A 72089-nucleotide genomic window follows, 5' to 3' on the forward strand; every position below is an offset into this window, starting at 1 on the left:
TGAATAGTCATGACGTGTTGATTCCATCCTCAACGAGTACTTACTTTATTCATGTTTTTATGAGCATTTTCCTTTATAATTATAATCCATGGTGATGATCTTTACTATCATCTGTAGTTATCATTTTCCTTTCTTAGCTGGTTCTTGTCATTTCTCACTTCTTTCTATCCTTGTCTGACACTTCATTCTTTATTAATCAATCTTCCTCGAACTGCACTTTGTCTAATACACTTGCTATTTCTTCACATAGTTACCCTTGATACACTCTTTACTATCTACCATTTCTCTTTCCTTTGTTCTATTAAGCTATTTTGAACTTCACGTCGCTCTGTCGGTTGTGATTTTTCATTCCTTACCATTGTGTTAAACGTTCACTTCACGTTACTTTTAGTCATCAGGTTTGTACAGTTGCCCTTTTAGTACTACTCATATTCTTATACTTTTCTCTTCTCTCTAGCTGCTCCTTTGAGTTTCGCCTCGAATCTTTATCAATCAAAACTGTCTTTCCTTTACGTCATAATTTCGTATTCTCGTTGACCTCGTATGTTTCTCACATAATTATTCAGCATTTAACTTTCTTAAAAATCCTTCATACTGATTAAACAACTTTCTCTTTCACTTTACGCTTTTACTTCTTGTTTTCAAAAGTTTCATAACCTTATTCTTAACATTTAAAAGATATTTGATTTTATAATTTCCAAGATTAGGAACTAATTCCAAATCTGTCATCCTATACACCTTATGCCTCCATAGTACTTACAACGTAGTTTTGATTGTTTTAAGGAACTTAACCTTTTCTGTAATACCATCGATTTTCGTCCTTATGACATCGTGACTTCTTATATATAGTACTCTCCTATCTGTCCAACAGCAATAAAGTATCGTTTTTTTCTTTACTTACTGTATTCATTACGTTTTTTCTCTGTTTATAATAGTTATGGTATTGCTGCTCTCTTTTGATAATCCTTCTGACTTATCTCTAAAACTTTTCATGTCTCTAATCATCTTGTAAAATTTTGAGGGTGTATGAGTTTCCTCATTATACTTCCTTTCATAATATTTACAATTCTTACATCTGTTGACACGTACGCTTGTACGAGTTCTTTTCTCCTTATGTTAGAATTTTACACTTAACCTTTCTCCTTTCTATTAACGCAACTTATAACTCTTAATGCTGATAATTAACAACTTTATTTAATATCGGTCATATAGCGTCATTATATCCTTTGATCTATTCAATTTTTAAACTTTCATATTTCAAAAGATCATCTTCTTTGTTGTGTGTATCTCTTTTTCTTTCTACTTCTATATCTTCAAACACTGATGCTGATAAGGTTATATATCCTTTAAATATCACTTAATGTTCATCATTCATATTACCATCTTCTCGTCCTTCATACTTTTAATCTCTCTCCTCCAATTATGACTTTAGATTACTACTTTATCTGTCTCCACATAAGAATAATCATTATATTTATCATTCTTATATATTCACTACGTTTCTCGCGTCTAGCATGACTCTCTGTCATTTCACCCCTTATTCTATTATAAGGATAAATACTGAATCCTTAAATATTGCCAACTATCGCATCTTAGCTGCGTATGCTCTCCGACGATAATTCCTTATTCACATTCTTCTTTAGCTCCACTAGGTTCGTTGCAATAATTATTAACATGGCTTTATTCTGTTATTGGGGTTTCTTTTACAATTTTTATTCTTATTTGTTAAGAACCTTTTACTATTTGTCGCAGGGCTTTACATCCGAGTTTACTCACTGAACAAAACGATTTTTAAAACTTCTTTTGGCTGCGCAGCTCTTTCTAAATCACTTTTCATAAATCGTTTGAAATCGTTAGTACAATTGTAGCTCAGAGTGATGACACTTCTCATCACCAAGGAGTTGCTCAAAATCGCATTTTCTTTATCATTGTAAAGATATGATGCATGATCTACATTTTAAAAATATTTTTCTTATGCATTCCTATCGTGATTATGCAATAGGCCAAACCCATCCTCAGGTCCCTCTACTCTTTACGTTTTTTTCAAGAGATCCCTCTACTTCAATTTGCTGTTTTTATGTCCCTCTATTTCCATTTTCATGGTTATAATACCCCTCGGTGGACGGAATGCGGAGATTGTGCCACACTCGCCGTGAATGAGAGTGTAAATAAATTTTTAAAATAGCAAAAGGACCCATCTCATACAAAATCATAACTTAATTAAAATATTGTAATGGAAAATAAATTTGATGGCAAAAGATATCATCAATCTCAGCATATATTTTTCTCAAAACTCAACAATTTCTCTCATTTTTTTTGTTTGAAATAATTTCAATAAACAATTGTTCAAATTCATTGATCAAAACCAAGAAACAGAGGAAATTATTGAACTGAGCAAATTTTTCAATACTGCAACAAAACCACAAATTAAATTTTCTTTTTACCATAACAACAAAACAACAATATCTGCAAGCTAAACGATTTTTTAAGTTAAAGATTAAATTTCCTCTAATTAATTAAAATAAATAACAAAATATAATCTAAAACCCCTAATTCCTCCAACTAGGTAACTAAAGACAGAAGCTAGATCTGTCCTATCGCATCCACCACAAAAAACAACGAATAGCAGTGGCTAGCCGGTTTATGTCGCCGTCAATCTCTTGCATCTGTACTGAGTGAATGATGTGAAGGAAATGGCGAAAGGTTATACGGGTGTCGCTTCCGATAAGGCAAGAGATGGGACGATTAAGGTGGTGGAAAAGGCGGGGAGTGACAAAGATGAAGCGAAGGAGACGATGAAAGGTGTTTGTGATGCGGCGGAAAGTGAAAGCGGCGAAGATGCGGACGATAGTGAGAGCGGCGAAGATGATTATGGTAAAAAGGACAAGTGATGGATGAAGACGTGGTTAATTTAGACACCAGTAATGGATGAAGACTTGAATTAGAGAAGAAAGGGAAAAATTCCTTTACAAGTCCTTTAATTTTACATGTATTTTATATTTCTCTTATAAGTGTCATTTATTAATTATTTATCAGGTGTAAAATCATTCTGTTAGAGTTAACAGCGAGTGTGGCACACTCTCCGCATTCCGTCCACCGAGGGGTATTATAACCAAAAAAATGGAAGTAGAGGGACACGAAAATGGTAAATTGAAATAGAGGGACCTCTTGAAAAAAAAGTGAAGAGTAAAGGGACCTGAGAATGGATTTGGCCTATGCAATATCACATGCGATGTCTGAGCACAATTGTACCTTGAAAAATCATAAAGACTTTCAAAATTTTCATAAAACCGTAAGTTCACTCTAGATTATACGCTCTGCGACTATTAACGGCTTTCTTTATACTTATTGGGTATATTTCAAATTTTTGTACTGCTGTCATTTTCTGTCTTTTACAGACTGTTCTTATGTCACATTCCTTCTCTCTCCATATCTCCGACAACTCAATTTAATTCAAAATTTTCTACTGCTGTAATCACCACATCCACTTCTGCAACACTCTATACTACGTCATATACAAACGCAGATACCGATGTTTCACATCGACTTCCTGTAAGTAATCCATCTCTTTCTTCAAATTCTAAAACGTAATATAGGAATTACGTTTGCGATAATTATATGGTGTGATGTTTATTATATTATTGTTTCTGTAAGTTATGTTTATATATTCTTTTATTAGGCGCGTATCCAGTAACAGCGCTTCCTATAGGTTTTTACTTTTTAAGGTATTGTTCTATAGGCGTATCCTGTTCTATCATGCAATGCAGCAGTTATATATACACAGTAATGCAAACATATAAACACAAATACTTAAAGCATGTAAATCACTAATACCTGGAGGTGCCTGATGCGGAACGCTAGGTTCCCTAATAACTACGCCTTTGTGTCGGCCCATAACTGTTCTACCGGAGTTTCTTCCGCCTCTTTGCACAAAATGGGGGTTGGTTCTAATTCTGGAGGACGTGCTGACATAGTCTGGGTGGTACTCACGTCTAAAGTAAAAGGGTCGGATTGGATCGCCCGCCCATTCATGCTCTGTTTCAATCCTACGGGCCATTGTAGTAAGTGTGCTAAAATGTTCGTCCACGTGCTCATACAGCTTATCAAACTGAGGTCCTACACCCCTGACATACCTACGATTAATAGTTCTATTGTCTTCGTTCAGATCAGGGACTTCTTCAGCCATCCGCAGAAAATCAGTAGAGTACACTCCTACAGTTAACATCCCTCTAGAAAAAGAACGCATCTGCCTCCTAACCTGGTTTAGGGCTATCTGCGCCTGACCGTTAGCTATGTCTGCATCTTCCCTCAAATTACGGTATCTCCGCACACCAGACCAGAAATAGTCACCTCTGTACTCTTCGACGTCTAATTCATCTAACTGTTCTTCTTCATACTCTTCCTCCTGAGGATCTTCCTCTTCTGCCTCCTCTTCTAATTCTTCTTCTGGATCTTCCTCAGGATCCTCCTCAGGATCTTCTTCAGGATCCTCTTCCGGATCTTCCTCCGGTTTCTCTTCCTCTTCTTTGCTGTATTCTATCTCCGGCGAATGCACTCTAACTTTGTTTCCAGAAGAACTACCAATCTCCGACACAGACATAAAACCATTTTGATATATCTCTAGCGATGCTCTAGTATTTGCATGGAATCCATTCTGATGGACCCCAGATGGTTCGCCTGCTTCATTGTGAAACCCGTTTTGAAATATATGAGGCGCTTCCTCCCGTTCGTCCTCAACATGCGACTGAGCTCCGTTTTGCCCAGACATGCTGAAAAGAAACAATTTCAAACATAAGCGACCATCTGAGCCCATTTCCACACGCAATTCCAATATCAGCTTATAAAAAGCTGTAAACATTTAGTACTTAATCCAGCCGCACGTAGTTCGCAAGCAGATAACCATTTAATAACCTCGGCGCAAGTAACATTCACTAAATTATCTCAGTCGTTCGTATATACTGATGTTAATTATATGTTATCGTAATAACCCTGATTTGCGCGTGCCACGTCACTTACTACTAATACACAAATAACATAATTACAGACAACTAAGGTCTGACTCAATGTTGCAGTAACTCCTAGGTATACTTACTGACAGAATGCTTCCAGTCAAACAGACCATCAGAAAAAATCTAGCAGTGGTAAATGGACCAAACTGCTATGATACCAACATTGTCACGACCCAAAATATTGAGCCGCAACCGGCGCTAGGAAACGGGAGTTGTAGCTCCGGAACCCGTAGCAAGCCTCAAATCACTATTAATTTTTTGCAAATAATAAACAAATAATATCAAACAACGGAAGCAATTACATATATATATTCCTTATAACAAAATATTTACATTAACTGTTTAAACCTCGCGGGCTCTAGTTACCGTACCTCGTACGAACTAGCCTCACGGTACTATATACATCAGTTAATGTCTCAAAACACCTCACCGGTATCTGGGGCCGTGGATCATATAAAACACGTAGCCAATCAAAAGCATATAAAACAATGACAACAGTTAATATATACAATCAAAATGAACTGCTGTCTAGGCTACTATTCTGTCGACACAGGACCACTACTGCAGCATTCACAGAAGTCAGAAACTATACATACACAACTGACTTCTGGACTTGTAAATTGGCCTCTAGCTAAGTCCACAAACTAAGCACCTGAAAGACATCAAAGGTGAGGGGTCAGTATTTGGGAAAATACTGAGTGAGTTGACATTTACTAACAGTATTAATATGGGAACATAGCATCGCATCTCAGGAAATCAATAATATAAAACATATAAACATGTTTTTGATCCGTACGAAACTAATATCCTAGCATGCGACACATTTCTCGAATAATCATATATCATTCAAACCAATCGTAAATCTCAAGCTGTGAGTCCAACTCACTGATGGGCCCAGCCCACTAGATACGGGGACTTCCAGACTACACCGTAGCCGAGTTCACTCTCGTATCGAATTCATATCATATCATATGTATCCAATCATTTCTCAAATGCGAACACACTAGACTGACTATGTACTGGTGATCACAGATCCTATTGACACCCAATAGGTAGCTAGTTTCTTCGGATCGCATACTAGTTCTCGTATATAGAAATTAATAAAACATATAACAATTCAATCAATTATATATAATGCGATGCGTGTAAACAGTAGATATATCTATATAAAATAACTTTAATATCTAATACGTGAAAGTAAAGTGCAACTCACAGTGACCGCTATCCACTCTACAACAAGATCGATGTGGTAATATGCTCGTACTAGTACCCCTCTAGTGCCCTCACTGTCTGGTCGTACGTCTGATACATATTAATTAACATTTAATAGTCAGACGTAAATCATGTGTTTATACGTATAATACATTCATGATTTAGGTATTAGTTTTATTCTTAGTATTATTTATGTATTCATAAACTTTTAGTTGTATCCACGACTTATTGAATACTATTCCTTGTATTCGAGAATTATATAATTCCCTTAACGTTATTCATAAACATAGATCGTGTAAAACATCGAGCTAAATCTCACTTTTCAAGTTATCGGGACCTTTAATTAATATTAGGGTTTAATATTCAAAATATCAAAATCTCGTTTCTTTTTGGGTAAAGTCCATTTTAGTCTCTTGGCTAAAAGTCCATTTTAGCCCCTTCGAAAATGTCGTGCGAGCAGTGCATGGCTTGGCTATGCGCGCGCATAGCATGGCTATGCGCCTGCATAGCCTTGGCTATGCGGGCGCATAGCTACCGCTATGCACGGCCCCGGAAACGTCGTTTCCGGGCCGTTCCGCCGCACCCCGACCTACTACACATATCAAAAACCTTGTTTCTCACCAAACCCGCCATTTAGCTTTTATCAGAACACTAAAACCGAGCCAAAAATGTCATTTTTCAACTCTAAACCAAAACAGCCCACATAACTCGAATTTGGCACCAATTCTCGAAATCTTACCTTGAAACGAAGCTTGGGATTGATAGAGCTCTCGATTCTGAAGAGATCGACGCGAAAATCGCTTGAATCGGACATCGAACGGAGAAACGGCGGCGAAACGACGTAATCGGCGATTGATTTCTTTTCTCTCGATCCTTCTTCTGTTTCCTTCATTCAAATGGTAAGCTCTTATATTGAATGGCTAAAAATATGTTTTGGTCCTTCCTTTCTTTCCTTGTTACAATTTCTTACTTTTCTTTCCTACGATTTAGTCCATAGCTAAATCGATAAACTCTTTTATTACGACTTATACGTATTATTTATATCCTATAAATAATACAAAGCTCGATATTAACACTTTCCCGTCAAAATCCAATATTTCTATTTTCGACACAAAGTGGCTAAATTACCACTTTGGTCCTTGTGCCCTATTTTGGACTTTTCTTGACATTTTTCCTTTTAATTCCAATTCTAATTTTAGAATTGAAATATAACCTTAGTTTCCACTTAATTGTTTTCCTTAAAACCGACCTACTAAAATTTATTTATCTCAATTTTTCTCAAAATCTTTCCGATTTCGCCACTCCGGCGAATCTAAACTGGACACTTGGTCCAATTAGATAATTAAATATTTTAGGGTATTACAGTTTCTTTTTCTTTTGTCCATGAATTTTATTGTTATGATTATAATCTCTTAGTATGTTAGTTATATATCGTTTTAAGCTATCGGTTGTGGTTTGAATCCATCAATTCGGATCCATCGATAATTGACGATTTCCGGTTTCGTTTTCCTAAAGAGTTACTGTGTTTGTGTTTGTTGAGGTTAGGGGCAATTGGTTTATCAAGTTTCTTAGTTATAGGTTTGTTTAAGAGTTATGGAATTGTTGTTTTGAAAATGATAAATTCTTTGTCTCTGTAATTGTTTTCTTGATGAAAATGGTGATTGTTGTGTATGGCAGGGTGAATTGGATTTGAAAGAAGGAGATGGCCAATTCGCCATTTTAATCACCAAAAATGTTCATTTAAATCAAGTAAATGCTCAAGGTTAATTATAAATGGATTTTGTTTTAATAATAACTTTCGAATCTCGAGTGATTTATAAATTAGAAATCGTAAACGTTAAGTGTTTTACAAACTTAGGTTAATATAATTACTCGGGTAATTATATTTGTTTTCCGAATATCAAAGTGGCTAAATTACAATTTAGCCCCTGAACGTTTTTATAACTTATTTAGGTAAATTTTTGGTTAGTAAACTTGTATTTTGTTTTAGTTATAAACAAAAGTAATTAATTTGATTTCGAATATCGAATTGGCTAAAGTACAGTTTAGTCCCTAATTTTTTTTATAACTTATTTGATTAAGTTTTTGGTTGTAACTTGGGTTACTTGAAGTTAAAGATATTGGGTTCCGTTTTAAATATTGATTTATTATTTTATCAAAGTTGATTTTATAATTATAAATTATGGTTTATAATTAGGTATGATTATACTTATTTTATCAAAGTGATTTTGTGAATTATAAACTCTGGTTTATATTTTGATAAAATATTTTGGGTCGGGTTAGACTTGGGTCACCCGACATGTGAGGTAGCTTGGTAGTTATTGGTAACTCGGCTAACCCAATATTTGAGGAAATGAATTTAAGTTATTATTTATTTATTATTTAAGTAATATTTTTCGGAACAGATTTTAAAGCGGAAACCCAATAGACTTGGCTTATTTATTTATTGAGTATTATGTGACTCGATGGGGTTCATTTTTGACTCGGGTCATTTCATGATTAATTGTTCATTCTATTCTGGCTACGTTTATGCTTGACTCGGTATTGTGCTAGTCCTATGTGGTGTCTAGTATTCTTGGAGTTAGGGGTTGAATGAATTTTAAGTTATATATTATTTTAGACCCGTCGACTGTTCGTGCTTCGGAGTCTACGCAGGGTTAGCTGTTTGCCAAGATTCACATGGATAAGCAAGCAATGAGTTTGTAGTTCTATTCACCGCTTTATTAAGTACCGCGTCATATTTTAATATTATAAATGCTCTTGAACTGTTTTTACGGATTATGGATCTAGATTGAAACGAGCTGCTCGATAGGCTCGTATCGAGACTGTGTGCACCGGTAAGTACTCTAGGAAACGGCAAACTAAAGTCTTGCTTACGCTGGTATATATATATATGACGAGGATTTATTCCCGTCCACTAGGGGTTTATCAGTATGCTATGTCATACTTACGCTGGGATCATTTCAATAATGTTTTTCCTAATCATACTATGTTAGTATAAACTGTTTTGATTTAAGGGTTTTAAACTTAATAAATATAAATAGTATTGCGAACTCATCTCAGTATATCTGACCCCGTTGTTTTCCCAAATTTTCAAGGTTTATGATTGGAAAGCTAGTCCATTCCGATTCTTTTGATTCCTCGGAGGTTTTTATGTTATTTAAACTAGTTTCTGTTTTCAAACTCTTAGACCGCAGTAGAACTAGTTTATATATTACAATTGATATTGCACTTTGAAATTATCGGTTGTTTGATTATTTATTCTTGGCATGTTCACTCTGGGATATTTTATTATTATATTTAAGGCAAGCCGTTGAACGTTTCAGATATTTAAGTTATTTATATTAGAACTGTAATATAAACTGCTAGACTTAGGTTGGAGTCTCGGTTGCCCCCGAGCAGTTTTCTGCAGGTTTAAATATTTATTTTATTTTCGCGAGACTTGCTACGGGTTTTGGTACGACCATACCCATACCCTAGCGCCGGTCATGATTCATGAAATTGGGTCGTGACAGTTGGATATCCTAAAGACAGTTTAGGATGATGTTTCTATATTCGAACCGAACAAACAATCGTTGTTTATCGGTGGTAGTCTTTCTTAATAAAGCGTTTATTCAAGAGGGACACTAAGAAAGGAATATAGAATTAGATGAGGAGTCATCTACTTACCAACAAAATAATGAATCAATGAAGATTGATCAAACCCACTAAAAACCAAAGTTAGTAAAAGATGTATCTACATTAACAACTCGAAGATTAAGTAGAGTATCTCGTCCACCGGAGAGAGATGGTTTTCCCGCATGATAAACAAGAGTTGTTTAGTCATGTAGAAAAAGATCAAATGTTGATCCCTTTACTTATGAGGAAACTATATGTGATATAGATTCATCAAAATTGGTTTGAAGAAATAAAATCTGAAATGGATTAAATATAAAGAAACCAAATTTTAGGAGCTAGTCGATCCATCCAAAGGTATTATACCAATAAGGTTTAAATGGATCTTCAAGTGTAAAATTGGTACTAATGGAAAGGTGGAGATCTTTAAAGCTAGGCTTGTTGCAAAAGAGTTTTGCTAGAGGCAAGAAGTTGTATTGTGAATACACTTTATCGTCGGTAGCCATGCCTAAGTTCATCAAGATTTTTCTTACCAAGACTACACATTTTGATTTGGTGGTTTGACATATGGATGTAAGAACCACATTCCTTAATGGTTAAATTAAAGAGTATATCTAGATGGAACAAGTCGAGGATTTTGAATCTGAAGAAGGTTCCAAGGCGTGTAAGCTAAAATAATCCCTAGTTGATGGAAAGAAAGCTTCAAGTTTCGTCAGTTACGAATTTATTAAAAACAATGATAAACCTAATGTTTACAAGAAGGTTAGTGGGAGCAGACTCACTTTCATGATCTTTCATGTAGATAACTTATTACTAATAAATAATAATATTGGAATGTTAACTTTTGTAAAACTTTGGTTTATCTAATACGTACTCCATCAAAGACCTCGGAGAGGTAGCCTAATTTCTCAGTACTAGACTCTATAGAGATAGATCTAAGAGAATAATTGGTTTCTCCTAAAGGCTCTTCTTAGAAAAGATATTGAAGTAGTTCAATATAAAAGTTCTAAGAGAGGATTGATACTAGTTAGGCATAAAATTCTTCTTTCAAAGGGAGTGTCTTCCGAAACTTCTGAAGAAAGAAAGAATATAGCAAAGATACCATAGGCTTCAGCAATTGGTAGTCTGAGGTATGTGTTTCCACTTACAAAGCTAGAAGTTGTCTATGCTGTTAGTGGGACTAATCGGTTTTAATCCAATCCATGTTGAGAACATTGGATGGTTGTTAAAGATATCTTTAAAAACTTTTATAGAACTAAAGATATGGAGAACGAGATTTTTAAGTTGAACGTTTTACAAATTCTGATTAATAATCAGATATGGATAATAGAGAGTCTATCTCCAGATTCATATTTATCTATAATGAAGGAGTAGTGAGCTAGAAGTGTTCTAAGATGGAATCAACTCCATATTCCATTATAGAAGCCGAGTATATTATGACATGAGATGTAGTAATAGAAGGTGTTTGGATAAATTAGTTCGTAACTGAATTAAGTACGGTTTTCTTCCATTAAAGTCGACATTTCCTCTTTTCTGCGACCACAATGGTGCTACTGCCCTAGCAAAAGAAACCGGGTCTCACAAATTATCCGAACATAAGTAAAGGCATTATCATATTATCTAAAGAAAGTGTTGGAAAGAGAGAAATTGTTTCTCTAAAAGAAGAATAAACATGTGGACACTCAAGGTGTTGAGTGAGTCGAACAAGTGACGCTAGATGACTTATACATGGTAATTCATTAAAGTCAATTTAATGTCATCTAGTTCATAATTGTACATATGTCCTTTGACTTGCGGTGACACTATCTTGTATATAGGTGATTAGAGTTTGATACTCCTTAACCCTAGATCTTTCATGAGCTAGGGCCGCGGGATGTGTTGGCTCTAGTTAGCTGTACATGGAGATAGGGGTTTAACCTAGAAAGGATTCATCACTGTGGATGAACGGAGATAAGATTCTATGCTATCTCGAATTGTTCATGATGGATGATAAAACCTGCGCAGGTGTATATGACTTACATAGAAAGTTGTTTCTAGTGGAAGTCATATTTATCAAGAATTAGAACTGAGAGATGAGGTCATATAATCAAGACAAACAATGTTTGACTTAACCGTGACACTAGTCGAGATTGGAATCTTAGATGAAGGGAATTTTGAGTGTACGGTAATTATGAACATTGGTTCATAAAGAATGCATCGAAACATTCATATCTATTTGGGAGTCGTGATATGGTGCCAGACGTCACTTTCAATCTACGAGAATTAATAATTAAATGAGATTTAATTATTTAATATAAGAAAGGCATTTCTTATGTCTCTCGTTGCCATATAGATGTGAACCTAGTTAGTCACACACAATAGAGTGTGCAACCTATTGAGTTTACGAAAGATCAATTTCATATGGATACTAGCATATCTCGGAAATTAATCTAAGATGAAAAACAAGTACAAATTAGGGACTAATTTGTAAGAGTTATAAATTAGTAGGAACCTAATTGTACTATGTCCAAGTTAATTAGGAACTAATTTAGAAGAGTTATAAATTAGTAGGAACCTAATTATATTTTAACCAAGTTTTATGATTAAAAGGTTTAAGTAATTAATTAGTGTAAGTAATGATACTTAAATCATTAATCATAAGCTAATGGAATGATGATGTCATGGTGATGATGTAATGAGATAAGCTTATGTCATATATGTGATGTCATATGATGGCATCACCTATATGATGTCACCTATGTGATGTCACCACATGAAAGGTGTCATGTGGTGGCAACACCTTTGCTTGGTGTGTGACACCTAGCATGTAAGGTGTTGCATTCTTAAGACATGCTCTAACCTATAAATAGAGTATGTCCTTGCATTCTTAAGACATGCTTTAACCTATAAATAGAAAGCACTTGAAGGAGTTCAAGTAGTCATCAATCACGGGAAAAACTTGGCGACGTTTTTCATACATCCGAGCAAGGTAGTGATCGCGGCGAGAGTTTGAGCTTAGGGCTGCTCAGCAAGAGGAACTCTTGCAGGATTACTTCAAGGCGAGGATTCAATCGGATGCATACTCGTGTGGACGAACTTGAGGTCGCCGTACTTTCAGGACTACAAGAATCGCTGGAGAATTGACATAGGTATTCTTCTTACGATTCCTAGATGCGTGCTTTAATTACTAAATGATACGACGATCCATTTGTTGTTGATATGATCAACTTTAGGATCCGGATAGCTGGAATTTTGATTTTGAATTGAAATATACGATTCGGACCCGCGCCTCCCGCTGCGCCAACAAAACGTTCGGATTTCCTTCGTAACGTTTGTAAACGTTTTGCTTAAATCGCTAAAAAGGTGAAACATTTGGATTTGTTTCGTAACGTTTGCAAACGTTTGGCTTAAATCGCTAAAAAGGTGAAACGTTTGGATTTGTTTCGTAGCGTTTGTAAACGTTTGGTTTAAATTGCTAAAAAAGTGAAACGATTTGATTTTTTTCGTAGCGTTTGTAAACGTTTGGCTTAAATAGCTAAAAAGGGGAAACGTTTGGATTCGTTTCGTACCGTTTGTAAACGTTTTGCTGAAATCGTTAAAAAGGTGAAACGTTTGGATTTGTTTCGTAACGTTTGTAAACGTTTGGCTTAAATTGCTAAAAAGGTGAAACGCTTGGTTTAGTTTCGTAACGTTTGTAAACGTTTGGCTTAAATTGCTAAATATGGGAAAAGCTTGGATTTGTTTCGTAGCGTTTGTAAACGTTTGGCTTCAACCGCAAAAAATGTGAAACGTTTGGATTTGTTTCGTAAAGTTTGTAAACGTTTGGCTTATATCGCTAAAAAGGTGAAACGTTTGGATTTGTTTCGTAACATTTTAAACGTTTGGCTTAAATCGCTAAAAAGGGGAAACGTTTGGATTTGTTTCGCAACGTTTCTAAACGTTTGGCTTAAATTGCTAAAAAGGTGAAACGCTTGGATTTGTTTCGTAACGTTTTAAACGTTTGTTTTCGTTTTGTAATGTTTGTAAACATTTGGCTTAAATCGCAAAAAAGGTGAAACAACATTTTTTTTGCAATGTTTGTAAAGGTTTGGCTTAAATCGCTAATAAGGAGAAACGTTTTGATTTGTTTCGTAACGTTTGTAAACGTTTGACTTAACTCTCTAAAAAGGTGAAACGTTTGGATTCTTTTCGTAACATTTTTAAACGTTTGGCTTAAATCACTAATAAGGTGAAAAGCTTGGATTTGTTTCGTAACGTTTGTAAACTTTTGGCTTAAATCGCTAAAAAGGTGAAAAGTTTGGATTTTTTTGTAACGTTTGTAAACGTTTGGCTTATATTTAAATAAAGGTGAAACTCTTGGATTTGTTTCGTAATGTTTGTAAACGTTTGGCCTAAGTCGCTAAAAAGGGGAAACGTTTGGTTTTGTTTTGTAACGTTTGTAAACGTTTTGTTTTGTTTCGTAACGTTTGTAAACGTTGGCTTAAATCGCTAAAAGGGTGAAACATTTGGATTTGTTTCGTATCGTTTGTAAACGTTTGTTTTAAATCGCTAAAAAGGTGAAACGTTTGGATTTCTTTCGCAACGTTTGTAAACGTTTGGCTTAAATTGCTGAAAAGGGTTTCGTAACGTTTTAAACGTTTTGATTAGGTTCGTAACGTTTGTAAACGTTTGCCTTAAATCGCTAAAAAGGTGAAACATTTGGATTTGTTTCGTAACATTTTTAAACATTTGGCTTAAATCACTAAGAAAATGAAACGTTTGGCTTAAATTGCTAAAACGGTGAAACGTTTATATTTGTTTCGTAACGTTTGTAAACGTTTGGCCTAAATCGCTAAAGAGGTGCAACGTTTGGATTTAAATTGCTAAAAAGGTGACACGTTTGGATTTGTTCATAACGTTTGTAAATGTTTGGCTTAAATCGCTAAAAAGGTGAAACATTTGGATTTGTTTTGTAAAGTTTGTAACGCTTGGCTTATATCATAAAAAGGTGAAACATTTGGTTTTGTTTCATTATGGTTGTATACGTTTGGTTTAAATTGCTAAAAAGGGTAAACACTTGGATTTGTTTCGTAGAGTTTGTAAACATTTGGCTTAAATTGCTAAAAAGGCGAAACATTTGGATTTGTTTCGTAATGTTTGTAAACGTTCGGCTTAAATCGCTTAAAAGGTGAAATCTTTGGTTTTGTTTCGTAACGTTTGTAAAAGTTCGGCTTAAATAGCTAAAAAGGTGAAACATTTAGTTTTGTTTCGTAAAGTTTGTAAACGTTCGACTTATATCGCTAAAAAGGAGAAACGTTTGGATTTGTTCCGTAACGTTTGTAAAACTTTGGCTTAAATTGCTAATAAGAGGAAACGTTTGGATTTGTTTCGTAACATTTGTAAACGATTGGTTTTGTTTCATAATGTTTGCAAACGTTTGGCTTAAATCGCAAAAAATGTGAAATGTTTGGATTTGTTTTGTAACGTCTTAAGCGTTTGGTTTTGTTTCGTAACGTTTGTAAATGTTGGACTTAATTCGCTAAAAAGGTGAAACATTTGGATTTGTTTCGTAACGTTTGTAAACGTTTGGCTTATATTGCTAATACGATGAAACGGTTGGATTTGTTTCGTTAAGTTTGTAAACTTTTGGCTTAAATTGCTAAAAAGGTGAAACTTTTGGATTTGTTTCGTAATGTTTGTAAACGTTTGGCTTCAATCGCCAAAAAGGGGAAACATTTGGATTTGTTTCGTAACGTTTGTAAACGTTTGGCTTAAATCGCTAAAATGGGGAAACATTTGCATTTTTTTTGTAACGTTTGTAAACGTTTGTAAACGTTTTGCTTAAATCGCTAAAATGGTGAATCGTTTGGATTTGTTTCGTAACGTTTGGTTTGTAAACATTTGGATTAAATCGCAAAAATTGTGAAACATTTGGATTTGTTTCGTAACGTTTGTAAACATTTGGATTTGTTTCGTAACGTTTGTAAATGTCACGACCCACTTTCATGGATCGCGACCGGCGCTAGGGTATGGGTATGGTCGTACCAAAACCCGTAGCAAGCCTCGCAGATAACTTTCTAATAAAAATAAACCTGCAAGAAAACCAATGCTCGGGGGCAACCGAGACTCTAACCTTAGTCTAGCAGTTTATACAACAATTCTAATATAATTACTTAATAGAAATTCGAAATTATGAAATATGCCTCATATATAAATAATTCAATGTAACATGCCAAAGTACAATAATATAAAAGTCATACCACTGCGACAAACCAAAGTGTAATAATAATAGGGACAACTAGTTCTACCGCGGTCTAAGAGGTAAAATAGCTGACTAGTCTAATAACATAAAAAGACCTCCGAGGAATCAATAGATCGGAGATGAGCAACGCTCTCAAAATCATAAGCCTGGAAAAAATTGGGAAAACAACGGGGTCAGATATACTGAGATAGGTTCATAATGCTATTTACATTTATTAAGTTTAAAACCCTTAAAAACAAATCCTTTTATACTAATTTATATATTTGATTATGGAAAACAGTATTGAAATGAAATCCCAAAGTATTCAACCCAAAGTATTATCCAAAGTAGATGGGAACAAATCCTCATCGATTCCCAAAGTGGGCCAAACATTGGTCAGCCGATCCCAAAGTACTTACAGGTGCACGCAGTCTCGATACAAGCCTATCGAGTAGCTCGTTTTAATCCAAATTCATAATCCTTAAAACAGTTCACAAACATTTGATATACTAAAATAATGTGCGGTACTTAATAAAGCAGTAAATTTTACTATAAACTCACTGCTTGCTTATCCACGTGAATCTTGTCAAAAAGCTAACCTTGCGTAGACTCCGAAGCACGAGCAATCGACATGTCTAAAACATTATACAAGTTAAAATCTGAACAACCCATAACTCTAAGAATACTAGACTCCACATAGCACTAGCATTTCAAACACAACCAAAGAATCAACCAAGGTAACCAAAGTACAACTAAAGTATATCCTAAGTATTCAATTCAAACCAAATAACAAAGTTGGGCAAATTAAGCTTAGGTGAGTTTTTATCTTTGAAAACGAAACCAACGTCTTTAATACTTAAATAATCTTTTCAAAACAATAATAGTTGTTAGCATTACTGCAGTGTAGCTTAACACAATATGTCGGGAGACCACGTCTAACCCGACCCATCCATAAACCAAAGTTAAAAATCAAAGTCTTAAATCAAACATTAAATGAAACCAAAGTTATTTTAAATAAGAACTCATACCTTAACTTAATAATGCCACGAAACAATATAGAAAACCACAATCCAAATAAGCTTGTCAACACTTGACAAGTAACACCCGAGGTACACTTAATATCTCACCTTAAATAGAATCAATAAGATTCAATCATCTTTCAAGTATCAACTGAAACTAAATAATTTAAGGCCTAATTACTTAAAAAAATCCCCACCTTGTAACATTTATTCGTTTATACCCTGACCTAGGAAAAAGTTTATTTGTACCCTTTTTTTGATTTTTCATTTTCGTCTCTACCCTAAAGAGTTAATTTGACCTCTTTTCATTTGGAAAAATATTCAAAATGATCCTTTATATTTAGCTTATATTCTAATTAAACATTAATATTATTAATCATTTATAATGTTTTCATCCTTTAATTAATTTAATTGTCAAAAATTTAAATTTTAGGGTAGAGATGAAAACGAAAAATCAAAAAAGGGTACAAATGAACTTTTTCCTAGGTCAGGGTATAAACGAAAAAATGTTACAAGGTGGGGGTTTTTAAGTAATTAGGCCATAATTTAATCAACTCACAACAACCATATAACCCTTACATGCCTTATATCTCATTTAACCATTGTGAACAAGACTAACATCCTTTAAATATGTTTGAGCCATTTTATAAACAAAGTTTCCAGCCCTTAGTTCATAACGATTGAGTTTCTCTTTCAAATTCAGTGATTGAGCTTCTCTTCCATAGCCATCATCATCTTCATCGCCATCACCAAAGGTAACATCTGTTTCTCTTTCAATCTCTAATTCATCGCCAAAGGTAACATCTGTTTCTCTTTCAATTTTATTTTTATTTTCATTGCTAACATCTCTTTCTCTTCTAGGGTTTACTGATCTCTTCAAATGTCTTCTTTAAGGTTTGTATAATTTACTGATTCTTCTTTACTGTTTGTGAAATAAATTCTTATGATTGTAGATGTAATCAGGGTTTAATTAGGGTGAATGCTCTTAGTTTGGTTAGTTTCTTTGTGAATGCTCTTAGTTAACTTTGAGTTATAAGTGTAGTTATTTTCTTTGTGAAATGCAGGTCTGGCTTTCATCTAGATAACTTGAAACATTTTAAGAGAAGGAAAAATGGAAAGAAAAATATTGTTGAAGTGAGGTCAACAAAAAAAATATACTGCCAGAGATTTGCAGCCAGGCCTAAGAATCAAAATAGTCAATCGACTCATTCTTATTCAGAATCTAGGACTTCAAAGGAAAAAAGAACTAAAGAAAAAAGCGGTGAAGTGAAATCCACGAGAGCAGCTCATGCAATTGAAGAGGATTTAGTCGATGATGCTATTGTTAGCGAAAAGCAAAGAGAACAAGAACATCTCGAAAAGGATACGGAGGAGCAAGAAGAAACCGAACATCTTGATGAGAATATTGAAGTACAACCGAATGAAGAGACAAGTTCAGGTAAACATATATTCTCTTTTGTTTAAACAATAGTCATTATAGCTAAGTCTGATTTATAATCCTCTTAAATGCAATTTTCTAAAATAAATTGCAAAAACAATTTAGCCTATCTATTTAATTTTCTGCTTATGTAATTCTAGAAAAGAACATAATCTCACAACATATATGCGTTGGTAAAAAGATTGAAATGAGAAAATAATGCATTTGTGCTAGAAACAGTGTGTGAATATATATATATATATATATATATATATATATATATTAACTATGCATCTCATCATAATCACATTGGCTAGTGAAATACAAACCAGCAAAACACATTATTGAAAAGCCTATATGCATATGTGCACCTCTCTTCAGAAATGCAACGGACTACAATTTGCAAGATGTGATACCAAATATCTAGACAACAATTTCTAGTGTTTGTTAAATGTATGGCATATGTATTCTGGGGTTGATTAAGTGTGGCATTTTTTCATGAAATTTTTTTATAGTAAAATTTGGGTTAAGAAAATACGTTACATTGTTGTAGTACATAGAATAGAGCAACTTGCTTTCTGGGATTTTTATGGCATATGGTTGAAGGATTGTTTAGCTAAAATTTATCAAACATAGAAATTGTTTCTTGACAAATCTGCATCTTCTGCCTGTTCCATTTAGGAAAAGAGCCCAAAGAGAAAAGAACTAGAGGACCTACTACATTGAGTAAGGTACACTCAAGGAGAATGGAAGAAAGAAAACCAATAGTTTTAAATGTTCATTTTCAGCCTGTTGGTCCAGATGATTCCACGCTCAATGAATTTAGTAGCTTTCTCGGTACAATAGCTCGCAATTCCGGACTTGCTCCTTTGAACTATGAGAGCTGGCGTAAAGTACCTTACAAGAAGGAACTATGGAAGTATGTTAAGGTATGAGTCCGATTTTACTCATTTGGATTTGATTCTTTTCACGATTAATCATTGAGTATGTTTTAATTTATTTACTGTTGAAATTCTATTGCAGAAAAGGTACATAGTTCCCGAGGAAGGCAAAAGATGGGTTTTAAAAACTATCGGGGATAACTGGAGAGTTTATAAATGCAGATTAAAGAAGAACCATTATTATAAGTTCAAGACCGATAAATCAAGACTTGCATCTCGTCCATCCCAAGTACCGGAGACGCAATTTAAGGCTCTTCTCAACTATTGGAATACTGATTTTGTAAAGGTATTTTTATTTATCTTATTGATATTATTCTTTTCTCAAGATTTTCTATTAAATAATCAGCTTTCATGCCTCATATTCCCCTTGTCTTTTCTGATCTTGAATTTGTCATTTTCATCTTGTCTTTTTACAACGCATTAGTGAGATAAATGTTGAAAATCGGAACCAACAGAAGGATATGCATACTGCAGGGCCAAAAAGTTTTGCTAGAATAAGAAAAAAATTGGTAAGAATTTAATTTAATTGATTTGATTTGATTTCGAACTATGACATGATTTTCACCAACGGTTTTATAATTCCATGTTGCAGCAAGATGAAAAGGAGGATAAGGCTGATCCGACTTTGGCGGAAATGTTCATTGCCACGCGCAAGATAAAAGCAAGCCGTTCATACAAGGAATCAAGGGAAGATACAACTAGCAAAATTGTAAGATTCAATTTCGCTTCTACTTTTCAAATATTTGTGCTAGGCTAAATGCATCATAGAGAGGGAAAAAGAAACATTTTAGTATTAAGGGTACTGATTTTATCAATGATGTTAGAATGGGGACCTTTGCTATTGATTTGAAGTGGGTACGTTATTAAAGTAAAGAACATTTTTGTTAAATTGCCTAAAAGAAATTTGGTTATGTAGAATGTCGTTATTTATGTAATTAGTAATCATCCTTTAGAAAAAGAAAAAGGGAATGTGCAATAGGAAATGAAATATGAGAGACAATAGTAAAAGATACTGCTTTTTATTTGTTCAGCCTTTTGGAAATAGAAAATTATACATCTTGTGGAGGCTGTTCATTATCCATGAATATAGAATGTCCTTGTGATGAGGTTATTTGTCCTTTTTAGTGAATGTTTTCCATTTTGTGTAAATTCAAGTCTTGTGTTTTTATGTTCTGTTTTGTGTAAATGCAAGTCTTTGTAGTTGTCTGTAGCATTATAGTCCAAGATCTGGTAGTTAGTTTGTCATATTTCTGATACTATATTCTGTTTTATTTGGCAGCAGTCCAAATTGCAGGAGTTCCTAAACAATGGAAATGATTTTTTTTTCCACTATTATAGGTGAGAGGCCTCCCGATCGTGCATTTTTGTATGGAATAGGGGTTACAAGAACCAATTTGAAGAACGGAGTAGGATGCAGTTCTTTAATAATTGTACCCGAAGAGCTTGTGCAATCTATCACGGACAAGATAAGGAAAGAACTGAAAGATCAATTTGACAAGGAGATGGTTGGGTATAAGGCGTTATTTGAAAGTGTTATGTCTCAAGTGAATCCGATAGTAGTTGAATCAAGTGAAAATTCTGATTCTGAAAGCGCTCAATTTTGATTGAGAGCTCCTCTAGTTAAGTACCAGTTATGTTTTGTAGTATAATCGTTATGTTTGATAAATACATTTTCTTTTTGTGATGTAATAGATGGAATTTGAATTCTATGAATATTTTCGTCTTCTAATTTTAGTAAATATTTTATGTTATCCATTTTTAGTGAATGTTTTCTGTTTTTAAATTTAGCGAAATAGTTTCCGTTTTTAATTCCTGTTCTTTAAATATAAACTGTTGCGTATTCTATATAAACCGTTGCTTCAAGTTTAGCCAAACCATTGCATCAGTATATATAAGTGTTGCTTAAAGTAATATCAAAATGTTGCCTTACAAAAACAAATGTTGCCTATAATATTATAAGTGTTGCTTAAAGTAATATCAGTATATATAAGTGTTGCTTAAAAATCGTTGCCTTATCAAAGTAAATGTTGCCTAAAATACTGTACAAATCGTTGCCTTAAAAAAATAAATGTTGCAAAAAATGCATTACAAAACTGTTACAATAGTTGTTTCAAACCGTTGCTTTTGTTATTAATTGCAGCGATTTTTTTTCTATTACAATAGTATAAAAAAACTGCTGCAATAGCTATCAAAACCTACTGCAGCGGCCGCAAATGTAGCTGATTGAAAAGCGTTGCAATAGGCCTAAGGCAATGGTTTTTACACATATAGCAACACTTACCTAGTGTTGCTGAAAGTGACTTATGTGATAGTGTCTAAACCACCCTAGGTAAGCATTTACAAAGCCAAAACATTGGTATATTTTACCAATCACTATCCACTAACGTAATCTTCCAAATACTAGAATACTTCTTTGTAAATAATTTCCAGCAACACGATTCTTTAAAACAGTGATATAATTCAATTAAATCATATTTTACATATGTTCGATCCTTAGATAGTTACCTCAATTCCCCCGATGTGTATATTGTTAACTAACAACCTTTTAATCTTTTAAAAAAAAAAATTTCCAGATTTTAGGTTGACACCAAAACATAATTTTATCTCAAAAGTTTAATCCAAATAATTCATTAAATCATTTAAACAATCTTTCCAAACCACCCAAAGTTTTGTTAAGCATTTAACAAACTAAGATCAAACGTTAAAACATTTCTAGATTTTTAAACAACAATCAAAACAGTTTTATAACCTAAAATCTTTAGCCATTTGATAAATCTATTAATTGTAACATCCAATCCAAACCACCCAAAGTACAAATGAAATCAAAGAGACTTATATAACATCAAATCAAGATTTCCAGAATTATAGATCATATCAACATAAAAAATACAATCAAGTCACCCAAAGTATTGAATTAACAAATCAACTAACAATCTCTACAAACCATAATAAGGGTTTAGAGCCATTAACCTTTTGTAATAGATTAAGAACAACCAAAGGAAGAAAACCCAGAATTTATAAATCCCAAAATCAGTCTACAATCTATTGAAATGATGGAAAGAGGATTAAGAAAAAATACGAACGATTAAACTATGATTAAACCTTAAGATATTGATGAATTTACTTACCAATAATCAAATTAGACTAAGGAATAGGTAGGAGATGATATTCAGAGAGTAGGTGCCGTAATAGGGTTTTCAAGAAAGTGTAAAATCTGATTAGGTCGAATTAAGGTGGTATTTATAGAAAATTAACAAACTGAACACTGTACGCATCACGCCCGCTACAGTCATATCGCGCCCGTGATATATGTCGCGCCCGCGACACTCCTCCCATCAAGCCCGCGAAATGCTACTGCCTCCGATGGAAAATTGAGATTTTGAATTTGAAATCAAAATCGAAAACTTTCCAAACTCCGAGACTACTCCTAATATATTTTAAAACACATATTAGAAGGTTTATAACCTTCGAATCAGGATTCCAAGTGGTTGAACCACTCAAACGAACCCAAGGTATCGTTTAGGCTTAACGGAATAAGTCGCAAAAATACAGGGTGTTATATTTTCCCCAACTTAAAAACAAAATCGTCCTCGATTTAACAACTACGAAATTAAGCAACAACTCACATAAACATACCAAAGTAATACGCATAGCCCAATGCCCAAAGTATCAAATATCAAAGTAATACGCATAGCACAATGCCCAAAGTATCAAATACCAAAGTAACACACAAAATAAACACATAACCCAAGGGACTAACATAGCATAAAAGCAATCAACAAATCCAACGTACCTCAAGGAAAGAGGAAAGGAATACGGCTCCTCATGTCGGACTCCGTCTCCCAGGTGAACTCTTCTACAGAGTGATTACGCCACAGAACCTTGACCATCAGAATCTCCTTGTTCCACAACTTACGCACCCGCGTATCGACAATCTCAATAGGCTGCTCCTCATAAGACATCTCTTGGTCAATCTCAACACTCTGTGGTACAATCAGTTGAGAAGGATCAGAAACGCACTTCCGCAACATCGAGATATGGAACACTGGATGTACCAAAGACATGTCTGGCGGCAACGACAAACGATAAGCAACTGCTCCAACACTCTCTATGATCTCATACAGATAAACAAACCTCGGTACTAATTTCCGCTTAATACCAAAACGCACAACGCCCTTCATAGGCGAAACCCGAAGAAATACATAGTCGCTAACACGAAACTCAAAATCCTTCCGCTTAAGATCAGCATAACTCTTGTGCCGACTAATAGCAGTCTCAAGCCTACACTTGATCAAAGGTACCTTCTCTGAGGTAATCTGGATGATCTCAGCTCCAGAAAGTTTACGCTCGTCGACCTCTTCCCAAAAGATAGGAGATTGACACTTGCGCCCATACAAAGCCTCATAAGGTGCCATCTCGATACTAGCATGATAACTGTTGTTGTAGGAAAACTCAATCTAAGGCAATTGAGTATCCCAGCTACCCTGAAAATCCAGAATACATATCCTAAGCATATCCTCCAAAGTCTGAATCGTCCTCTCAGACTGATCGTCAGTCTAAGGATGAAATGCAGTACTGAAATCCAACCTCGAACCAAAAGATTCCTGCAATGCCTTCCAAAACCGAGAGGTGAAAATCAAACCTCTGTTCGAAACTATCAACACTGGTACACCATGGAGACTAACAATCTGATCAATGTACAACTATGCCAACTGCATAGGCTGATAAGTAACCTTGATTGATAAGAAGTGAGCATACTTGGTCAAATGGTCAATAATCACCCAAATCGAATCATACTACTGTCGGGTACGTGGTAAACCAACCACGAACCCCATAGCGATACTCTCCCATTTCCACTCTGGAATATGTAGCGGCTGCAGATATCCAAATGGTCTCTGATGTTCCAACTTCACCTTCTGGCAAGTCAAACTCTGCAACATCCTTTTTAGCAATTTAAGTCAAACGTTTACAAACGTTACGAAACAAATCCAACCGTTTCTCCTTTTTAGCAGTTTGAGCCAAACGTTTACAAACGTTACGAAACAAATCAAAGCGTTTTACCTTTTTAGCAATTTAAGCCAAATGTTTACAAAGGTTGCGAAAAAAATCCAAACGTTTCCCCTTTTTAGCGATTTATGTCAAACGTTTAAAAACGATACGAAACAAATCCAAGTGTTTCACCTTTTTAGTGATTCAAGCCTAACATTTACTAAGGTTACGAAACAAATCCAAATGTTTCACCTTTTTAGCGATTTAAGCCAAACGTTTACAAACGTTACAAAACAAATCCAAATGTTTTGCCTTTTTAGCGATTTAAGCCAAACATTTACAAACATTACGAAACAAATCCAAACGTTTCCCCTTTTTAGCGATTTAAGCCAAACATTTGCAAATGTTACGAAACAAAACCGAACGTTTAAAACGTTACGAAACAAATCCAAACATTTCCTATTTTTAGCGATTTAAGCCAAACCTTTACAAACATTACGAAACAAAACAAAGCGTTTCCCCTTTTTTGCAATTAAAGCCAAATATTTACAAACGTTACGAAACAAATTTAAGCGTTTCACCTTTTTAGCAATTTAAGCCAAACGTTTACAAACGTTCCGAAATAAATCCAACCGTTTCATCTTTTTAGCGATTTAAGCCAAACGTTTACAAACATTACGAAACAAATCCAAACGTTTCACCTTTTTAGCGATCTAAGCCGAACGTTTACAAACGTTACGAAACAAAACCAAACGTTTCACCTTATTAGCGATTTAAGCCGAACGTTTACAAACGTTACGAAACAAAACCAAAAATTTCACCTTTTTACGAATTTAAGCCCAACATTAATAAACGTTACGAAATAGATCCAAACGTTTCCCCATTTTAGCGATTTATGCCAAACGTTTACAAACGTGACGAAACAAATCCAAACGTTTCACCTTTTTAGCGATTGAAGCCAAACGTTTACAAACGCTACGAAACAAATCCAAACATTTCACCTTTTTAGCGATTTAAGCCAAAGGTTTACAAATATTAGAAACAAATCCAAACGTTTCACCTTTTTAGCGATTTAAGCCAAAAGTATACACAGGTTATGAAATAAAACCAAATGTTTTACCTTTTTAGCAATTTAAGCCAAACATATACAAACGTTAATAAACAAATAAAAGCATTTCACCTTTTTAGTAATTTAAGCCAAACGTTTACAAACGCTACGAAACAAATCCAAGCGTTTCTCCTTTTTTGCAATTTAAGCCAAACGTTTACAAACGTTACGAAACAAAACAAAAGTTTCTCCTTTTTAGCGATTTAAGCCTAACATTTACAAACGTTATGAAACAAAACCAAACGTTTAAAACGTTACGAAACAAATCCAAACGTTTAACATTTTTAGCTATATAAGCCAAACCATTACAAACGTTACGAAACAAAACCAAATGTTTAAAACATTAAGAAATAAATCCAAACGGTTCATATTTTTAGCTAATTAAGCCAAACCTTTACAAACGTTACGAAACAAAACCAAGCGTTTCTCCCTTTTGGAAATATAAGCCAAACGTTACGAAACAAATCCAAGCATTTCACCTTTTTAGAAATTTAAGCCAAACGTTTACAAACGTTCCGAAACAAATCCAAGCGTTTCACCTTTTTAGAAATTTAAGCCAAACGTTTACAAACTTTCTGAAACAAATCCAAACGTTTCCCCTTTTTATCGATTTAAGCCAAACGTTTATAAACGCTACAAAACAAATCCAAACGGTTCACCTTTTTAGCGATTTAAGCCAAACGTTTACAAATGCTACGAAACAAATCCAAACGTTTCCCCTTTTTAGCAATTTAAGCCAAACGTTTACAAACGATACGAAAAAATCCAAGCGTTACTCCTTTTTAGCAATTTAAGCCAAACGTTTACAAACGTTACGAAACAAATCAAAGCGTTTCACCTTTTTAGCAATTTAAGCCAAACGTTTTCAAAGGCTACGAAACAAACCCAAACGTTTCCCCTTTTTAGCGATTAAAGCCAAACGTTTACAAACGCTATGGAACAAATCCAAACGTTTCGCCTTTATAGTGATTTAAGCCAAAAGTTTACAAACGTTACGATAAAAATCCAAACGTTTCACCTTTTTAGCGATTTAAGCCAAACGTTTGCAAACTTTACGAAACAAAACCAAACGTTTAAAACGTTACGAAGCAAATCCAAACGTTTTACATTTTTAGCAATTTAAGCCAAACCCTTACAAACGTTAAGAAACAAAACCAAGCATTTCACCTTTTTAGCAATATAAGCCAAAGCTTACAAACGTTACGAACAAAGCAAAGCATTTCACCTTTTTAGTAATTTAAGCCAAACGTTACGAAACAAATCAAAGCGTTTCACCTTTTTAGCAATTTAAGCAAAACATTTACAAACTTTAGAAAACAAATCCAAGCGTTTCACCTTTATAGCACTTTAAGCCAAACGTTAATGTTCCGAAACAAATCCAAGCGTTTAACCTTTTTAGAAATTTAAGTCAAACGTTTACAAATGTTCTGAAACAAATCCAAACGTTTCACCTTTTGAGCGATTTAAGCCAAATGTTTGCAAACACTACAAACAAATCCAAACGGTTCACCTTTTTAGCGATTTGAGCCAAATGTTTACAAACGCTACGAAAGAAATCCAAACGTTTCACTTTTTAGCAAGTTAAGCCAAACGTTTACAAACGTTACGAAACAAATCCAAGTGTTTCTCCTTTTTAGCAATTTAAGCAAAAAGTTTACAAACATTACGAAACAAATCAAAGCGTTTCACCTTTTTAGCAATTTAAGCCAAACGTTTACAAAGGTTACGAATCAAATCCAAACGGTTCCCCTTTTTAGCAATTTTACCCAAACGTTTACAAACGCTACGAAACAAATCCAAATGTTTCACCTTTTTCGCGATTTAAGCCAAACGTTTACAAACGTTACGAAACAAAACCAAACGTTTACAAACGATACGAAACAAATCCAAACATTTCACAGTTTTAGCGATTTTAGCCAAACCTTTACAGCTGTAAGAAACAAAACCAAGCATTTCACGTTTTTACCGATATAAGCCAAACGTTTACAAACGTTACGAAATAAAGCCAAGAATTTCACCTTTTTAGTAATTTAAGCCAAACGTTTACAAATGTTACGAAACAAATCAAAGCGTTTCACCTTTTTATCAATTTAAGCCAAACGTTTACAAACTTTAGAAAACAAATCCAAGTGTTTCACCTTTATAGCACTTTAAGCCAAACGTTAGTGTTCCGAAACAAATCCAAGCGTTTAACCTGTTTAGAAATTTAAGTCAAACGTTTACAAACATTCTGAAACAAATCCAAACGTTTCACCTTTTAGCTATTTAAGCCAAATGTTTGCAAACACTACAAAACAAATCCAAACGATTCACCTTTTTAGCGATTTAAGCCAAATGTTTACAAACGCTTCGAAAGAAATCCAAACGTTTCACCTTTTTAGCAATTTAAGCCAAACGTTTACAAACGTTGCGAAACAAATCCAAGCGTTTCTCCTTTTTAGCAATTTAAGCAAAAAGTTTACAAACATTACGAAACAAATCAAAGCGTTTCACCTTTTTAGCAATTTAAGCCAAACGTTTACAAAGGTTATGAAACAAATCCAAACGTTTCCCCTTTTTTAGCAATTTTAGACAAACGTTTACAAACGCTACGAAACAAATCCAAATGTTTCGCATTTATAGCGATTTAAGCCAAACGTTACGAACAAATCCAAATGTTTCACCTTTTTAGCGATTTAAGGCAAACGTTTACAAACTTTATGAAACAAAACTAAACGTTTACAAACGATACGAAACAAATCCAAACGTTTCACATTTTTAGCGATTTAAGCCAAACCTTTACAGCTGTAAGAAACAAAACCAAGCATTTCACCTTTTTAGCGATATAAGCCAAATGTTTACAAACGTTACGAAACAAAGCCAAGCATTTCACCTATTTAGTAATTTAAGCCAAACGTTTACAAACGTTACGAAACAAATCCAAGCGTTTCATCTTTTTAGAAATTTAAGCCAAACGTTTACAAAACGTTACAAAACAAATCCAAACGTTTCACCTTTTTAGCGATCTAAGCCGAACGTTTACAAACGTTACGAAACAAAACCAAACATTTCACTTTTTTAGCAAGTTAAGCCAAACATTAACAAACGTTACGAAACAAATCCAAACGTTTCCACATTTTAGATATTTATGCCAAACGTTTATAACGTTACAAGACAAATCCAAACATTTCACCTTTTTAGCGATTTATGCCAAAAGTTAACAAACATTACGAAACAAATCCAAACGTTTCACCTTTTTAGCGATTTAAGCCAAACGTTTACAAACGCTACGAAACAAATCCAAATGTTTCACCTTTTTTGCGATTTAAGCCAAACGTTTACAAACATTACGAAATAAATCCAAGCATGTCACCTTTTTAGCAATTTAAGCCAAAAGTTTACAAACGTTACGAAACAAATCCAAACGTTTCACCTTTTAGAGATTTAAGCCGAACGTTTATAAAAGTTATGAAACAAAACAAAATATTTCACCTTTTTAGCAATTTAAGCCCTATGTTTACAAACGTTACGAAACAGATCCAAACGTTTCCCCATTTTAGCGATTTAAGCCAAGCGTTAAAAACGTTACGAAACATATTCAAATATTTCACCTTTTTAGCGATTTATGCCTAACGTTTATAAACGTTTCAAAACAAATCCAAACGTTTTACCTTTTTAGCGATTGAAACCAAACGTTTACAAACGCTACGAAATAAATCCAAACGTTTCACCTTTTTAGTGATTTATGCCAAAGGTTTACAAAACGTTACGAAACAAATCCAAACGTTTCACCTTTTTAGCAATTTAAGCCAAACGTTTACACAGGTTATGCAACAAATCCAAATTTTCCCCCTTTTTAGCAATTTAAGCCAAACATTTACAAACAGTACGAAACAAATCCAAGCATTTCACCTTTTTAGTAATTTCAGCCAAACGTTTACAAACGCTTCGAAACGAATCCAAGCGTTTCTCCTTTTTAGCAATTTTAGCCACAAGTTTACAAACGTTACGAAACGAAACAAACGTTTCCCCTTTTTAGCGATTTAAGCCAAACGTATACAAACGTTACGAAACAAAACCAACCCTTTAAAACGTTATGAAACAAATCCAAACGTTTCACATTTCTAGCGATTTAAGCCAAACCTTTATAAACGTTTCGAAACAAAACTAAACGTTAAAAAACGTTACGAAAAAAATCCAAACGTTTCACATTTCTAGCGATTTAAGCCAAATGTTTACAAACGTTACGAAACAAAACCAAGCGTTTCTCCTTTTTAGAACTTTAACCCAAACGTTTACAAACGTTACGAAATAAATCCAAGCGTTTCACCTTTTTAGAAATTTAAGCCAAACGTTTATAAACGTTCCGAAACAAATCCAAGCGTTTCACCTTTTTAGAGATTTAAGCAAAACGTTTACAAACGTTCTGAAACAAATCAAAACGTTTCACCTTTTTAGTGATTTAAGCCAAACGTTTACAAACGCTACAAAACAAAGCCAAACGGTTCACCTTTTTAGCGATTTAAGCCAACCGTTTACAAACGCTACGAAACAAATCCAAACGGTTCACCTTTTTAGCGATTTAAGCCAAACGTTTACAAACGCTACGAAACAAATCCAAGCGTTTCACCTTTTTAGGTATTTAAGCCAAACGTTTACAAACGTTACGAAACAAATCAAAGCGTTTCACCTTTTTAGCAATTTAAGCCAAACGTTTACAAGGGTTACGAAACAAATCCAAATGTTTCACCTATTTAGCGATTTAAGCCAAACGTTTAAAACGTTACGAAACATATCCAAATATTTCTCCTTTTTAGCGATTTATGCCAAACGTTTCAAAACAAATCCAAACGTTTCACCTTTTTAGCGATTGAAGCCAAACGTTTACAAACGCTACGAAATAAATCCAAACGTTTCACCTTTTTAGTGATATAAGCCAAAGGTTCACAAAACGTTACGAAACAAATCCAAATGTTTGACCTTTTTAGCAATTTAAGCCAAACGTTTACACAGGTCATGAAACAAATCCAAATGTTTCCTTTTTTTAGCAATTTAAGCCAAACATTTACAAACGTTACGAAACAAATCCAAGCGTTTCACCTTTTTAGTAATTTCAACCAAACGTTTACAAACGCTACGAAACAAATCCAAGCGTGTCTCCTTTTTAGCAATTTAAACCAAACGTTTAAAACGTTATGAAACAAATCTAAACGTTTCATATTTCTAGCGATTTAAGCCAAATCATTACAAACATTTCGAAACAAAACCAAACGTTTAAAACGTTATGAAAAAAATCCAAACGTTTCACATTTCTAGCGATTTAAGTGTAATAACCCGTATAATTTTTGATAATTTCCGACGAGCTTCCGGTGGTGTTTTGATGTAAATTTAAGGTTTGGTAGCTCGTTTCGTTTCGGTTTTAGGTTGGGTTAATTATATTTGGGACCAAGAAACCAAACCATTTTTTTCGGCCCAAGGGAATTGGCTTTGAGCCAATTCCCCTTTGATCCAACACAGGTCTCGAACGAGACATGTGTTGAAATCTTGTGTTCTCGTTCGAGAACTCAGTTCTCGAACGAGAACCAAGAGATTTGGCCCAAGGGCCGTTTGTTCCAACACAGGTCTCGAACGAGACCTATGTTGAAAGGCTTGGTTCTCGTTCGAGAACTCAGTTCTCGAACGAGAACCAAGGTCTTTTTGCTGGTCTCGTTTGAGACCAGCTTTAGACTTGCGGAGGGGGTATTTTCGGGCTTCATTATTTCTATTTCCGAAGCCTTTAAATACGTAACTTTCTACCCTAACCTTTTCCCCAAACGTCAGACAAACCCTAGCCTCCATTTCCTTGTTCATTCCCTGAGAATTATTGCTGCAATCATCCCTCAAAGTCGCTGTTCCGGTAAGTTTCATTGATCACCAAATTTCAGTTTTAGTTTTAAACGGCAAATCCGTATTTTTGATCGTTCTCTTTCGTTTCTAGATCGAAATCAAAACTGTTTGTTTCCAGGCGTTCTAGACTCGCGTACCTTCGATTCCCCACCTCGTTTTTGTTGAACGGTACGCTATCGATCTCGTTTCATTCGCCGTACGGTTTATCGTTTTAAGTTGTTTTGCACTGTTTCGGGATTTCTTTGTTGCTGCCGTCTATTATCAGTTAGGTGCTGATATTATAAGTGTGATTTGTTGTGTGTTAAGTTGCTATTTGGTTGTATATCGTTGCCTACATTAATTGATACGCTATTTGGCTTCGGTTATAGTTGTCCTCCTTCGTTGTGTTGTCTATTTTCTTGGTTTCAAATGTTCATGGCCTTACTGCCATCTCTTGTTGATGAGATTGGCTATATATTGTCTTTAGGTATGGATTGATTGAGTTTGGTGATGAAATATTAAAGATTGGGTTTGATATGTTTGGCTACTGAATTGTTGGTATGAAGAAAGGCTTGGGCGGGGATGATTCTTTTTGAAAGAAGAAGAAGATGGCTTATTAGCCACTTTGATCATTAAATTGTTTTGTTTGAAATAATTAGATCCTTTAAGTATTTCCATTTTGTTTCGATAATAACTTTCATTTTAAATAGACAATTTGTATACGTAAATTTTTATAACTTAAATTAATATAATTACTCGGGTAATTATATGTAATTTTAATTGTAAAGTCAATTTGGCTAAATTGCAGTTTAGCCCCTATAGTTTCTAAAAGACTTATTCAAGTTACGTTTTATCTATTGAATAACTTTTGGATTTTGATTGAATTATAAATTAGTAAATTGAGATCGAATAATTAATTTGATTTCGAATATCAAATTGGCTAAAGTGCAGTTTAGTCCCTAATTAGCTAAAGTGCATTTTAGTCTCTAATTGGCTAAAATACAGTTTAGCCCCTAACTTGTATAAACTTAAAATTGTTAGATTTTTGGGTTGTAACTTGGGTTACTTGGAATTGAAGTTATTGAGTTCTGCTTTTAAAATGAATTATTATTTTATCGAATTATTTTATAAATATAAACTCGGGTTATATTTGATAAACGTTTTGAGTCGGGTTAGACTTGGGTCACCTGACAAGTGAGGTTAGCTTGGTAGTTATTGGTAACTCGGCTAACCCACTATATGGAAATTAATTGTTATATAAGTATTATTAAATGATATTCATAAATTGGATTTTAAGCGAGAACTCAATAGACTGGTTTTAATTGGGCTTTATTACCTATTGGGTATTTTTGGTGTTGTTTTGGATTGTTTGTTCCGACGTGTTATTTGTGCTAGTCCTATGTGGTGTCTAGTACTCTATAGAGTTAGGGTCTGTTTTTAATAATTATTTTATTTGTCTAGACCCGTCTATTGTTCATGCTACAGAGGCGAACCAAGATTAGTTGCTTGCCGGTTATCACGTGGATTAGCAAGCAGTGAGTTTGTACTTACTATTTACCGCTTTATTAAGTAAATTGTTATTTTAATATTAAATATATATACTGTATGTATATTTCGAACTGTTTTTATATTATGGCTCTTAGTTGGAACATGCTACCTAATGGGCATCATTAGGACTGCGTGCGCACCGGTAATGATCTGGGTAAGGTATTTATTGAAATGTGGTAACTCGGTGTAAGCGTAGGTCTCGGGACCAAATAAAGTAACTCGGTGTAGCACAGCTCTCTGGACTTTGGATATGGTAAAAGTGTGGTCAGTGGTAACTCGGTGGATCTCAGCTCTCGGGACCAGGCCCAACTATTATTCGTAATATCGTTATTAAATGTTTTAAACGGTTTTAAAGGTTTTCCACTTAATAAATGTAGATAGTGGTATAAACTCATCTCATTATATCTGACCCTGTTGTTTTCCCAATTTTTCCAGGGTTATGATTTGAGAGAGTCGTTGATCTCCGTTCTTTACTTTCTCGGAGGTTTTTTTATTTTGATAAACTGTAAAACTGTTTTATTCTTAGACCGCAGTAGTAAGTAGACGTCTTTATTTTATTCTACTTGTTGTCAGATTGGTCTGACTGATTATTTAAGGCTCTGGCATGTTATATGATTATTCCGGATTATTTATGTTAAGCCGATTTAATACCATTATTGGAAAGCATGTTATTTTAAATGTTGAATATTATAACTGCTAGATTTAGGGTGAAGTCTCGGTTGACCCCGAGCATTGGTTTTCTGCAGGTTTATGTGTTTGTATGTTAATTGAAAGGCTAGCTACGGGTTTTGGTACTACATTACCCATACCCTAGCGCTGTCGCGATTCATGAAAATGGGTCGTGACATTAAGCCAAATGTTTACAAACGTTACGAAACAAAACCAGGCGTTTCTCCTTTTTAGCACTTTAAGCCAAACGTTTACAAACGTTACGAAAAAAATTCCAAGTGTTTCACCTTTTTAGAAATTTAAGCCAAACGTTTACAAACGTTCCGAAACAAATCCAAGCGTTTCACCTTTTTAGAAATTTAAGCCAAACGTTTACAAACGTTCCAAAACGAATCAAAACGTTTCACCTTTTTAGCGATTTAAGCCAAATGTTTACAAACGCTACAAAACAAAGCCAAACGGTTCACGTTTTTAGCGATTTAAGCCAAACGTTTACAAACGCTACAAAACAAATCCAAACGGTTCACCTTTTAGCGATTTAAGCCAAACGTTTACAAACGCTGCGAAACAAATCCAAACGTTTCACCTTTTTAGAAATTTAAGCCAAACATTTAGAAATGTTACGAAACAAATCCAAGTGTTTCGCCTTTTTAGCAATTTAAGCCAAACGTTTACAAACGTTATGAAACAAATCAAAGCGTTTCACCTTTTTAGCAATTTAAGCCAAACGTTTACAAGGGTTACGAAAAAATCCAAACGTTTCACCTATTTAGTGATTTAAGCCAAACGTTTACAAACGTTACGAAACAAATGCAAACATTTTGCCTTTATAGAGATTTAAGCCAAACGTTTACAAACGTTACCAAACAAATCCAAACGTTTCACCTTTTTAACGATTTAAGTCAAACGTTTACAAACGTCACTAAACAAAACCAAACGTTTAAAGTATTACGAAACAAATCCAAACGTTTCACATTTTAGGCGATTTAAGCCAAACCTTTCCAAATATTAAGAAACAAAACCAAGCATTTCACCTTTTTAGCAATATAAGCCAAACGTTTACAAACGTTACGAAACAAAGCAAGCATTTCACCTTTTTAGTAATTTAAGACAAACGTTTACAAACGTGATGAAACAAATCCAAGCATTTCACCTTTTTAGCAATTTAAGTCGAACGTTTACAAACGTCACGAAACAAATCCAAACGTTTCACCTTTTTAGCGATTTAGGACGAACGTTTACAAACGTTACGAAGCAAAACCAAACATTTCACCTGTTTAGCAAGTTAAGCCAATTATTTATAAACGTTATGAAACAAATCCAAATGTTTCCACATTTTAGCGATTTATGCCAAACGTTTAAAACGTTACGAAACAAATTCAAACATTTCACCTTTTTAGCTATTTCTGCCAAACGTTAACAAACATTTCACCTTTTTAGCGATTGAAGCCAAAAATTTACAAACGTTACGAAACAAATTCAAACGTTTCACCTGTTTAGCGATATAAGCCAAACGTTTACAAACGGTACGAAACAAATCCAAACGTTTCACCATTTTAGCGATTTAAGCCAAACGTTTACAAACGCTACGAAACAAATCCAAATGTTTCACCTTTTTTGCGATTTAAGCCAAACGTTTAAAAACGTTACGAAACAAATCCAAGCGTTTCACCTTTTTAGCAATTTAAGCAAAAAGTTTACAAACGTTACGAAACAAATCCGAACGTTTCACCTTTTTAGAGATTTAAGCTGAACGTTTACAAACGTTAGAAACAAAACCAAATGTTTAAGCTTTTTAGCGATTTAAGTCGAACGTTTACAAACGTTACGAAACAAAACCAAACATTTCACCTTTTTAGCAATTTAAGCCCAATGTTTACAAACGTTACGAAACAGATCCAAACGTTTCCCCATTTTGGCGATTTAAGCCAAACGTTTAAAACGTTACAAAACATATCCAAATATTTCACCTTTTTAGCGATTTATGCCTAACGTTTACAAATGTTTCAAAAAAAATCCAAATGTTTCACCTTTTTAGCGATTGAAGCCAAACCTTTACAAACGCTACGAAATAAATCCAAACGTTTCACCTTTTTAGTGATTTATGCCAAAGGTTTACAAAACGTTACGAAATAAATCCAAATGTTTCACTTTTTTAGCAATTTAAGCCAAACGTTTACACAGGTTATGAATCAAATCCAAATGTTTCCCCTTTTTAGCAATTTAAGCCAAACATTTACAAACGTTACGAAATAAATCCAAGCGTTTCACCTTTTTAGTAATTTCAGCCAAACGTTTACAAACGCTACGAAACAAATCCAAGTGTTTCTCCTTTTTAGCAATTTAAGCCAAACGCTTACAAACGTTACGAAACAAAACAAACGTTTCCCCTTTTTAGCGATTTAAGCCAAACGTTTACAAACGTTACGAAACAAAACCAAACGTTTAAAACGTTATGAAACAAATCCAAACGTTTCACATTTCTAGCGATTTAAGCCAAACCTTTACAAACGTTTCGAAACAAAACCAAACGTTTAAAACGTTAATAAAAAAATCCAAATGTTTCACATTTCTAGCGATTTAAGCCAAATGTTTATAAACGATACGAAATAAAACCAAGCGTTTCTCCTTTTTAGCACTTTAAGCCAAACGTTTACAAACGTTACGAAACAAATCCAAGCGTTTAACCTTTTTAGAAATTTAAGCCAAATGTTTACAAACGTTCAACAAATCCAAGTGTTTCACCTTTTTAGAAATTTAAGCAAAACGTTTACAAACGTTTCACATTTTTAGCGATTTAAGCCAAACATTTACAGACGCTACAAAACAAAGCCAAACGGTTCACCTTTTTAGCGATTTAAGCCAAACGTTTACAAACGCTACGAAACAAAACCAAACAGTTCAACTTTTTAGCGATTTAAGCCAAATGTTTACAAACGCTACGAAACAAATCCAAACGTTTCACCTTTTTAGAAATTTAAGCCAAATGTTTACAAACGTTACGAAACAAATCCAAGCGTTTCACCTTTTTAGCAATTTAAGCCAAACGTTAACAAACGTTATGAAACAAATCAAAGCGTTTCACCTTTTTAGCAATTTAAGCCAAACGTTTACAAGGGATACGAAACAAATCCAAATGTTTCACCTATTTAGCGATTTAAGCCAAACGATTAAAACATTACGAAACATATCCAAATATTTCACCTTTTTAGCGATTTATGCCAAACGTTTACAAACGTTTCAAAACAAATCCAAACGTTTCACCTTTTTAGCGATTGAAGCCAAACGTTTACAAATGCTACGAAATAAATCCAAACGTTTCACCTTTTTAGTGATTTAAACCAAAGGTTTACAAAACGTTACGAAACAAATCCAAACGTTTCACCGTTTTAGCAATTTAAGCCAAACGTTTACACAGGCTATGAAACAAATCCAAATGTTTCCCTTTTTAGCAATTTAAGCCAAACATTTACAAACGTTACGAAACAAATCCAAGCGTTTCACCTTTTTAGCAATTTAAGCCAAACGTTTACAAACGCTACGAAACAAATCCAACCGTTTCTCCTTTTTAGCAATTTAAGCCAAACGTTTACAAACGTTACGAAACAAATCCAAACGTTTCACATTTCTAGCGATTTAAGCAAAACGTTTACAAACGTTTCGAAACAAAACCAAACGTTTAAAACGTTACGAAAAAAATCCAAACGTGTCACATTTCTAGCGATTTAAGCCAAATGTTTACAAACGTAACGAAACAAAACCAAGCGTTTCTCTTTTTAAGCACTTTAAGCCAAACGTTTACAAACGTTATGAAACAAATCGAAGCGTTTCATCTTTTTAGAAATTTAAGCCAAACGTTTACAAACGTTCCGAAACAAATCCAAGCGTTTCACCTTTTTAGAAATTTAAGCCAAACGTTTGCAAACGTTCCGAAATGAATCAAAACGTTTCCCCTTTTTAGCGACTTAAGCCAAACGTTTACAAACGCTACAAAACAAAGCTCAACGGTTCACCTTTTTAACGATTTAAGCCAAAAGTTTACAAACATTACGAAACGAATCCAAACAATTCACCTTTTTAGCTATTTAAGCCAAACGTTTACAAACGCTACGAAACAAATCCAAATGTTTCACCTTTTTAGAAATTTAATCCAAATGTTTACAAACGTTACGAGACAAATCCAAGCATTTCTCCTTTTAAGCAATTTAAGACAAACGTTTACAAACGTTACGAAACAAATCAAAGCGTTTCACCTTTTTAGCAATTTAAGCCAAACGTTTACAAGGGTTACGAAACAAATCCAAACGTTTCAGCTATTTAGCGATTTAAACCAAACTTTTAAAATGTTACGAAACATATCCAAATATTTCACCTTTTTACCGATTTATGCCAAACGTTTACAAACGTTTCAAAACAAATCCAAACGTTTCACCGTTTTAGCGATTGAAGCCAAACGTTTAGAAACGCAACGAAATTAATCCAAACGTTTCACCTTTTTAGTGATTTAAGCCAAAGGTTTACAAAACTTCACGAAACAAATCCAAACGTTTTACCTATTTAGCAATTTAAGCTAATTGTTTACACATGTTATGAAACAAATCCAAATGTTTCCCCTTTTTAGCAATTTAAACCAACCATTAACAAACGTTAAGAAACAAATCCAAGCGTTTCACCTTTTTAATAATTTTAGCCAAACGTTTACAAACGCTACGAAACAAATCCAAGAGTTTCTCCTTTTTATTAATTTAAGCCAAACGTGTACAAACGTAATGAAACTAAACAAACGTTTTCCCTTTTTAGCGATTTAAGCCAAACGTTTACAAACGTTACGAACAAATCCAAACGTTTCGCCTTTATAACGATTTAAGCCAAACCTTTACAAACATTTCGAAACAAAACCAAACGTTTAAAACGTTACGAAAAAAATACAAATGTTTCACATTTCTAGCGATTTAAGCCAAATGTTTACAAACGTTACGAAACAAAACCAAGCGTTTCTCCTTTTTAGCACTTTAAGCCAAACGTTTACAAACGTTACGAAAAAAATCCAAGCGTTTCACCTTTTTAGAAATTTAAGCCAAACGTTTACAAACGTTCTGAAACAAATCCAAGCGTTTCACCTTTTTAGAAAATTAAGCCAAACGTTTACAAACGTTCCGAAACGAATCAAAACGTTTCACCTTTTTAGCGATTTAACCCAAACGTTTACAAACGCTACAAAACAAAGCCAAACGGTTCACCTTTTTAGCGATTTAAGTCAAACGTTTACAAAGGCTACAAAAAAAATCCAAACGGTTCACCTTTTTAGCGATTTAAGCCAAACGTTTACAAACGCTACGAAACAAATTCAAACGTTTCACCTTTTTAAAAATTTAAGCCAAACGTTTACAAACGCTGCGAAACAAATCCAAGTGTTTCACCTTTTTAGAAATTTAAGCCAAACGTTTACAAACGCTATGAAACAAATCCAAGTGTTTCGCCTTTTTAGCAATATAAGCCAAACGTTTGCAAATGTTACGAAACAAATCAAAGCGTTTCACCTCTTTAGCAATTTTAGCCAAATGTTTACAAGGGTTACGAAACAAATCCAAACGTTTCACCTATTTAGCGATTTAAGCCAAACGTTTACAAACGTTACGAAACAAATGCAAACATTTTGCCTTTATAGAGATTTAAGCCAAACATTTACAAACGTTACCAAACAAATCCAAACGTTTCACCTTTTTAACGATTTAAGTCAAACGTTTACAAACGTCACTAAACAAAACCAAACGTTTAAAGTATTACGAAACAAATCCAAACGTTTCACATTTTAGGTGATTTAAGCCAAACCTTTCCAAATATTAAGAAACAAAACCAAGCATTTCACCTTTTTAGCAATATAAGCCAAACGTTTACAAACGTTACGAAACAAAGCAAGCATTTCACCTTTTTAGTAATTTAAGACAAACGTTTACAAACGTGATGAAACAAATCCAAGCATTTCACCTTTTTAGCAATTTAAGTCGAACGTTTACAAACGTCAGGAAACAAATCCAAACGTTTCACCTTTTTAGCGATTTAGGACGAACGTTTACAAACGTTACGAAATAAAACCAAACATTTCACCTGTTTAGCAAGTTAAGCCAATTATTTATAAACGTTATGAAACAAATCCAAATGTTTCCACATTTTAGCGATTTATGCCAAACGTTTATAACGTTACGAAACAAATTCAAACATTTCACCTTTTTAGCTATTTCTGCCAAACGTTAACAAACATTTCACCTTTTTAGCGATTGAAGCCAAAAATTTACAAACGTTACGAAACAAATTCAAACGTTTCACCTGTTTAGCGATATAAGCCAAACGTTTACAAACGGTACGAAACAAATCCAAACGTTTCACCATTTTAGCGATTTAAGCCAAACGTTTACAAACGCTACGAAACAAATCCAAATGTTTCACCTTTTTTGCGATTTAAGCCAAACGTTTAAAAACGTTACGAAACAAATCCAAGCGTTTCACCTTTTTAGCAATTTAAGCAAAAAGTTTACAAACGTTACGAAACAAATCCAAACGTTTCACCTTTTTAGAGATTTAAGCTGAACGTTTACAAACGTTAGAAACAAAACCAAATGTTTAAGCTTTTTAGCGATTTAAGTCGAACGTTTACAAACTTTACGAAACAAAACCAAACATTTCACCTTTTTAGCAATTTAAGCCCAATGTTTACAAACGTTACGAAACAGATCCAAACGTTTCCCCATTTTGGCGATTTAAGCCAAACGTTTAAAACGTTACAAAACATATCCAAATATATCACCTTTTTAGCGATTTATGCCTAACGTTTACAAACGTTTCAAAAAAAATCCAAATGTTTCACCTTTTTAGCGATTGAAGCCAAACCTTTACAAACGCTACGAAATAAATCCAAACGTTTCACCTTTTTAGTGATTTATGCCAAAGGTTTACAAAACGTTACGAAATAAATCCAAATGTTTCACTTTTTTAGCAATTTAAGCCAAACGTTTACACAGGTTATGAATCAAATCCAAATGTTTCCCCTTTTTAGCAATTTAAGCCAAACATTTACAAACATTACGAAATAAATCCAAGCGTTTCACCTTTTTAGTAATTTCAGCCAAACGTTTACAAACGCTACGAAACAAATCCAAGTGTTTCTCCTTTTTAGCAATTTAAGCCAAACTCTTACAAACGTTACGAAACGAAACAAACGTTTCCCCTTTTTAGCGATTTAAGCCAAACGTTTACAAACGTTACGAAACAAAACCAAACGTTTAAAACGTTATGAAACAAATCCAAACGTTTCACATTTCTAGCGATTTAAGCCAAACCTTTACAAACGTTTCGAAACAAAACCAAACGTTTAAAACGTTAATAAAAAAATCCAAATGTTTCACATTTCTAGCGATTTAAGCCAAATGTTTATAAACGATACGAAATAAAACCAAGCATTTCTCCTTTTTAGCACTCTAAGCCAAACGTTTACAAACGTTACGAAACAAATCCAAGCGTTTAACCTTTTTAGAAATTTAAGCCAAATGTTTACAAACGTTCAACAAATCCAAGTGTTTCACCTTTTTAGAAATTTAAGCAAAACGTTTACAAACGTTTCACATTTTTAGCGATTTAAGCCAAACATTTACAGACGCTACAAAGCAAAGCCAAACGGTTCACCTTTTTAGCGATTTAAGCCAAACGTTTACAAACGCTACGAAACAAAACCAAACAGTTCAACTTTTTAGCGATTTAAGCCAAATGTTTACAAACGCTACGAAACAAATCCAAACGTTTCACCTTTTTAGAAATTTAAGCCAAATGTTTACAAACGTTACGAAACAAATCCAAGCGTTTCACCTTTTTAGCAATTTAAGCCAAACGTTAACAAACGTTATGAAACAAATCAAAGCGTTTCACCTTTTTAGCAATTTAAGCCAAACGTTTACAAGGGATACGAAACAAATCCAAATGTTTCACCTATTTAGCGATTTAAGCCAAACGATTAAAACATTACGAAACATATCCAAATATTTCACCTTTTTAGCGATTTATGCCAAACGTTTACAAACGTTTCAAAACAAATCCAAACGTTTCACCTTTTTAGCGATTGAAGCCAAACGTTTACAAATGCTACGAAATAAATCCAAACGTTTCACCTTTTTAGTGATTTAAACCAAAGGTTTACAAAACGTTACGAAACAAATCCAAACGTTTCACCGTTTTAGCAATTTAAGCCAAACGTTTACACAGGCTATGAAACAAATCCAAATGTTTCCCTTTTTAGCAATTTAAGCCAAACATTTACAAACGTTACGAAACAAATCCAAGCGTTTCACCTTTTTAGCAATTTAAGCCAAACGTTTACAAACGCTACGAAACAAATCCAACCGTTTCTCCTTTTTAGCAATTTAAGCCAAACGTTTACAAACGTTACGAAACAAATCCAAACGTTTCACATTTCTAGCGATTTAAGCAAAACGTTTACAAACGTTTCGAAACAAAACCAAACGTTTAAAACGTTACGAAAAAAATCCAAACGTGTCACATTTCTAGCGATTTAAGCCAAATGTTTACAAACGTAACGAAACAAAACCAAGCGTTTCTCTTTTTAAGCACTTTAAGCCAAACGTTTACAAACGTTATGAAACAAATCGAAGCGTTTCATCTTTTTAGAAATTTAAGCCAAACGTTTACAAACGTTCCGAAACAAATCCAAGCGTTTCACCTTTTTAGAAATTTAAGCCAAACGTTTGCAAACGTTCCGAAATGAATCAAAACGTTTCCCCTTTTTAGCGACTTAAGCCAAACGTTTACAAACGCTACAAAACAAAGCTCAACGGTTCACCTTTTTAACGATTTAAGCCAAAAGTTTACAAACATTACGAAACGAATCCAAACAATTCACCTTTTTAGCTATTTAAGCCAAACGTTTACAAACGCTACGAAACAAATCCAAATGTTTCACCTTTTTAGAAATTTAATCGAAATGTTTACAAACGTTACGAGACAAATCCAAGCATTTCTCCTTTTAAGCAATTTAAGACAAACGTTTACAAACGTTACGAAACAAATCAAAGCGTTTCACCTTTTTAGCAATTTAAGCCAAACGTTTACAAGGGTTACGAAACAAATCCAAACGTTTCAGCTATTTAGCGATTTAAACCAAACTTTTAAAATGTTACGAAACATATCCAAATATTTCACCTTTTTACCGATTTATGCCAAACGTTTACAAACGTTTCAAAACAAATCCAAACGTTTCACCGTTTTAGCGATTGAAGCCAAACGTTTAGAAACGCAACGAAATTAATCCAAACGTTTCACCTTTTTAGTGATTTAAGCCAAAGGTTTACAAAACTTCACGAAACAAATCCAAACGTTTTACCTATTTAGCAATTTAAGCTAATTGTTTACACATGTTATGAAACAAATCCAAATGTTTCCCCTTTTTAGCAATTTAAACCAACCATTTACAAACGTTAAGAAACAAATCCAAGCGTTTCACCTTTTTAATAATTTTAGCCAAACGTTTACAAACGCTACGAAACAAATCCAAGAGTTTCTCCTTTTTATTAATTTAAGCCAAACGTGTACAAACGTAATGAAACTAAACAAACGTTTTCCCTTTTTAGCGATTTAAGCCAAACGTTTACAAACGTTACGAACAAATCCAAACGTTTCGCCTTTATAACGATTTAAGCCAAACCTTTACAAACATTTCGAAACAAAACCAAACGTTTAAAACGTTACGAAAAAAATACAAATGTTTCACATTTCTAGCGATTTAAGCCAAATGTTTACAAACGTTACGAAACAAAACCAAGCGTTTCTCCTTTTTAGCACTTTAAGCCAAACGTTTACAAACGTTACGAAAAAAATCCAAGCGTTTCACCTTTTTAGAAATTTAAGCCAAACGTTTACAAACGTTCTGAAACAAATCCAAGCGTTTCACCTTTTTAGAAAATTAAGCCAAACGTTTACAAACGTTCCGAAACGAATCAAAATGTTTCACCTTTTTAGCGATTTAACCCAAACGTTTACAAACGCTACAAAACAAAGCCAAACGGTTCACCTTTTTAGCGATTTAAGTCAAACGTTTACAAAGGCTACAAAAAAAATCCAAACGGTTCACCTTTTTAGCGATTTAAGCCAAACGTTTACAAACGCTACGAAACAAATTCAAACGTTTCACCTTTTTAAAAATTTAAGCCAAACGTTTACAAACGCTGCGAAACAAATCCAAGTGTTTCACCTTTTTAGAAATTTAAGCCAAACGTTTACAAACGCTATGAAACAAATCCAAGTGTTTCGCCTTTTTAGCAATATAAGCCAAACGTTTGCAAATGTTACGAAACAAATCAAAGCGTTTCACCTCTTTAGCAATTTTAGCCAAATGTTTACAAGGGTTACGAAACAAATCCAAACGTTTCACCTATTTAGCGATTTAAGCCAAACGTTTACAAACGTTACGAAACAAATGCAAACATTTTGCCTTTATAGAGATTTAAGCCAAACATTTACAAACGTTACCAAACAAATCCAAACGTTTCACCTTTTTAACGATTTAAGTCAAACGTTTACAAACGTCACTAAACAAAACCAAACGTTTAAAGTATTACGAAACAAATCCAAACGTTTCACATTTTAGGCGATTTAAGCCAAACCTTTCCAAATATTAAGAAACAAAACCAAGCATTTCACCTTTTTAGCAATATAAGCCAAACGTTTACAAACGTTACGAAACAAAGCAAGCATTTCACCTTTTTAGTAATTTAAGACAAACGTTTACAAACGTGAGGAAACAAATCCAAGCATTTCACCTTTTTAGCAATTTAAGTCGAACGTTTACAAACGTCACGAAACAAATCCAAACGTTTCACCTTTTTAGCGATTTAGGACGAACGTTTACAAACGTTACGAAATAAAACCAAACATTTCACCTGTTTAGCAAGTTAAGCCAATTATTTATAAACGTTATTAAACAAATCCAAATGTTTCCACATTTTAGCGATTTATGCCAAACGTTTATAACGTTACGAAACAAATTCAAACATTTCACCTTTTTAGCTATTTCTGCCAAACGTTAACAAACATTTCACCTTTTTAGCGATTGAAGCCAAAAATTTACAAACGTTACGAAACAAATTCAAACGTTTCACCTGTTTAGCGATATAAGCCAAACGTTTACAAACGGTACGAAACAAATCCAAACGTTTCACCATTTTAGCGATTTAAGCCAAACGTTTACAAACGCTACGAAACAAATCCAAATGTTTCACCTTTTTTGCGATTTAAGCAAAACGTTTAAAAACGTTACGAAACAAATCCAAGCGTTTCACCTTTTTAGCAATTTAAGCAAAAAGTTTACAAACGTTACGAAACAAATCCAAACGTTTCACCTTTTTAGAGATTTAAGCTGAACGTTTACAAACGTTAGAAACAAAACCAAATGTTTAAGCTTTTTAGCGATTTAAGTCGAACGTTTACAAACTTTACGAAACAAAACCAAACATTTCACCTTTTTAGCAATTTAAGCCCAATGTTTACAAACGTTACGAAACAGATCCAAACGTTTCCCCATTTTGGCGATTTAAGCCAAACGTTTAAAACGTTACAAAACATATCCAAATATTTCACCTTTTTAGCGATTTATGCCTAACGTTTACAAACGTTTCAAAAAAAATCCAAATGTTTCACCTTTTTAGCGATTGAAGCCAAACCTTTACAAACGCTACGAAATAAATCCAAACGTTTCACCTTTTTAGTGATTTATGCCAAAGGTTTACAAAACGTTACGAAATAAATCCAAACGTTTCACCTTTTTAGCAATTTAAGCCAAACGTTTACACAGGTTATGAAACAAATCCAAATGTTTCCCCTTTTTAGCAATTTAAGCCAAACATTTACAAACGTTACGAAATAAATCCAAGCGTTTCACCTTTTTAGTAATTTCAGCCAAACGTTTACAAACGCTACGAAACAAATCCAAGTGTTTCTCCTTTTTAGCAATTTAAGCCAAACTCTTACAAACGTTACGAAACGAAACAAACGTTTCCCCTTTTTAGCGATTTAAGCCAAACGTTTACAAACGTTACGAAACAAAACCAAACGTTTAAAACGTTATGAAACAAATCCAAACGTTTCACATTTCTAGCGATTTAAGCCAAACCTTTACAAACGTTTCGAAACAAAACCAAACGTTTAAAACGTTAATAAAAAAATCCAAATGTTTCACATTTCTAGCGATTTAAGCCAAATGTTTATAAACGATACGAAATAAAACCAAGCATTTCTCCTTTTTAGCACTTTAAGCCAAACGTTTACAAACGTTACGAAACAAATCCAAGCGTTTAACCTTTTTAGAAATTTAAGCCAAATGTTTACAAACGTTCAACAAATCCAAGTGTTTCACCTTTTTAGAAATTTAAGCAAAACGTTTACAAACGTTTCACATTTTTAGCGATTTAAGCCAAACATTTACAGACGCTACAAAACAAAGCCAAACGGTTCACCTTTTTAGCGATTTAAGCCAAACGTTTACAAACGCTACGAAACAAAACCAAACAGTTCAACTTTTTAGCGATTTAAGCCAAATGTTTACAAACGCTACGAAACAAATCCAAACGTTTCACCTTTTTAGAAATTTAAGCCAAATGTTTACAAACGTTACGAAACAAATCCAAGCGTTTCACCTTTTTAGCAATTTAAGCCAAACGTTAACAAACGTTATGAAACAAATCAAAGCGTTTCACCTTTTTAGCAATTTAAGCCAAACGTTCACAAGGGATACGAAACAAATCCAAATGTTTCACCTATTTAGCGATTTAAGCCAAACGATTAAAACATTACGAAACATATCCAAATATTTCACCTTTTTAGCGATTTATGCCAAACGTTTACAAACGTTTCAAAACAAATCCAAACGTTTCACCTTTTTAGCGATTGAAGCCAAACGTTTACAAATGCTACGAAATAAATCCAAACGTTTCACCTTTTTAGTGATTTAAACCAAAGGTTTACAAAACGTTACGAAACAAATCCAAACGTTTCACCGTTTTAGCAATTTAAGCCAAACGTTTACACAGGCTATGAAACAAATCCAAATGTTTCTCTTTTTAGCAATTTAAGCCAAACATTTACAAACGTTACGAAAAAAATCCAAGCGTTTCACCTTTTTAGCAATTTAAGCCAAACGTTTACAAACGCTACGAAACAAATCCAACCGTTTCTCCTTTTTAGCAATTTAAGCCAAACGTTTACAAACGTTACGAAACAAATCCAAACGTTTCACATTTCTAGCGATTTAAGCAAAACGTTTACAAACGTTTCGAAACAAAACCAAACTTTAAAAACGTTACGAAAAAAATCCAAACGTGTCACATTTTTAGCGATTTAAGCCAAATGTTTACAAACGTAACGAAACAAAACCAAGCGTTTCTCTTTTTAAGCACTTTAAGCCAAACGTTTACAAACGTTATGAAACAAATCGAAGCGTTTCATCTTTTTAGAAATTTAAGCCAAACGTTTACAAACGTTCCGAAACAAATCCAAGCGTTTCACCTTTTTAGAAATTTAAGCCAAACGTTTGCAAACGTTCCGAAATGAATCAAAACGTTTCCCCTTTTTAGCGACTTAAGCCAAACGTTTACAAACGCTACAAAACAAAGCTCAACGGTTCACCTTTTTAACGATTTAAGCCAAAAGTTTACAAACATTACGAAACGAATCCAAACAATTCACCTTTTTAGCTATTTAAGCCAAACGTTTACAAACGCTACGAAACAAATCCAAATGTTTCACCTTTTTAGAAATTTAAGCCAAATGTTTACAAACGTTACGAGACAAATCCAAGCATTTCTCCTTTTAAGCAATTTAAGACAAACGTTTACAAACGTTACGAAACAAATCAAAGCGTTTCACCTTTTTAGCAATTTAAGCCAAACGTTTACAAGGGCTACGAAACAAATCCAAACGTTTCAGCTATTTAGCGATTTAAACCAAACTTTTAAAATGTTACGAAACATATCCAAATATTTCACCTTTTTACCGATTTATGCCAAACGTTTACAAACGTTTCAAAACAAATCCAAACGTTTCACCGTTTTAGCGATTGAAGCCAAACGTTTAGAAACGCAACGAAATTAATCCAAACGTTTCACCTTTTTAGTGATTTAAGCCAAAGGTTTACAAAACTTCACGAAACAAATCCAAACGTTTTACCTATTTAGCAATTTAAGCTAATTGTTTACACATGTTATGAAACAAATCCAAATGTTTCCCCTTTTTAGCAATTTAAACCAACCATTTACAAACGTTAAGAAACAAATCCAAGCGTTTCACCTTTTTAATAATTTTAGCCAAACGTTTACAAACGCTACGAAACAAATCCAAGAGTTTCTCCTTTTTATTAATTTAAGCCAAACGTGTACAAACGTAATGAAACTAAACAAACGTTTTCCCTTTTTAGCGATTTAAGCCAAACGTTTACAAACGTTACGAAACAAATCCAAACGTTTCGCCTTTATAACGATTTAAGCCAAACCTTTACAAACATTTCGAAACAAAACCAAACGTTTAAAACGTTACGAAAAAAATACAAATGTTTCACATTTCTAGCGATTTAAGCCAAATGTTTACAAACGTTACGAAACAAAACCAAGCGTTTCTCCTTTTTAGCACTTTAAGCCAAACGTTTACAAACGTTACGAAAAAAATCCAAGCGTTTCACCTTTTTAGAAATTTAAGCCAAACGTTTACAAACGTTCTGAAACAAATCCAAGCGTTTCACCTTTTTAGAAAATTAAGCCAAACGTTTACAAACGTTCCGAAACGAATCAAAATGTTTCACCTTTTTAGCGATTTAACCAAAACGTTTACAAACGCTACAAAACAAAGCCAAACGGTTCACCTTTTTAGCGATTTAAGTCAAACGTTTACAAAGGCTACAAAAAAAATCCAAACGGTTCACCTTTTTAGCGATTTAAGCCAAACGTTTACAAACGCTACGAAACAAATTCAAACGTTTCCCCTTTTTAAAAATTTAAGCCAAACGTTTACAAACGTTATGAAACAAATCCAAGTGTTTCTCCTTTTTAGCAATTTAAGCCAAACGTTTACAAACGCTATGAAACAAATCCAAGAGTTTCTCCTTTTTAGCAATATAAGCCAAACGTTTGCAAATGTTACGAAACAAATCAAAGCGTTTCACCTCTTTAGCAATTTTAGCCAAATGTTTACAAGGGTTACGAAACAAATCCAAACGTTTCACCTATTTAGCGATTTAAGCCAAACGTTTACAAACGTTACGAAACAAATCCAAACATTTTGCCTACATAGCGATTTATGCCAAACGTTTACAAACGTTACAAAACAAATCCAAGCGTTTCACCTTTTTAGCGATTTAAGTCAAACGTTTACAAACGTTACGAAACAAAACCAAACGTTTCAAACGTTACGAAACAAATCCAAATGTTTCCCATTTTAGGCGATTTAAGCCAAACCTTCACACATGTTAAGAAACAAAACCAAGCATTTAACCTTTTTAGCAATATAAGCCAAACGTTATGAAACAAAGCCAGGCATTTCACCTTTTTAGTAATTTAAAACAAACGTTACGAAACAAATCCAAGCGTTTCACCTTTTTAGCAATTTAAGGCAAACGTTTACAAACGTCACGAAACAAATCCAAACGTTTCACCTTTTTAGCGATTTAAGCCGAACGTTTACAAACGTTATGAAACAAAACCAAACATTTCACCTTTTTAGCAAGTTAAGCCAATTATTAACAAACTTTACGAAACAAATCCAAACGTTTCCACATTTTAGCGATATATGCAAAACGTTTATAACGTTACAAAACAAAACCAAACATTTCACCTATTTAGCGATTTAGGCCAAACGTTTACAAACATTTCGAAATAAATCCAAACGTTTCACCTATTTAGCGATTGAAGCCAAACGATTTAAAACGTTACGAAACAAATCCAAACATTTCACCTTTTTAGCGATTTAAGCCAAATGTTTACAAACGGTACGAAACATATTCAAACGTTTCACCTTTTTAGCGATTTAAGCCAAACGTTTACAAACGCTACGAAACAAATCCAAATGTTTCACTTTTTTAGCGGTTTAAGCCAAACGTTTTTAAACTTTACGAAACAAATCCAAGCGTTTCACCTTTTTAGCAATTTAAGCAAAACGTTTACAAATGTTACGAAACAAATCCAATCGATTCACTTTTTTAGCAATTTAGGCCAAACTTTTACAAAAGTAACGAAACAAATCCAAACGTTTCCCCTTTTTAGCGATTTTCGCCAAACTTTTACAAAAGTTACGAAACAAATCCAAACGTTTCCCCTTTTTAGCGATTTAAGCCAAATGTTTACAAACGTTACGATACAAATCCAAACGATTCATATTTTTAGCGATTTAAGCCAAACCTATACAAACGTTACGAAACAAAACCAAACGTTTAAAAAGTTACGAAAGAAATCCAAACGTTCAAATTTTTAGCGATTTAAGCCAAACGTTTACAAACGTTACGAAACAAATCGAAACGTTTCACCTTTTTAGCGATTTAACCAAAACGTTTATAAACGCTAAGAAATAAATCCAAACGTTTCACCTTTTTAACAATTTAAGCCAAACGTTTATAATCGCTACGAAACAAATCCACACGTTTCCCCTTTTTAGCCATTTAAGCCAAACGTTTACAAATGTTACAAAACAAATCAAAGCGTTTCACCTTTTTAGCAATTTAAGCCAAACGTTTATAAACGCAACGAAACAAATCCAAATGTTTCCCCTTTTCAGCGATTTAAGCCAAACGTTTACAAAGGTGACGAAACAAATCCAAACGTTTCACCTTTTTAGCGATTTAAGCCAAACGTTTTCAAACGTTATGAAACAAGTCCAAACGTTTCACCTTTTTAGCGATTTAAGTCAAACGTTTACAAACGTTACGAAACAAATTCAAATGTTTCGCCTTTCTAGCGATTTAAGCCAAACGTTTACAAACGTTAAGAAACAAATCCAAACGTTTCGCCTTTATAGCGATTGAAGCCAAACATTTACAAAACGAAACAAATCCAAACGGTTCACCTTTTTAGCGATTTAGGCAAAACGTGTACAAAGGTTACGAAACAAAACAAAACGTTTAAAATGTTACGAAACAAATCCAAACGTTTCACATTTTTAACGATTTAATCCAAACCTTTACAAACGTTACGAAACAAAACCAAGCATTTCACCCTTTTAGTAATTTAAGCCAAACGTTTACAAACGTTACGAAACAAATCCAAGCAATTCACCTTTCAAGCAATTAAAGCCAATAGTTTGCAAACATTCCGAAAAAAATCCAAGCATTTCACCTTTTTATCAATTTAAGCCAAAAGTTTACAAACGTTACAAAACAAATCCAAATGTTTCACCTTTTTAGCGATTTAAGCCGAATGTTTACAAACGTTACGAAACAAAACCAAACATTTCACCTTTTTAGCAATTTAAGCAAAAGGTTTACAAACGTTACGAAACAAATCCAAATGTTTCCCCATTTTAGCGATTTAAGCTAAACGTTACGAAAAAAATCCTAACATTTCACCTTTTTAGCGATTTATGACAAACATTTACAAACATTACGAAACAAATCCAAACGATTCCCCTTTTAGCGATTGAAGCCAAACATTAGGAAACAAATCCAAACGTTTCCCCTTTTTAGCGATTTAAGCCAAACCTTTACAAACGCTACGAAAAAAATCCAAATGTTTCACCTTTTTAGCGATTTAGGCCAAACGTTTACAAGGGTTATGAAACAAATACAAATATTTAACCTTTTTAGCAATTTAAGACAAACGTTTATAAACGTTACGAAACAAATTAAAGCGTTTCACCTTTTTAGCAATTTAAGCCAAACGTTTACAAATGATAAGAAACAAATCAAAGTGTTTCACCTTTTTAGCAATTTAAGGCAAACGTTTACAAACGTTACGAAACAAATCCAAACGTTTCCCCTTTTTAGCGATTTATGCCACACGTTTACAAACGTTACGAAATAAAACCAAACGTTTAAAACATTACAAAACAAATCCAAACATTTCAAATTTTTAGTAATTTAAGCTAAACCTTTACAAACGTTACGAAATAAAACCAAACGTTTAAAACGTTACGAAACAAATCCAAAGTGTTTCACCTTTTTAGCAATTTAAGCAAAACGTTTACAAATGTTGCGAAACAAATCCAAGCGATTCACCTTTTTAGCAATTTAGGCACAACTTTTACAAAAGTAACGAAACAAAATCAAACGTTTCCCCTTTTTAGCGATTTTCGCCAAACTTTTACAAAAGTTACGAAACAAATCCAAACGTTTCCCCTTTTTAGCGATTTAAGCCAAATGTTTACAAACGTTACGAAACAAATCCAAACGATTCACATTTTTAGCGATTTAAGCCAAACCTATACAAACGTTACGAAACCAAACCAAACGTTTAAAACGTTATGAAACAAATCCAAACGTTCACATTTTTAGCGATTTAAGCCAAACGTTTACAAATGTTACGAAAAAAATCCAAACGTTTCACCTTTTAAGTGATTTAACTAAAACGTTGATAAACGCTAAGAAATAAATCCAAACGTTTCACCTTTTTAACAATTTAAGCCAAACGTTTATAATCGCTACGAAACAAATCCAAACGTTTCCCCTTTTTAGCCATTTAAGCCAAACGTTTACAAACGTTACGAAACAAATCAAAGCGTTTCACCTTTTTAGCAATTAAAGCCAAACGTTTATAAACGCAACGAAACAAATCCAAATGTTTCCCCTTTTTAGTGATTTAAGCCAAACGTTTACAAAGGTTACGAAATAAATCCAAACGTTTCACCTTTTTAGCGATTTAAGCCAAACGTTTACAAACGTTACGAAACAAATCCAAACGTTTCACTTTTTTAGCGATTTAAGTCAAACGCTTACAAACGTTACGAAACAAATTCAAACGTTTCGCCTTTCCAGCGATTTAAGCCAAACGTTTACAAACGTTACGAAACAAATCCAAACGTTTCGCCTTTTTAGCGATTTAAGTCAAACATTTACAAAACGAAACAAATCCAAACGGTTCACCTTTTTAGCGATTTAGGCAAAACGTTTACAAACGTTACGAAACAAAAAAAAACGTTTAAAACGTTACGAAACAAATCCAAACATTTCACATTTTTAGCGATTTAAGCCAAACCTTTACAAACGTTACGAAACAAAACCAAGCATTTCACCCTTTTAGTAATTTAAGCCAAACGTTTACAAACGTTACGAAACAAATCCAAGCAATTCACCTTTTTAGCAATATAAGCAAAACGTTTACAAATGTTACGAAACAAATCCAAGCGATTCACCTTTTTAGCAATTTAGGCCAAACTTTTACAAATGTAACGAAACAAATCCAAACGTTTCCCCTTTTTAGCGATTTTCGCCAAACTTTTACAAAAGTTACGAAACAAATCCAAACGTTTCCCCTTTTTAGCGATTTAACCCAAATGTTTACAAACGTTACGAAACAAATCCAAACGATTCACATTTTTAGCGATTTAAGCCAAACCTATACAAACGTTACGAAACAAAACCAAACGTTTAAAAAGTTACGAAAGAAATCCAAACGTTCAAATTTTTAGCGATTTAAGCCAAACGTTTACAAACGTTACGAAACAAATCCAAACGTTTCACCTTTTTAGCGATTTAACCAAAACGTTTATAAACGCTAAGAAATAAATCCAAACGTTTCACCTTTTTAACAATTTAAGCCAAACGTTTATAATCGCTACGAAACAAATCCACACGTTTCCCCTTTCTAGCCATTTAAGCCAAACGTTTACAAATGTTACAAAACAAATCAAAGCGTTTCACCTTTTTAGCAATTTAAGCCAAACGTTTATAAACGCAACGAAACAAATCCAAATGTTTCCCCTTTTCAGCGATTTAAGCCAAACGTTTACAAAGGTTACGAAACAAATCCAAACGTTTCACCTTTTTAGCGATTTAAGCCAAACGTTTACAAACGTTACGAAACAAATCCAAACGTTTCACCTTTTTAGCGATTTAAGTCAAACGTTTACAAACGTTACGAAATAAATTCAAATGTTTCGCCTTTCTAGCGATTTAAGACAAACGTTTACAAACGTTAAGAAACAAATCCAAACGTTTCGCCTTTATAGCGATTTAAGCCAAACATTTACAAAACGAAACAAATCCAAACGGTTCACCTTTTTTGCGATTTAGGCAAAACGTTTACAAAGGTTACGAAACAAAACAAAACGTTTAAAATGTTACGAAACAAATCCAAACGTTTCACATTTTTAACGATTTAATCCAAACCTTTACAAACGTTACGAAACAAAACCAAGCATTTCACCCTTTTAGTAATTTAAGCCAAACGTTTACAAACGTTTCGAAACAAATCCAAGCAATTCACCTTTCAAGCAATTTAAGCCAAAAGTTTGCAAACATTCCGAAACAAATCCAAGCATTTCACCTTTTTAGCAATTTAAGCCAAAAGTTTACAAACGTTACAAAACAAATCCAAATGTTTCACCTTTTTAGCGATTTAAGCCGAATGTTTACAAACGTTACGAAACAAAACCAAACATTTCACCTTTTTAGCAATTTAAGCAAAAGGTTTACAAACGTTACGAAACAAATCCAAATGTTTCCCCATTTTAACGATTTAAGCCAAACGTTACGAAAAAAATCCTAACATTTCACCTTTTTAGCGATTTATGACAAACATTTACAAACGTTACGAAACAAATCCAAACGATTCCCCTTTTAGCGATTGAAGCCAAACGTTACGAAACAAATCCAAACATTTCCCCTTTTTAGCGATTTAAGCCAAACCTTTACAAACGCTACGAAAAAATTCCAAATGTTTCACCTTTTTAGCGATTTAGGCCAAACGTTTACAAGGGTTATGAAACAAATACAAATATTTAACCTTTTTAGCAATTTAAGCCAAACGTTTATAAACGTTACGAAACAAATTAAAGCGTTTCACCTTTTTAGCAATTTAAGCCAAACGTTTACAAATGATAAGAAACAAATCCAAGTGTTTCACCTTTTTAGCAATTTAAGGCAAACGTTTACAAACGTTACGAAACAAATCCAAACGTTTCCCCTTTTTAGCGATTTATGCCACACGTTTACAAACGTTACGAAATAAAACCAAACGTTTAAAACATTACAAAACAAATCCAAACATTTCAAATTTTTAATAATTTGAACTAAACCCTTACAAACGTTACGAAACAAAACCAAACGTTTAAAACGTTACGAAACAAATCCAAAGCGTTTCACCTTTTTAGCAATTTAAGCAAAACGTTTACAAATGTTACGAAACAAATCCAAGCGATTCACCTTTTTAGCAATTTAGGCCAAACTTTTACAAAAGTAACGAAACAAAATCAAATGTTTCCCCTTTTTAGCGATTTTCGCCAAACTTTTACAAAAGTTACGAAACAAATCCAAACGTTTCCCCTTTTTAGCGATTTAAGCCAAATGTTTACAAACGTTACGAAACAAATCCAAACGATTCACATTTTTAGCGATTTAAGCCAAACCTATACAAACGTTACGAAACCAAACCAAACGATTTAAGCCAAATGTTTACAAACGTTACGAAACAAATCCAAACGATTCACATTTTTAGCGATTTAAGCCAAACCTATACAAACGTTACGAAACCAAACCAAACGTTTAAAACGTTACGAAACAAATCCAAACGTTCACATTTTTAGCGATTTAAGCCAAACGTTTACAAAAGTTACGAAAAAAATCCAAACGTTTCACCTTTTAAGCGATTTAACCAAAACGTTTATAAACGCTAAGAAATAAATCCAAACGTTTCACCTTTTTAACAATTTAAGCCAAACGTTTATAAACGCAACGAAACAAATCCAAATGTTTCCCCTTTTCAGCGATTTAAACCAAACGTTTACAAAGGTTACGAAACAAATCCAAACGTTTCACCTTTTTAGCGATTTAAGCCAAACGTTTACAAACGTTTCACCTTTTTAGCGATTTAAGTCAAACGTTTACAAACGTTACGAAACAAATTCAAATGTTTCGCCTTTCTAGCGATTTAAGCCAAACGTTTACAAACGTTAAGAAACAAATCCAAACGTTTCGCCTTTATAACGATTGAAGCCAAACATTTACAAAACGAAACAAATCCAAACGGTTCACCTTTTTCGCGATTTAGGCAAAATGTTTACAAAGGTTACGAAACAAAACAAAACGTTTAAAATGTTACGAAACAAATCCAAACGTTTCACATTTTTAACGATTTAATCCAAACCTTTACAAACGTTACGAAACAAAACCAAGCATTTCACCCTTTTAGTAATTTAAGCCAAACGTTTACAAACGTTACGAAACAAATCCAAGCAATTCACCTTTCAAGCAATTTAAGCCAAAAGTTTGCAAACATTCCGAAACAAATCCAAGCATTTCACCTTTTTATCAATTTAAGCCAAAAGTTTACAAACGTTACAAAACAAATCCAAATGTTTCACCTTTTTAGCGATTTAAGCCGAATGTTTACAAACGTTACGAAACAAAACCAAACATTTCACCTTTTTAGCAATTTAAGCAAAAGGTTTACAAACGTTACGAAACAAACCCAAATGTTTCCCCATTTTAGCGATTTAAGGCAAACGTTACGAAACAAATCCTAACATTTCACCTTTTTAGCGATTTATGACAAACATTTACAAACGTTACGAAACAAATCCAAACGATTCCCCTTTTAGCGATTGAAGCCAAACGTTAGGAAACAAATCCAAACGTTTCCCCTTTTTAGCGATTTAAGCCAAACGTTTACAAACGCTACGAAAAAAATCCAAATGTTTCACCTTTTTAGCGATTTAGGCCAAACGTTTACAAGGGTTATGAAACAAATACAAATATTTAACCTTTTTAGCAATTTAAGACAAATGTTTATAAACGTTACGAAACAAATTAAAGCGTTTCACCTTTTTAGCAATTTAAGCCAAACGTTTACAAATGATAAGAAACAAATCAAAGTGTTTCACCTTTTTAGCAATTTAAGGCAAACGTTTACAAACGTTACGAAACAAATCCAAACGTTTCCCCTTTTTAGCAATTTATGCCACACGTTTACAAACGTTACGAAATAAAACCAAACGTTTAAAACATTACAAAACAAATCCAAACATTTCAAATTTTTAGTAATTTAAGCTAAACCTTTACAAACGTTACGAAACAAAACCAAACGTTTAAAACGTTACGAAACAAATCCAAAGTGTTTCACCTTTTTAGCAATTTAAGCAAAACGTTTACAAATGTTGCGAAACAAATTCAAGCGATTCACCTTTTTAGCAATTTAGGCCAAACTTTTACAAAAGTAACGAAACAAAATCAAACGTTTCCCCTTTTTAGCGATTTTCGCCAAACTTTTACAAAAGTTACGAAACAAATCCAAAGGTTTCCCCTTTTTAGCGATTTAAGCCAAATGTTTACAAACGTTACGAAACAAATCCAAACGATTCACATTTTTAGCGATTTAAGACAAACCTATACAAACGTTACGAAACAAAACCAAACGTTTAAAACGTTACGAAACAAATCCAAACGTTCACATTTTTAGCGATTTAAGCCAAACGTTTACAAAAGTTACGAAAAAAATCCAAACGTTTCACCTTTTAAGCGATTTAACCAAAACGTTTATAAACGCTAAGAAATAAATCCAAACGTTTCACCTTTTTAACAATTTAAGCCAAACGTTTATAATCGCTACGAAACAAATCCAAACATTTCCCCTTTTTAGCCATTTAAGCCAAACGTTTACAAACGTTACGAAACAAATAAAAGTGTTTCACCTTTTTAGCAATTTAAGCCAAACGTTTATAAACGCAACGAAACAAATCCAAATGTTTCCCCTTTTTAGCGATTTAAGACAAACGTTTACAAAGGTTACGAAATAAATCCAAACGTGTCACCTTTTTAGCGATTTAAGCCAAACGTTTACAAACGTTACGAAACAAATCCAAACGTTTCACTTTTTTAGCGATTTAAGTCAAACGTTTACAAACGTTACGAAACAAATTCAAATGTTTCGCCTTTCCAGCGATTTAAGCCAAACGTTTACAAACGTTACGAAACAAATCCAAACGTTTCGCCTTTATAGCGATTTAAGTCAAACATTTACAAAACGAAACAAATCCAAACGGTTCACCTTTTTAGCGATTTAGGCAAAACGTTTACAAACGTTACGAAACAAAACAAAACGTTTAAAACGTTACAAAACAAATCCAAACGTTTCACATTTTTAACGATTTAATCCAAACCTTTACAAACGTTACGAAACAAAACCAAGCATTTCACCCTTTTAGTAATTTAAGCCAAACGTTTACAAACGTTTCGAAACAAATCCAAGCAATTCACCTTTCAAGCAATTTAAGCCAAAAGTTTGCAAACATTCCGAAACAAATCCAAGCATTTCACCTTTTTAGCAATTTAAGTCAAAAGTTTACAAACGTTACAAAACAAATCCAAATGTTTCACCTTTTTAGCGATTTAAGCCGAATGTTTACAAACGTTACGAAACAAAACCAAACATTTCACCTTTTTAGCAATTTAAGCCAAAGGTTTACAAACGTTACGAAACAAATCCAAATGTTTCCCCATTTTAGCGATTTAAGCCAAACGTTGAAAACGTTACGAAAAAAATCCAAACATTTCACCTTTTTAGCGATTTATGACAAACATTTACAAACGTTACGAAACAAATCCAAACGATTCCCCTTTTAGCGATTAAAGCCAAACGTTACGAAACAAATCCAAACGTTGAACTTTTTTAGCGATTTAAGCCAAACATTTCCAAACGTTACGAAACAAATCCAAATGTTTCACCTTTTTAGCGATTTAAGCCAAACGTTTACGAAGGTTATGAAACAAATACAAATGTTTAACCTTTTTAACAATTTAAGCCAACCGTTTATAAACGTTACGAAACAAATTAAAGCGTTTCACCTTTCTAGAAATTTAAGCCAAACGTTTACAAATGATAAGAAACAAATCCAAGTGTTTCACCTTTTTATCAATCTAAGGCAAATGTTTACAAACGTTACGAAACAAATCCAAACGTTTCCCTTTTTTAGCGATTTATGCCACACGTTTACAAACGTTACGAAATAAAACCAAACGTTTAAAACATTACAAAACAAATCCAAACATTTCACATTTTTAGTAATTTAAGCTAAACCTTTACAAACGTTACGAAACAAAACCAAACGTTTAAAACGTTATGAAAAAAATCCAAATGTTTCACATTTTTAGCGATTTAAGCCAAACCTTTACAAACGTCACGAAATAAAACCAAGTGTTTCACCTTTTTAGCAATTTAAGCCAAACGTTTACAAATGCTACTAAACAAATCCAAACGTTTCACCTTTTTAGCAATTTAAGCCAAACGTTTGCAAACGTTCTGAAACAAATCCAAGCATATCACCTTTTTAGCAATTTAAGCCAAACATTTATAAACGTTACGAAACAAATTCAAACGTTTCCCTTTTTAGAGATTTAAGCCAAACGATAACAAATGTTACAAAACAAATCCAAATGTTTCACCTTATTAGTGATTTAAGCCAAACGTTTATAAACGCTATGAAGCAAATCAAAACATTTCACTTTTTTAGCAATTTAAGCCAAACGTTTACAAGCGTTACGAAACAAATCAAAGCGTTTCACCATTTAGCAATTTAAGCCAAAAGTTTACAAAGGTTACGAAACAAATCCAAACGTTTCGCCTTTTTAGCGATTCAAGCCAAACGTTTACAAACGATACGAAACAAACCCAAACGCTTCCCCTTTTTAGCGATTCAAGCCAAACGTTTGCAAACATTATGAAACAAATCCAAACGTTTCCCCTTTTTAGCGATTTAAGCCAAAAACGTTAAGCAACAAATCCAAACGTTTCGCCTTTATAACGATTTAAGCCAAAACGAAACTAATCCAAAGCGTTTCACCTTTTTAGCAATTTAAGCCAAAAGTTTATAAGGGTTACGAAACAAATCCAAATGTTTCAGCTATATAGCGATTTAAACCAAACGTTTAAAACGTTACGAAACATATCCAAATGTTTCACCTTTTTAGCGATTTATGCCAAACGTGGTTTCAAAACAAATACAAATGTTTTCCCTTTTAAGCGATTGAAGCCAAACGTTTAGAAACGCAACGAAATAAATCCAAACGTTTCACCTTTTTAATGATTTAATCCAAATGTTTACAAAATATTACGAAATAAATCCAAATGTTTTACCTATTTAGCAATTTAAGCTAAATTTTTACACAGGTTATGAAACAAATCCAAGTGTTTCCCCTTTTTAGCAATTTAAACCCAACATTTACAAACATTAAGAAACAAATCCAAGCGTTTCACCTTTTTAGTAATTTCAGCCAAACGTTTACAAACGCTACGAAACAAATCCAAGCGTTTCTCCTTTTTATTAATTTAAGCCAAATGTTTACAAACGTTTTCCCTTTTTAGCGATTTAAGCAAAACGTTTACAAACGTTACGAAACAAAACCAAACGTTTAAAACGTTATGAAACAAATCCAAACTTTCACATTTCTAGCGATTTAAGCCAAACCTTTACAAACGTTTCGAAACAAAACCAAACGTTTAAAACATTATGAAACAAATCCAAAAATTTCACATTTCTAGCGATTTAAGCCAAATGTTTACAAACATTACAAAACAAAACCAAGCGTTTCTCCTTTTTAGCACTTTAAGCCAAACGTTTACAAACGTTACAAAAAAAATCCAAGCGTTTCACCTTTTTAGAAATTTAAGCCAAACGTTTGCAAACGTTCCGAAACAAATCCAAGCGTTTCATCTTTTTAGAAATTTAAGCCAAACGTTTACAAACGTTTCTAAATGAATCAAAACGTTTCACCTTTTTAGCGATTTAAGCCAAACATTTACAAACGCTACAAAACAAAGCCAAACGGTTCACCTTTTTAGCGATTTAACTCAAACGTTTACAAACGCTACAAAAAAAATCAAAACGGTTCACCTGTTTAGCGATTTAAGCCAAATGTTTACAAAGGTTGCGAAAAAAATCCAAACGTTTCCCCTTTTTAGCGATTTATGTCAAACGTTTAAAAACGATACGAAACAAATCCAAGCGTTTCACCTTTTTAGTGATTCAAGCCTAACATTTACTAAGGTTACGAAACAAATCCAAACGTTTCACCTTTTTAGCGATTTAAGCCAAACATTTACAAACGCTACAAAACAAACCCAAACGGTTCACCCTTTTTGCGATTTAAGCCAAACGTTTGCAAATGTTACGAAACAAATCAAAGCGTTTCACCTTTTTAGCAATTTAAGCCAAACGTTTTCAAATGTTATGAAACAAATCCAAATGTTTCCCCTTTATAGCAATTTCAGCCAAACGTTTACAAACGCTACAAAACAAATCCAAGCGTTTCTCCTTTTTATTAATTTAAGCCAAACGTTTACAAACGTTACGAAACAAAACAAACATTTTCCCTTTTTAGCGATTTAAGCCAAACGTTTACAAACGTTACGAAACAAAACCAAACGTTTAAAACGTTATGAAACAAATCCAAACGTTTCACATTTCTAGCGATTTAAGCTAAACGTTTAAAACATTATGAAAAAAATCCAAACGTTTCACATTTCTAGCGATTTAAGCCAAATGTTTACAAACGTTACGAAACAAAACCAAACGTTTCTCCTTTTTAGCACTTTAAGCCAAACGTTTACAAACGCTACAAAACAAATCCAAGCGTTTCACCTTTTTAGAAATTTAAGCCAAACGTTTACAAACGTTCCGAAACAAATCCAATCGTTTCACCTTTTTAGAAATTTAAGCCAAACGTTTACAAACGTTATGAAACAAATCCAAGTGTTTCTCCTTTTTAGCAATATAAGCCAAACGTTTACAAACGTTATGAAACATATCCAAGTGTTTCTCCTTTTTAGCAATTTATGCCAAACGTTTGCAAATGTTACGAAACAAATCAAAGCGTTTCACCTTTTTAGCAATTTTAGCCAAATGTTTACAAGGGTTACGAAACAAATCCAAACGTTTCACCTATTGAGCGATTTAAGCCAAACGTTTACAAACGCTACGAAATAAATCCAAACATTTTACCTTTATAGCGATTTAAGCCAAACGTTTACAAACGTTACAAAACAAATCCAAGCGTTTCACATTTTTAGCGATTTGAGTCAAACGTTTACAAACGTTACGAAACAAATCCAAACGTTTCACATTTTAGGCGATTTAAGCCAAACCTTCACAAACGTTAATAAACAAAACCAAGCATTTAACCTTTTTAGTAATATAAGCCAAACGTTTACAAACGTTACGAAACAAAGCCAAGCATTTCACCTTTTTAGTAATTTAAGACAAACGTTTACAAACGTTACGAAACAAATCCAAGCGTTTCACCTTTTTAGCAATTTAAGGCAAACGTTTACAAACGTCACGAAACAAATCCAAACATTTCACCTTTTTAGCGATATAAGCCGAACGTTTACAAACGTTATGAAACAAAACCAAAAATTTCACCTTTTTAGCAAGTTAAGCCAATTATTGACAAACTTTACGAAACAAATCCAAACGTTTCCACATTTTAGCGATATATGCAAAACGTTTATAACGTGACAAAACAAAACCAAACATTTCAGCTATTTAGCAATTTAGGCCAAACGTTTACAAACATTACGAAATAAATCCAAATCTTTCACCTTTTTAGCGATTTATGCCAAACGTTTACAAACGTTTCAAAACAAATCCAAACGTTTCACCTCTGTAGCGATTAAAGCCAAACGTTTACAAACGGTACGAAACAAATCCAAACGTTTCCCCTTTTTGGCGATTTGAGCGAAACGTTTACAAAACTTTACGAAACAAATCCAAACGTTTTACCTAATTAGCAATTTAAGCTAAATGTTTACACAGGTTATGAAACAAATCCAAATGTTTCCCCTTTATAGCAATTTCAGCCAAACGTTTACAAACGCTACGAAACAAATCCAAGCGTTTCTCCTTTTTATTAATTTAAGCCAACCGTTTACAAACGTTACGAAACAAAACAAACGTTTTCCCTTTTTAGCGATTTAAGCCAAACGTTTACAAACGTTACGAAACCAAACCAAACGTTTAAAACGTTATGAAACAAATCCAAACGTTTCACATTTCTAGCGATTTAAGCCAAACCTTTACAAATGTTTCGAAACAAAACCAAATGTTTAAAACGTTACGAAAAAAATCCAAACGTTTCACATTTCTAGCGATTTAAGCCAAATGTTTACAAACGTTACGAAACAAAAACAAACGTTTCTCCTTTTTAGCACTTTAAGCCAAACGCTACGAAAAAAATCCAAGCGTTTGACCTTTTTAGAAATTTAAGCAAACGTTTACAAACGTTCCGAAACAAATCCAAGCGTTTCACCTTTTTAGAAATTTAAGCCAAACGTTTACAAACGTTATGAAACGAATCAAAACGTTTCACCTTTTTAGCGATTTAAACCAAACGTTTACAAACGCTACAAAACAAAGCCAAACAGTTCACCTTTTTAGCGATTTAAGTCAAACGTTTACAAACGCTACAAAAAAATCCAAACGGTTCACCTTTTTAGCGATTTAAGCCAAATGTTTACAAACGTAACAAATCCAAATATTTCTCATGTTTAGAAATTTAAGCCAAACGTTTACAAACGTAATGAAACAAATCCAAGCATTTCTCCTTTTTATATTTAGGCCAAACGTTTACAAATGTTACGAAACAAATCAAAGCGTTTCACCTTTTTAGCAATTTAAGCCAAATGTTTACAAGGGTGACGAAACAAATCCAAACGTTTCACCTATTTAGCGATTTAAATCAAACGTTTACAAACGTTACGAAACAAATCCAAACATTTTGCCTTTATAGCAATTTAAGCCAAACGTTTACAAATGTTACAAAACAAATCCAAGCGTTTCACCTTTTTAGCGATTTAAGTCAAACGTTTACAAACGTTACGAAACAAAACCAAACGTTTATAACATTACGAAACAAATCCAAACATTTCACATTTTAGGCGATTTAAGCCAAACCTTCACAAACGTTAAGAAACAAAACCAAGCATTTAACCTTTTTAGCAATATAAGCCAAACGTTTACAAACGTTACGAAACAAAGCCAAGCATTTCACCTTTTTAGTAATTTAAGAAAAACGTTTACAAACGTTACGAAACAAATCCAAGCGTTTCACCTTTTTAACAATTTAAAGAAAACCTTTACAAACGTCACGAAAAAAATCCAAACGTGTCACCTTTTTAGCGATTTAAGTCGAACGTTTACAAACGTTATGAAACAAAACCAAACATTTCACCTTTTTAGCAAGTTAAGCCAATTATTAACAAACTTTACGAAACAAATCCAAACGTTTCCACATTTTAGTGATATATGCAAAACATTTATAACGTTACAAAACAAAACCAAATATTTCACCAATTTAGCGATTTAGGCCAAACGTTTACAAACATTACGAAATAAATCCAAACGTTTCACCTTTTTAGCGATTGAAGCCAAACCATTAAAAACGTTAGGAAACAAATACAAACCTTCACCTTTTAAGCGATTTAAGCCAAACGTTTACAAACGGTACGAAACAAATCCAAACGTTTCACCTTTTTTACGATTTAAGCTAAACGTTTAAAAACGCTACGAAACAAATCCAAATGTTTCACTTTTTTAGCGGTTTAAGCCAAACGTTTATAAACGTTACGAAATAAATCCAAGCGTTTCACCTTTTTAGCAATTTAAGCAAAACGTTTACAAATGTTACGAAACAAAGCCAAGCGATTCACCTTTTAAGCAATTTAGGCCAAACTTTTACAAAAGTAATGAAACAAATCCAAATGTTTCCCCTTTTTAGCGATTTACGCCAAACTCTTACAAATATTACGAAACAAATCCAAACGTTTCCCCTTTTTAGCGATTTAAGACAAATGTTTACAAACGTTATGAAATAAATCCAAACGTTGCACATTTTTAGCGATATAAGCCAAACCTATCCAAACGTTACGAAAAAACAACCAAACATTTAAAACGTTACGAAACAAATCCAAACGTTCACATTTGTAGTGAATTAAGCCAAACGTTTACAAACGTTACGAAACAAAGCCAAGCATTTCACCTTTTTAGTAATTTAAGACAAACGTTTACAAACGCTACGAAACAAATCCAAGCGTTTCACCTTTTTAGCAATTTAAGGCAAACGTTTACAAACGTCACGAAACAAATCCAAACATTTCACCTTTTTAGCGATATAAGCCGAACGTTTACAAACGTTATGAAACAAAACCAAACATTTCACCTTTTTAGCAAGTTAAGCCAATTATTAACAAACTTTACGAAACAAATCCAAACGTTTCCACATTTTAGCGATATATGCAAAATGTTTATAACGTGACAAAACAAAACCAAACATTTCAGCTATTTAGCAATTTAGGCCAAACGTTTACAAACATTACGAAATAAATCCAAATCTTTCACCTTTTTAGCGATTTATGCCAAACGTTTACAAACGTTTCAAAACAAATCCAAACGTTTCACCTCTGTAGCGATTAAAGCCAAACGTTTACAAACGGTACGAAACAAATCCAAACGTTTCACCTTTTTGGCGATTTGAGCGAAACGTTTACAAAACTTTACGAAACAAATCCAAACGTTTTACCTAATTAGCAATTTAAGCTAAATGTTTACACAGGTTATGAAACAAATCCAAATGTTTCCCCTTTATAACAATTTCAGCCAAACGTTTACAAACGCTACGAAACAAATCCAAGCGTTTCTCCTTTTTATTAATTTAAGCCAACCGTTTACAAACGTTACGAAACAAAACAAATGTTTTCCCTTTTTAGCGATTTAAGCCAAACGTTTACAAATGTTACGAAACCAAACCAAACGTTTAAAACGTTATGAAACAAATCCAAACGTTTCCCATTTCTAGCGATTTAAGCCAAACCTTTACAAACGTTTCGAAACAAAACCAAATGTTTAAAACGTTACGAAAAAAATCCAAACGTTTCACATTTCTAGCGATTTAAGCCAAATGTTTACAAACGTTACGAAACAAAAACAAACGTTTCTCCTTTTTAGCACTTTAAGCCAAACGCTACGAAAAAAATCCAAGCGTTTGACCTTTTTAGAAATTTAAGCAAACGTTTACAAACGTTCCGAAACAAATCCAAGCGTTTCACCTTTTTAGAAATTTAAGCCAAACGTTTACAAACGTTATGAAACGAATCAAAACGTTTCACCTTTTTAGCGATTTAAGCCAAACGTTTACAAACGCTACAAAACAAAGCCAAACAGTTCACCTTTTTAACGATTTAAGTCAAACGTTTACAAACGCTACAAAAAAAATCCAAACGGTTCACCCTTTTAGCGATTTAAGCCAAATGTTTACAAACGTAACAAATCCAAATATTTCTCCTGTTTAGAAATTTAAGCCAAACGTTTACAAACGTAATGAAACAAATCCAAGCATTTCTCCTTTTTATATTTAAGCCAAACGTTTACAAATGTTACGAAACAAATCAAAGCGTTTCACCTTTTTAGCAATTTAAGCCAAATGTTTACAAGGGTGACGAAACAAATCCAAACGTTTCACCTATTTAGCGATTTAAATCAAACGTTTACAAACGTTACGAAACAAATCCAAACATTTTGCCTTTATAGCAATTTAAGCCAAACGTTTACAAATGTTACAAAACAAATCCAAGCGTTTCACCTTTTTAGTGATTTAAGTCAAACGTTTACAAATGTTACGAAACAAAACCAAACGTTTATAACATTACGAAACAAATCCAAACATTTCACATTTTAGGCGATTTAAGCCAAACCTTCACAAACGTTAAGAAACAAAACCAAGCATTTAACCTTTTTAGCAATATAAGCCAAACGTTTACAAACGTTACGAAACAAAGCCAAGCATTTCACCTTTTTAGTAATTTAAGAAAAACATTTACAAACGTTACGAAACAAATCCAAGCGTTTCACCTTTTTAACAATTTAAGGCAAACGTTTACAAACGTCACGAAAAAAATCCAAACGTGTCACCTTTTTAGCGATTTAAGTCGAACGTTTACAAACATTATGAAACAAAACCAAACATTTCACCTTTTTAGCAAGTTAAGCCAATTATTAACAAACTTTACGAAACAAATCCAAACGTTTCCACATTTTAGTGATATATGCAAAACATTTATAACGTTACAAAACAAAACCAAACATTTCACCAATTTAGCGATTTAGGCCAAACGTTTACAAACATTACGAAATAAATCCAAACGTTTCACCTTTTTAGCGATTGAAGCCAAACCATTAAAAACGTTAGGAAACAAATACAAACCTTCACCTTTTTAGCGATTTAAGCCAAACGTTTACAAACGGTACGAAACAAATCCAAACGTTTTACCTTTTTTACGATTTAAGCTAAACGTTTAAAAACGCTACGAAACAAATCCAAATGTTTCACTTTTTTAGCTGTTTAAGCCAAACGTTTATAAACGTTACGAAATAAATCCAAGCGTTTCACCTTTTTAGCAATTTAAGCAAAACGTTTACAAATGTTACGAAACAAAGCCAAGCGATTCACCTTTTTAGCAATTTAGGCCAAACTTTTACAAAAGTAATGAAACAAATCCAAATGTTTCCCCTTTTTAGCGATTTACGCCAAACTCTTACAAATATTACGAAACAAATCCAAACGTTTCCCCTTTTTAGCGATTTAAGACAAATGTTTACAAACGTTACGAAATAAATCCAAACGTTGCACATTTTTAGCGATTTAAGCCAAACCTATCCAAACGTTACGAAAAAACAACCAAACATTTAAAACGTTACGAAACAAATCCAAACGTTCACATTTGTAGTGAATTAAGCCAAACGTTTAGAAACGTTACGAAACAAATCAAAGCGTTTCACCTTTTTAGCAATTTAAGCCAAACTTTTATAAACGCTACGAAACAAATCCAAACGTTTCCCCTTTTTAGCGATTTAAGCCAAACGTTTACAAAGGTTACGAAACAAATCCAAACGTTTCCCCTTTTTAGCGATTAAAGCCAAACGTTTACAAACGTTACGAAACAAATCCAAACGTTTCTCCTTTTTCGCGATTTAAGTCAAACGTTTACAAACGTTACGAAACAAATTCAAATGTTTCGCCATTCTAGCGATTTAAGCCAAACGTTTACAAACGTTACGAAACAAATCAAAACGTTTCGCCTATATAGCGATTTAAGCCAAACATTTATAAAACGAAACAAATCCAAACGGTTCACCTTTTTAGCGATTTAGGCAAAACGTTAGGAAACAAAACAAAACGTTTAAAACGTTACGAAACAAATCCAAACGTTTCACATTTTTAGCGATTTAAGCCAAACCTTTACAAACGTTACGAAACAAAACCACGCATTTCACCCTTTTAGCAATTTAAGCCAAACGTTTACAAACGTTACGAAACAAATCCAAACAATTCACCTTTTAAGAAACTTAAGTTAAAAGTTTGCAAACATTCCGAAACAAATCCAAGCATTTCACCTTTTTAGCAATTTAAGCCAAAAGTTTACAAACGTTACAAAACAAATCCAAATGTTTCACCTTTTTAGCGATTTAAGACGAACGTTTACAAACCATACGAAACAAAACCAAACATTTCACCTTTTTAGCAATTTATGCCAAAGGTTTACAAACGTTACGAAACAAATCCAAATGTTTCCCCATTTTAGCGATTTAAGCCAAACGTTTAAAACGTTACGAAAAAAAATCCAAACATTTCACCTTTTTAGCGATTTATGACAAACGTTTACAAACGTTACGAAACAAATCCAAACGTTTCCCCTTTTAGCGATTGAAGCCAAACGTTGCGAAACAAATCCAAACGTTTCACCGTTTTAGCGATTTAAGCCAAACGTTTAAAACGTTTCGAAAAAAATCCAAACATTTCACCTTTTTAGCGATTTATGACAAACGTTTAGAAACGTTACAAAACAAATCCAAACGTTTCCCCTTTTAGCGATTGAAGCCAAACGTTACGAAACAAATCCAAACGTTTCACCTTTTTAGCAATTTAAGCCAAACGTTTACAAAAGTTACGAAACAAATCCAAACTTTTCTCCTTTTTTGCGATTTAAGCCAAACCTTTACAAAGGTTATGAAACAAATACAAAAGTTTAACCTTTTTAGCAATTTAAGCCAAACGTTTATAAACGTTACGAAACAATTTAAAGCGTTTCACCTTTTTAGCAATTTAAGCCAAACGTTTACAAATGATAAAAAACAAATCCAGGTGTTTCACCTTTTTAGCAATTTAAGGCAAACGGTTACAAACGTTAAGAAACAAATCCAAACGTTTCCCCTTTTTAGCAATTTAAGCCAAGCGTTTACAAACGCTACGAAAGAAATCCAAGCGTTTCAACTTTTTAGCAATTTAATCCAACATTTACAAACGATACAAAACAAATCCAAGCGTTTCACCTTTTTAGCAATTTAAGCCAAACGTTTACAAACGTTACGAAATAAATCCAAACGTTTCACTTTTTTAGCGATTTATGCCAGACGTTTCCAAACGTTACGAAACAAATCCAAAAGTTTCCCCTTTTTAGCGATTTAAGCCAAACCTTTACAAACGTTACTTAACAATCCAAAAGTTTCATCTTTTTAGCAATTTAAGCCAAACGTTTACAAACATTACGAAACAAATCCAAACGTTTCACCTTTTTAGCGATTTAAGCCAAACGTTTAGAAACGTTATGAAACAAATAAAAACGTTTTGCCTTTTTAGCAATTTAAGTCAAACGTTTACAAACGTTACGAAACAAATCCAAATATTTCTACTTTTTAGCGATTTAAGCCAAACGTTGACAAACGTTACGAAAAATATCAAAGGGTTTCACCTTTTATCACTTTAAGCGAAACTTTTACAAAGGTTACGTAACAAATCCAAACGTTTCACCTTTTTAGTGATTCAAGCCAAACGTTTACAAACGATACGAAACAAATCCAAACGTTTCACCTTTTTAGCAATTCAAGTCAAACATTTGCAAACGTTACGAAACAAATCCAAACGTTTCACCTTTTTAGCGATTTAAGTCAAACATTTACAAACGTTACAAAACAAATCCAAACGTTTCGCCTTTATAATGATTTAAGCCAACGTTAACAAACGAAACGAAACAAATCCAAACATTTAACCTTTTTAGCAATTTAAGCCAAACGTTTACAAACGTTACGAAACAAATCCAAACGTTTAAAACGTTACGAAACAAAACCGAACGTTTCAAATTTTTAGACATTTAAGCCAAATCTTTAGAAACGTTACGAAATAAAACCAAGCATTTCGCCTTTTTTGCATTTTAAGTCAAACGTTTGCAAACGTTACGAAACAAATCCAAGCGTTTCCCTTTTTTAGCAATTTAAGCCAAAACTTTACAAACCTTACGAAACAAATCCAAGTGTTTCGCCTTTTTAGTAATTTAAGCCAAAAGTTTACAAACGTTACGAAACAAATCCAAGCGTTTTACCTTTTTAGCGATTTAAGCCAAACATTGACAAATGTTACAAAACAAATTCAAACGTTTGACATTTTTAGCGAAATAAGCCGAATGTTTACAAACGTTACCAAACAAATCCAAACGTTTCACCGTTTTAGCGATACAAGCCAAACGTTTATAAACGCTACTAAACAAATTCAAATAATTCCCCTTTTTAACAATTTAAGCCAAACGTTTACAAATGTTACCAAATAAATCCAAGCATTTCTCAATTTTAGCAATTTAAGCCAAACGTTTACAAACGTTAAGAAACAAATAAAAGCGTTTCACCATTAGCAATTTAAGACAAACGTTTACAAAGGTTACGAAACAAATCTAAACATTTCACCTTTTTAGCGATTTAAGCCAAATGTTTACAAACGATACGAAGAAAATCCAAACGGTTTCCCTTTTTAGTGATTCAAGGAAAACGATTGCAAACGTTACAAAACAAATCCAAACGTTTCACCTTATTAGCGATTTAACCCAAACGTTTACAAACATTACGAAACAAATCCATATGTTTCGCCTTTATAGCGATTTATGCCAAACGTTTACAAATGATACGAAATAAATCCAGACGTTTCTCTTTATTAGCGATTTAAGCCAAACGTTTACAAACATTACAAAACAAAACCAATCGTTTAAAACGTTACGAAACAAAACCGAACGTTTCACATATTTAGCGATTTAAGCCAAACCTTTACAAACGTTACGAAACAAAACCAAGCATTTCCCCTTTTTCGCATTTTAAGCCAAACGTTTGCAAACGTTCTGAAGCAAATCCAAGCGTTTCACCTTTTTTTGTAATTTAAGCCAAACGTTTACAAATGTTACGAAACAAATCCAAGCGTTTCACCTTTTTAGCAATCAAAGCCAAACGTTAACAAACGTTACGAAGCAAATTCAAGCGTTTCACCTTATTAGCGACTTAAGCCGAATGTTTACAAACAGCACGAAGCAAAACCAAACGTTTCACCTATTTAGCAATTTAAGCCAAACATTTACAAATGTTACGAAACAAATCCAAACGTTTCCACATTTTAGCGATTTAAGCCAAACGTTTAAAATGTTACGAAAACAAATCCAAACATTTCACCTTTTTAGCAATATATGCCAAACGATAACAAACGTTACAAAACAAATCCAAATGTTTCACCTTTTTAGCGATTGAAGCCAAATGTTTACAAACGTTACGAAACAAATCCAAACGTTTCACCTTTTTAGCGATTCAAGCCAAACGTTTACAAATGTTACGAAACAAATCAAGATGTTTCTCCTTTTTATCGATTTAGGCCAAACCTTTACAAACGTTACGAAACAAAACCAAGCATTTCTCCTTTTTTGCATTTTAAGCCAAACGTTTGCAAACGTTCCGAAATAAATACAAGCGTTTCACCTTTTTAGTAATTTAAGCCAAACGTTCACAAACGTTATGAAACAAATCCAAGCGTTTCACCTTTTTAGCAATTTAAGCCAAACGTTTACAAACATTAGGAAGCAAATTCAAGCGTTTCACCTTTTTAGCAATTTAAGCCGAAAGTTTACAAACATTACGAAGCAAAACCAAACGTTTGAACTTTTAAGCAATTTAAGCCAAACGTTTACAAACGTTACGAAATAAATCCAAACGTTTCCACATTGTAGCGATTTAAGCCAAACATTTAAAACGCTACGAAAAGAAATCCAAACATTTCACCTTTTTAGCAATTTATGCCAAACGTTTACAAACATTACGAAACAAATCCAAATGTTTCACCTTTTTAGCGATTGAAGCCAAATGTTTACAAACGCTACGAAACAAATCCAAATGTTTCACCTTTTTAGCGATTTAAGCCAAACGTTTACAAAGGTTACGAAATAAATATAAATGTTTCACTTTTTTTAGCAATTTAAGCCAAG

General features: G+C 33.4%; 2 protein-coding genes across 2 annotated transcripts; one reads left to right on the forward strand and one right to left on the reverse strand.

Moving 5' to 3' along the window:
* Window positions 1-2693: 2693 nt before the first annotated feature.
* Window positions 2694-19750, forward strand: LOC126668380 (uncharacterized). The gene is made up of 9 exons (XM_056104384.1): window positions 2694-2874; window positions 3680-3725; window positions 3862-3982; window positions 7899-7983; window positions 17758-17809; window positions 18119-18492; window positions 19153-19400; window positions 19495-19692; window positions 19739-19750. Exons 1-9 carry the CDS (start codon window positions 2694-2696, stop codon window positions 19748-19750), a joined length of 1317 nt encoding a protein of 438 aa, XP_055960359.1.
* Window positions 19751-23206: 3456 nt separating this feature from the next.
* Window positions 23207-23827, reverse strand: LOC126668388 (uncharacterized). The gene is made up of 3 exons (XM_050361595.1): window positions 23768-23827; window positions 23468-23587; window positions 23207-23395 (listed from the first exon to the last, which is right to left on the reverse strand). Exons 1-3 carry the CDS (start codon window positions 23825-23827, stop codon window positions 23207-23209), a joined length of 369 nt encoding a protein of 122 aa, XP_050217552.1.
* Window positions 23828-72089: the final 48262 nt, after the last annotated feature.

This window comes from Mercurialis annua, linkage group LG1-X (assembly GCF_937616625.2).
Source record: "Mercurialis annua linkage group LG1-X, ddMerAnnu1.2, whole genome shotgun sequence".
In the NCBI taxonomy this organism is placed as follows: domain Eukaryota; kingdom Viridiplantae; phylum Streptophyta; class Magnoliopsida; order Malpighiales; family Euphorbiaceae; genus Mercurialis; species Mercurialis annua.

Coding starts and splice junctions, on each gene's coding strand:
- LOC126668380 (XM_056104384.1), top strand. CDS start 2,694: ATGGCGAAAGGTTATACGGGTGTCGCTTCCGATAAGGCAAGAGATGGG. Junction 3,726..3,861: donor ATAGGTTTTTACTTTTTAAG/GTATTGTTCTAT, acceptor GCGGAACGCTAG/GTTCCCTAATAACTACGCCT. Junction 7,984..17,757: donor AAATCAAGTAAATGCTCAAG/GTTAATTATAAA, acceptor TTTCAAATTCAG/TGATTGAGCTTCTCTTCCAT.
- LOC126668388 (XM_050361595.1), bottom strand. CDS start 23,827: ATGGCACCTTATGAGGCTTTGTATGGGCGCAAGTGTCAATCTCCTATC. Junction 23,588..23,767: donor CTCCTATCTTTTGGGAAGAG/GTCGACGAGCGT, acceptor TCGCCTATGAAG/GGCGTTGTGCGTTTTGGTAT. Junction 23,396..23,467: donor TGCCGCCAGACATGTCTTTG/GTACATCCAGTG, acceptor ATTGTACCACAG/AGTGTTGAGATTGACCAAGA.